The sequence below is a fragment of the Sus scrofa genome, unplaced genomic scaffold, assembly GCF_000003025.6.
Source record: "Sus scrofa isolate TJ Tabasco breed Duroc unplaced genomic scaffold, Sscrofa11.1 Contig1471, whole genome shotgun sequence".
NCBI classification, from domain to species: domain Eukaryota; kingdom Metazoa; phylum Chordata; class Mammalia; order Artiodactyla; family Suidae; genus Sus; species Sus scrofa.
In genome coordinates this window covers 8,633-75,082 of record NW_018084887.1, presented here as the reverse complement: position 1 = coordinate 75,082, position 66,450 = coordinate 8,633, and the positions used below count along the sequence as shown (strand labels likewise).

Genomic DNA, 66,450 nt, shown 5'->3' with positions numbered 1-66,450 from the left:
CTTCAATTTCATTTCTAGTGATCGGTCTGTTCAGTTGGTCTGTTTCTACTTCATTCAGTTTTGGCAGGCTGTAAGATTCTATAAAGTTGTACCGATTGTCAAATGTGTTGGCATATAGTTGTTCATAGTATTCTCTTATGGTATTTTTGTATTTCTGCAGTATCTGTTGTGATTTCTCCTTTTTCATTTATAATTTTGGTTATTTGGGTTCTTTCTCTCCTCCTGTCAGTGAGTCTGGCCAGGGGTTTGTCAATTTTTTTCACCTTTTCAAAGAACAAGCTCTTGGTTTTATTAATTTTCTCTATTGTTTTTTTTAATCTCTATTTTATTGATTTCTTCTTTGATCTTTATAATTTCCTTCCTTCTGCTGACTTTAGGTCTTTTTTGTTCTTTTTCAAATTCATTTAGGTTGTCAATTTGAGATCTTTCTTCTTTTTTGAGAAAGGCCTGTATTGCTATAAATTCCCTTCTGAGCACTGCTTTCGCAGCATCCATAGATTTTGAGAGGTTGTATCTTCATTATCATTTGTTTCAAGGTATTTTTTAATTTCTTCTTGATTTCCTCAGGTCATAAAACACTCCCTACAAATAAAAGTCCAGGACCAGACGGCTTCCGAGGCGAATTCTATCAAACATATAAAGAATGTTTCAAAGACATTCTATGATGCCACCATCACCCTAATTCCAAAACCAGACAGAGATACCACCAAAAAAGAAAACTATTGGCCAATATCATTGATGAATATAGATGCAAAAATTCTCAACAAAATCTTAGCCAACCGAATCCAACAACATATCAAAAAAATTATACACCATGACCAGGTTGGGTTCATCCCAGGTTCACAAGGATGGTTCAACGTACGCAAATCAATCAACGTCATACACCACATTAACAAAAGAAAAGTCAAAAACCATATGATCATCTCAATAGATGCAGAAAAAGCATTTGACAAAGTCCAACATCCATTCATGATCAAGACTCTCGCCAAAGTGGGTATAGAGGGAACATTCCTGAATATAATCAAAGCCATTTATGATAAACCCACAGCAAATATAATCCTCAATGGGGAAAAACTGAAAGCCTTCTCACTCCAATCTGGAACAAGACAGGGATGCCCACTCTCACCACTGCTATTCGACATAGTTTTGGAAGTCCTAGCCACAGCAAACAGACAAACAAAAGAAATAAATGACATCCACATAGGAAGAGAAGAGATAAAACTGTCACTGTATGCAGATGACATGATACCATACATAGAAAGCCCTAAGGACTCAACCCAAAAAATACTTGAACTGACCAACAAATTCAGCAAAGTAGCAGGCTATAAGATTAACATTCAGAAGTCAGTCGCATTTCTGTATACCAGCAATGAAATATTAGAAAATGAATACAAAAATACAATACCTTTTAAAATTGCAGCTCACAAAATCAAATACCTAGGAATACACCTGACCAAAGAAGTAAAGAACCTATGTACCAAGAACTAAAAATTTTATTCAAACAAATCAAAGAAGATGTAAAGAAATGGAAAGAGATTCCATGTTCATGGGTTGGAAAAAACAATATTGTAAAAATGGCCATACTACCCAAAGCAATCAACAGATTCAATGCAATCCCTATCAAATTACCCATGACATTTTTCACAGAAATGGAACAAATAATCCAAAAATTATATGGAACAACAAAAGACCCAGAATCGCCACAGCAATCCTGAGAAACAAAAACCAAGCAGGAGGCATAATTCTCCCAGACTTAAAAAAAAATATTACAAAGTCACAGTCATGAAAACAGTGTGGTACTGGTATCAAAACAGACAGACAGACCCATGGAACAGAATAGAGAATCTGGAAATAAACCCTGACACCTATGGTCAACTAATCTTTGACAAGGGAGGCAAGAACATAAAATAGGGAAAAGACGTTCTTTTCAGCAAGCATTGCTGGGAAACCTGGACAGCTGCATGCAAAGCAATGAAAGCAGAACACACCCTCACACCATGCACAAAAATAAACTCCAAATGGCTGAAAGACTTAAATATACGACAGGACACCATCAAACTCCTAGAAGAAAACATAGGCAAAACACTCTCTGACATCAACATCAATATTATTTTCTCAGGTCAGTCCCCCAAAGCAATAGAAATGAGAGAAAAATAAACCCATGGGACCTAATCAAACTAAAAAGCTTTTGCACAGCAAAGGAAACCCAAAAGAAAACAAAAAGACAACTTACAGAATGGGAGAAATAGTTTCAAACCATGCAATGGACAAGGGCTTAATCTCTAGAATATATAAACAACTTCTACAACCAACAGCAAAAAAGCCAATCATCCAATGGAAAAATGGGCAAAAGACATGAATAGACTGTTCTCCAAGGAAGATGTACAGATGGCCAGCAAACACATGAAAAAATGCTCAACATCGCTGATTATAAGAGAAATGCAAATCAAAACTACCATGAGATACCACCTCACACCAGTCAGAATGGCCTTCGTTCATAAGTCCACAAATAACAAGTGCTGGAGGGGTCATGGAGAAAAGAGAATCCTCCTGTACTCTTGGTGGGAATGTAAACTGGTACAGCCACTATGGAGAACAGTTTGGAGATACCTTAGAAATCTATACATAGAACTTCCATGTGACCCCACAATCCCACTCTTGGGCATATATCTGGACAAAACTCTACTTAAAAGAGACACGTGCACCCACATGTTCACTGCAGCACTATTCACAATAGCCAGGACATGGAAACAACCCAAATGTCCATGATAGATGATTTGATTAGGAAGATGTAGTATATATACACAATGGAATACTACTCAGCCATAAAAAAGAATGACATAATGCCATTTGCAGCAACATGGATGGAACTAGAGACACTCATACTTAGTGAAATGAGCCAGAAAGACAAAGACAAATACCATATGATATCACTTATATCTGGAATCTAATATCCAGCACAAATGAACTTTTCCACAGAAAAGAAAATCATGGACTTGGAAAACAGACTTGTGGCTGCTGGGGTGGGAGGAGGAGGGAGTGGGAGGAATTGGGAGCTTGGGGTTATCAGACACAATTTAGAATAGATTTACAAGGAGATCCCGCTGAGTAGCATTGAGAACTATGTCTAGGTACTCATGTTGCAACAGAAAAAAGGGTGGGGGGGGAATGTAATGTATACATGTAAGGATAACTTGATCCCCTTGCTGTACAGTGGGAAAAAATAAAATAAAATAAGATAAAATAAAATAAAAGTAATGCTAATGTTTGTATTGTTTTCTAAAGCTTTAGCTTTAATTACTTATACACATACGAATATTTACAATTCTGAGGGTATTTCACATAACCTTGGCAATAATCGAAACCTCTAATACACAATCTTTAGCTTTGTGCATTTGGTTGGTATAGTAGTTTTAACTCTTTTAACTTCTGGTATCAAAATCTAACGTTCAATATCACAAACCAGAGTTCCCATCTTGGTGCAGTGGAAATGAATCCAACTAGGAAGTATGAGGTTGAGGGTTTGATCCCTGGCCTTGCTCAGTGGGTTAAGGGTTCAGCATTGCTGTGAGCTGTGGTGAAGGTTGCAGACACAGCTTGGATGTGGCATTGTTGCGGCTGTAGCATAGGTCGGCAGCAACAGCTCTGATTAGACCCCTAGCCTGAGAACCTCCATATGCGGTGGGTGCAGCCCTAAAAAGACAACAGACAATAAATAAATAAATAAATAATAAAAATAAAAGGCACAAACCCAAGTTAAGCAAGATGAAAAAGTTCTAAAGGCGTGGTGCACAATCTTGTGCTTATACTTAACATTACTACACTGTACACTTCAAAAAATTTTAAGATTGGATGATATGTGTTCTTATCAAAGTTAAAAAAAAGGAGTTCCCTCACAGCTCAATGGGTTAAGGATCCAGCATTGTCATTGCTGTGGCTCTGGTTATAGCTGTGGCATGAGTTTGATCCCTGGTCCAGTAACTTCCTCATGTTGTGGGTGCAGCCAAAGATAAAAAGAAAGAAAAAGAAGGAGAAAAGAAGAGGCACACACCCAGAAGACAAAGGCAAGAGCAGAAAGGAAGGGCAGGAATTCCTGTTGGGGCTTAGCAGTAACAAACCTGACTAGGATCCATGAGGATGTGCGTTTGATCCCTTGCCTTGCTCAGTGTGTTAAGGATCTGATGTTGCCATGAGCTGTGGTGTAGGTTGCAGATGAAGCTCAGATCCTGCATTGCTCTGGCTGTGATGTAGGCCAGTAGCTGGAGCTCCAGTTCAACCCCTAGCCTGGGAACTTCCATATGACATGGTGTGGCCCTAAAAAGTCAAAAAAAAAAAAAGGAAGGGCGGAAACTTCCATAGATCTCAGAGGTAACTGAACTGCCCATAGGATATCCATCTGTGGCCTCTGCATCTCTTAGCTTCTCTCCATGGGCTGTTTTTATTCCCTTCTCCTGCAGAACAGCCACTTCTCAAGATACTGATGCCTTCAGACTCATATCCACAGACTTGTCACTCAAGAGGTTGTGCTTTTCCTCCCTAGTATTAGGAAGCTCCAAGAGAGGATTCTCATTGTCCTGGATGGCATTATCATCCAGCATTGTGTGAATGTGACAGGCCACACTCCTTAGACCTATATCTAGAGGGAGGAATATTTCCCTAAAAGAAGGTTGTCCCACCAGGAATAGGGGAGAACCTATGAAAGGAAGATAAGAGAGGCTGTTGGCAGACCACTGACTTGCTACCCAGCACATAGATGTGTGCTTCTAAAATGTTGTTGCTATACACAAACACACACACACACCCATCCCCAGGCATGTGGCCACTTCTAGACCTTTCCTTGCTCACACAGTGCAGCAGTTCAGCTGCAAATGTACACTCACCTTTTCCTCTCCTGCAGACAGCACTGGGTCCCAGATATCAAGGTCATGTCCATTCATCTGGATCAGCTCTGGGTACAACTTTGTGATTCATGAAGCCATTCTACCATGGACTGAATTATAAGTTTTAAGAACTCACACATCTCTACAGCTAACAACTATACCTGTAACTCACAACTCTGTAAAGACAGAGATCTAAAAATAGGATAATTGAAATTCAGAGAAGAGGGGAAAAGGAAGTAACAGGAAACATGGCATATTAAGCCACACTTGCCTGCTTTCTCCTGAAATGCCATGAAAATGACAGTCAGGACAGTTGTTTTTTGTTTTTTGGTTTTTTTTTTAAACAACAACAGAGAAAACTGGACAAGGAGATGATAGCAACAACATTTTAGAAGCAGAAAAACAGATGGAGGAGTGATAACTGATTTTCCAGACTGGAAAGAAGTAAAACCTAAGCCAGCAGAAAAACCCAGAAGAAATCCCATTTGGGGTGAGAAGCTCTGAGAGGGGAATGAGAAGCTCTGAGAGGGGGGACAAGATGACTGGCTGATACTCTAAGAAGCAGCTGGAGCCTCAGATTGTCTCCAACCTGCCAAAGAGCTGAGATTTATGTTTGTGGTTTCTGGAATAATAGAGCCCCCATAAAAACCCTGGGTGTCTTGATTCTCTCACCTCGGTGGGCCAAGGCATCTGTCTTTAAGACAGCCGTCTCTTTCCTTTGCAGCTTCATATTAAAGACTTCAAGAAGTCCTTGCTGCATCAAGTTCTTCCTCTCAAAATGACTGGAACTCCAGCCAGAAGTGATGCAAGATCTAAGTCCCAGGGTCCCAGAGACTGCAGTTTAACCAGTGGCTTTGCTCTGTAGCTGTATAGCAAAGGGTGATGAGTTCCCTCCCTGGGATGGAGAGTTTTCTGCCATCGACCCCTCAGCTTGATTCAGCTGCTAGTTCCAGTCAGTGTTACACCCCACTCCTAGTATTAGTATCTATCTTGGTCAGAACTCTTGGCTGTAACAGAAGCTCAGTTTGAATTGGCTTAAGGAAAACAAGATATTTTGTTTGTTTTTGTAACCAGACTGTGGTCCGAGCAGGGGATATGTGGCTGGGCCTCCAGGATGACAGAGCGAGGGGAACTCTAACTCACATAGGTGTGTCCCCACCTCCCCCACCCCTGCCCAAGTTCCGGGCTCCTCTACTCCAGGCCTGCACCTTCGTCCCTCATGTAAGTGCCTTTGCCACAGCAGGGAATAAATCCAAGAGGCCTGTGAGTTCACATTTTGTAACCTAATTACCCTACATGGATCCACTTTGAAAACTTGCTGTGAAAGTTCCTTTTGATCCATCTTGGATCAAATTACCCACCCTGGGGTTTTCTGTTTGGTGGCCCTAGTAGAATAATATGGTTAAATGGGTAGGCTTCAGTTCTCAAAAATTGGGGGGGAGGTCCTAAAAAATGGGGGGTCTGTTGGCCCTGGAGAAGTTAGAGGTGCTGAGGAGACATGTAACTATAAGCTTCTTTTTTAGGTGGTTTCTGAAAAAAAGTGCCTGTGGAAGTATGTGACATTGCATCTCCATTTCCACAGATTCATTTTAGGAGAACTTTTCCCCCCACCACCTCATTTTAATTTTTCTCCAGGGTTAAGTCATTCTTTCTGAGTTTATAAAGATGATTATGTTATGGCAGAACATCCTCTTTGGGTGGTGACAGGTAGATATGACAGCCCCTGATTCTGAGTAAGTCCCCAATTATGAGGAATCTTAAGCAAAGGGAAGATTTTACCAGTTAAAACTTTTTTTTTACTTTAATACATACTTCACAAGGAGAATCACCTTCTAAAGGCCAGAAGATGCCACAGTATAAATATTATTTCTGAACTGTAAAAACAGCACCAAGTTAAGAGATGAGTTTCATTATAATGGTCTTAAAATGACTTTCTGACTGGGTGCCAAGGCAAAGAGTTTATCTTGCTATCTACAGAAAACAGATTGACAAAAGCCGCAGGATGCTATTTTTTCAGACTGGAAACAACAGAGATGTTGGGGATACTGAGAAAGGAGACAAAATGAAATTGATCAAGTCAGGATCTATTCATATGTGGACTCAGGTTGATGATTCTTTCTTTTGTCAAAAGAGAAAAGTGGAGTTTGGTTGAAGTTTTCAGTGTAGCCATGAAGGGACTACTTTGTGTGAATTCTTCATGAGAACTTCTCTAAGACAACTCAGGAATTTTTTTCCTCCACTTTTTTTTTTTTTTTGGAGAGACAGAAAAGCAGAGTAATTGACAATAAACACACAATCTTATGGAACTGCAGGGGCTCAGTGTTGGCAGATTTCCAAACTCCATCTGATGGCCTGGACAGCCTGCCAATTTTCAGATGCTTTGGGGTTAAGATTAAATTTCACTTCCTTTCAACCAAATCCTTCAGCAGTTCTAACTCAGGTTGGTGCAGGCTAAAAGCTTGAGTATTTCTGAAGTAAGGCCGAAATTAAAAACTTCAGTTGAATAGTTTCCTCCTCTCATTGAACTGAGGCTTGGGGTCCTGAAGATGAGTGAGAATCACATCCATCACAGGCTGTCAGCTGAGCATAGGGGAGGAAGGAACAGGCCTGGGGAGAAAGACCATGAGTTCACTGCTGTCGTTTGGATTGAGATATCTGAAGGGACCCTGGGAGTGAAGACAGGCTCTGTAGATTTTGGAGATGGGGTCTGAGGGACAGGATGGTTGGTTTTCTTTCTGCCTTGAGTTAAGTGCCTTTGGTCAAAACACAGGAGGAAGAGTTTGGCAGGAAGATAGCAAGGTTCTATTGAGTTGAAGGTGCCTGTGGGACACCATGGACCAGACTACAACATGAGTTCTTGTCATCCAGATTTTTCCAGCTACCTTGGATTCATGTTAGCAAAGGGCAGACTAGTCCTGAGATCCAACAAATGACCAGTAGAACTTACACACACACACACACCCACCACACCACACTCTCTCTCTCTTGCTCGCTCTCATTTTACATATGCTTCAGAGGTTGTTAACTTGCATACTCTTGGCCATCTCTCCTTCTAAGTAGCTGTCTGTAGTGCACTGCTTTCTGATGATGGTGTGTGCCACGGGCTTGCATACATGAGAGAAATTCCTGTAGTGATGCTCAGATTTCTCTTCTGATCTGGCTTAGACCTACTATGTTGAACTATAGTTTTTCATTCCTTTTAATATCAAACTATTAAAATATTGCAGCTTCCTTTAGTAAAGCAGACATTTAAAACAAATCAGTACTGTAGCACAAGTTCTTACCCCTTTCCTGGGTCTTATTGGGAACCCTCCAGTCTACTCTCTGCCAATCCTGTCTTGTCTTTGAAACCAGAGGGGTTTTTCCCAAATGCAGGTCTGAGTACATTACTCCCTTGGACAAAACTCTCCAGTGGCTCTTTCTGCAGTGCTGTCTAAGAGCATAGACATGTTTTGTCCTACCCAGTATTGTAGCCATTAGCCACTGTGGGTATTGAACACCTCATATGTGACTGGAGTGACAAAGGGAGTGAATTTTTAATATTATTTTATATGGATTCATTTGAATGTGAATGACCACATGTGGCTATTGGCAGTGCAGTTCTGCAGGATAAAGCCCACATTTTTTTTTTAATTTCTGAGGTGACCCTTGCTAGCATCTCCAGCAGTACCTATTCCATTCTTTCTAATTGGTGTATACACTCAGAATTACTTGAATCACCCCAAGCCAGTTTCTGCATATACTATTTCAGCCTTGGTGCTTCCCTCCTTTTTCTTGTTAGTCCCCTGTCTTTGTCATCTACTTCTTCCTTTTCTCCAAACCTTGCTGCTGCTTGCCTCTTAATAAGCCCTTCTGCTTGGAAAGAGATTTTTTTCTTCAGTTCTTTCAAGCACAGCATCTTATCACATTCCCTGCTTGTTTCGTATGACTTATCCTGGAGTATTGGCTTCTAATGCAGTGCCTCCTGGTTTACTCCAGCTGTCCCCTCTTGGTTACCTGTAACCTCCCTCTCCAACAGCGAGAAACCTAGTTTCCATCATTCACCATCCATTTACTTATTTGGCCAGTTCTTCTACCATGTACAATAGTTTCAAAATCATTGAGTTTTTTTTAAAACACATTATTGAGATGTAATTCATATATCATACAATTCATCAATTTAAAGTGTATAAGTTAGGAGTTTCTGCTTTGATGCAGTTGGTTAAGGATCTGGTGTTGTCTCTGTGGTGGCTCAGGTCCCTGCTGAGGCAGGGGATTGATCCCCATCCCAGTGCATCCCAGTGGGTTAAGGATCTGACGTTGCTGTGGCTGCAGTGCAGTTCGCTGGCCCAGGAACTTCCGTATGCCATGGGTGTGGCCAAAAAATGAAAAAACAAAAATAAAATGTATGATATCATGGGTTTTAGTGTATTCATGGAGTTGTGTGACCATCACTAAATCAACTTCAGAACATTTTCATCACCCCCAAATTGATTTGTTACTAAATAATCTCGAGTGTGGAGAATTGACTATACAGGACAGAGGAAGAAGAGAGACCAGTCAGGAGGTTCTTAGACCAAGTGGCCTGGGTGAGAAATTCCAGGTGAGAAGTTACAGCAGCACTAGAGGTGTTGAGAGTGGCTGGTTTGGGGCTCTGTTTTGAAAGCAGAGCCCCAGGACTAAGGGATTAGATGTGGAGTGTGAGAAAAGGAAAGACATTACGAAGACTCCTTAGCTTTTGGCTGGATGACTGAGTGAATGGGGATGCTGTTTATTATTATCTGGACAACCTGATGGAGTAGCAAGTGAGGAAGTGGGTAGGTGGGACCAAGAGTTCTATTTGGGGAATTTCCATGGTGGTCTTGTGGGCTAATGATCTGGCTTGTCTCTGTGGAGACTTCAGTGGTTAAAGATCCAGCCTTGCTACAGCTGTGGTCAAGGTTGCAGCTCCAGCTTGGATTCAGTCCTTCCCTGGCCTGAGGGATATTTTGAGCATGTTGGGTCCCCTGTTAGGCAGGCAAGGGAAGGAGTTGAACAGGCATCAAATACATGATTTGGGTGCTACAGGTACAGGTCAGGGCTGGAATGTAAAGTTGTGAGGATTACAGTAATAGCTTTTAGGATGATTGTCTGAGAATAAATAAAAGAAGATCTATAAATGTATTTGGTAGATCACAAGTACTCTGTTGATAATGACTCCTACCTTATCTTATTTAATCTTCCCAACACGCTAAAGATTTCATGTGGTCAATTTTATATTATTATTATTTTACACATGAGAAGACTGAGACATAGAGAAGTTAATGTCCAAGCTCACACAGCCAGTAAGGAGGAGAGTTTAAGACTGAAGCCCGTACTCTCAGTTGACAGACTCCGTTGCCTCCTACTTAGTAATCCCAAATTCCACTACCAGGAGCTACAAACTGCCATGCCAGACTCAGCCTGCCTCTAGCATGCTTTACCTGCTTCTGACTTTGTCCCGCCACTGCTTTCACTTGATCCCAACATCCCCCATTCAAATCCCTCCCCCCTGCTCCCTGCCCCAGCAGGTGTGATCTTAACCTCAGCCAAAGGCAGCCTCTCTTGCCACCACTGGAGATTCTGCTGAAGCTGTGAGACATCACCTAGGCTCTGATGCCCCCAGCATCTTGGATAGCAGTTCTCACCCTGCAGTGTGCATTTGGACCACCTTGAAGCTTGTTTCAAATGCAGATTCTAGGGCTTCATTCCAGATTATTTGATTCAGTAGAAGCTTGAAAGTTCTGAAGGAAGATGTTTAGGGAAACATGTTTTTAGAAATGATGCCTTTGACCCTACCAGTCCCATCAGGAGACCCTCTGTCCCCAGCTATGCTCAGTTTAACCACTGGTGCAGAGCTAGGGGTGCTGGGCAAGGGAAAAGAACTGTCTTTAGGGTACCCAAGGGGAAGGGTGTTCATTTCACTGTCATTCCTCTTTTTAACCCTGGTTCATTCTATTCACCCTTGCTTTTGTTGATCTTCCTAATTGGGTAAAATTCTGTTATTATATCTTCTCATAGGGAAACAGTGTCCTTCTCGTCATAACACTTTCAGCATTTGCAATTTCACAATTATTGGTGTGATCATTTATTTTCTACTTGACTGTTGGCACCAAGAGGGCAGAGACCACATTCAGGATTTGCTTGCTGTGTTGTTCTCATCTTCTGACACCAAGTAGGTCCTCCAAACATTGGATCAGCTTCCCAATTTCCACTAGAAATATAATTATTGTATAATCAAGCATGAACATTACCTACTTTTATGGGTTGATGTGACATTTAACAGCTTAGAAATGAACAGTTATTATTTTTATAATTATTTTTTATCAGTTTCAAACTATTGATTTGCTTTAGAAAAACAGATTTCTAAAGTGAAATGATAATGAAGGCACAACCTCTCAAAAGCTATGGGACACCTAAAAAGCAGTGCTCAGAGGGAAATTCATAGCAATACAGGCCTTCTCAAAAAAGAAGAAAGATCTCAAATTGACAACTTAACCCTCCATCTAAATGAATTAGAAAAAGAACAAAAAAGACCTAAAGTCAGCAGAAGGAAGGAAATTATGGAGATCAAAGAGGAAATCAATAAAATAGAGATTCAAAAAACAATAGAGAAAATTAATAAAACCAAGAGCTTGTTCTTTGCAAAGGTTGACAAAATTGACAAACCCCTGGCCAGACTCACTAAAAAGAGGAGAGAAAGAACCCAAATAACCAAAATTATAAATGAAAAAGGAGAAATCACAACAGATACTGCAGAAATACAAAAAACCATAAGAGAATACTATGAACAACTATATGCCAACACATTTGACAATCTGGAAGAAATGGACAATTTTATAGAATCTTACAGCCTACCAAAACTGAATCAATAAGAAACAGACCAACTGAACAGACCAATCACTATAAATGAAATTGAATATGTTATAAAAACATTTCCTACAAATAAAAGCTGAGGACCAGATGGATTCACAGGTGAATTCTATCAAACATACAAAGAGGATCTGGTGCCCATCCTCCTTAAACTTTTTCAAAAGGTTGAAGAAGAAGGAACACTCCCAAAGACATTCTATTATGCCACCATCACCCTTATTCCAAAACCAGACAGAGATACCACCAAAAAAGAAAACTATCAGCCAATATCTTTGATGAATATAGATGTAAAAATTCTCAAAAAATTTTAGCCAACCAAATCCAACAACATATCAAAAAGATCATACATCATGACCACGTGGAGTTCATCCCAGGCTCACAAGGATGGTTCAACATACGCAAATCAATCAACATCATACACCACATTAACAAAAGAAAAGTCAAAAACCATATGATCATCTCAATAGATGCAGAAAAAGCATTTGACAAAGTCCAACATCCATTCATGATCAAGACTCTCGCCAAAGTGGGTATAGAGGGAACATTCCTGAATATAATCAAAGTCATTTATGACAAACCCACAGCAAATATAATCCTCAATGGGGAAAAACTGAAAGCCTTCTCACTCAAATCTGGAACAAGACAGGGATGCCCACTCTCACCACTGCTATTCGACATAGTTTTGGAAGTCCTAGACACAGCAATCAGACAGACAAAAGAAATAAAAGGCATCCACATAGGAAGAGAAGAGATAAAACTGTCACTGTATGCAGATGACATGATACTATACATAGAAAACCCGAAGGACTCAACCCCAAAACTACTTGAACTGATCAACAAATTCAGCAAAGTAACAGGATATAAGATTAACATTCAGAAATCAATCATATTTCTGAATACTAACAATGAAATAAAAGAAAATGAATACAAAAATACGATACCTTTTAAAATTGCACATCAAAAAATCAAATACCTGGGAATACCCCTGACCAAGGAGGTAAAGGACTTATATGCTGATAACTATTACACATTAATCAAGGAAATTAAAGAAGATGTAAAGAAATGGAAAGATATTCCTTGCTCCTGGATTGGAAAAATTCATATTCTAAAAATGGCCATATTACCCAAAGCAATCTACAGATTCAATGCAATCTCTATCAAAGTACCCATGACATTTTTCGCACAACTAGAACAAATCATCCAAACATTTATATGGAACCACAAAAGACCCAGAATTGCCAAAGCAATCCTTAGAAACAAAAAACAAGCAGGAGGCATAATTCTCCCAGACTTCAAGCAATATTACAAAGCCACAGTAATCAAAACAGTGTGGTACTGGTACCAAAATGCACATACAGGCCAATGGAACTGAATAGAGAGCCCAGAAATAAACCCTGACACCTATGGTCAACTAATCTTTGACAAGGGAGGCAAGAACATAAAATGGGAAAAAGAAAGTCTATTCAGCAAGCATTGCTGGGAAACCTGGACAGCTGCATGCAAAGCAATGAAAGTAGAACACACCCTCACACCATGCACAAAAATAAACTCCAAATGGCTGAAAGTCTTAAATATACGACAGGACACCATCAAACTCCTAGAAGAAAACATAGGCAAAACACTCTCTGACATCAACATCATGAACATTTTCTCAGGTCTGTCTCCCAGTGCAACAGAAATGAGAGCAAAAATAAACCCATAGAACCTAATCAAACTGAAAAGCTTTTGCACAGCAAAGGAAACCCAAAAGAAAACAAAAAGACAACTTACAGAATGGGAGAAAATAGTTTCAAACCATGCAATGGACAAGGGCTTAGTCTCTAGGATATACAAGCAACTTATACAATTCAACAGCAAAAAAGCCAATCATCCAATGGAAAAATGGGCAAGAGACCTGAATAGAATATTCTCCAAGGAAGATATACAGATGGCCCACAAGCACATTAAAAAATGCTTAACATCCCTGATTATTAGAGAAATGCAAATCAAAATTACCATGAGATACCACCTCACACCAGTCAGAATGGCCATCGTTCATAAGTCCACAAATAACAAGTGCTGGAGGGGGCTGTGGAGAAAAGGGAATCCTCCTGTACTCTTGGTGGGAATGGAAACTGGTACAGCCACTATGGAGAACAGTTTGGAGATACCTTAGAAATCTATACATAGAACTTCCATATGACCCCACAATCCCACTCTTGGGCATATATCCAGACAAAACTTTCCTTCAAAAAGACACATGCACCTGCATGTTCATTGCAGCACTATTCACAATAGCCAGGACATGTAAACAACCCAAATGTCCATGACAGATGATTTGATTAGGAAGATGTAGTATATATACACAATGGAATACTACTCAGCCATAAAAAAGAATGACATAATGCCATTTGCAGCAACATGGATGGAACTAGAGACACTCATACTGAGTGAAATGAGCCAGAAAGACAAAGACAAATACCATATGATATCACTTATAACTGGAATCTAATATATAGCACAAATGAAACTTTCCACAGAAAAGAAAATCATAGACTTGGAGCATAGACTTGTGGCTGCCTGGGGGGAGATGGAGGGAGTGGGAGGGATCAGGAGCTCGGGGTTAACGGATGCAAGCTATTGCTCTTGGAGTGGATTTATAAAGAGATCCTGCTGTGTAGAATTGAGAATTATGTCTACATAGTTACATCACAACACAAAAGTGGGAGGAGAAATTGTGTGTATGTGTAACTTGGTCCCCATGCTGTACAGCAGAAAAAATGAAAAGAATATGAAGAGTGATTATCTATATTAGTGCAAGAACTGTGTTACATATGTTCATATATTTTAGTCTACTAGATACAAAAACTCAGGGTTGTAATCTCATTTTACTAGTATGCAAATTATGACCCTGTGTGGTGACTGCCACTTATTTAAGGTATTACACCTAGATTTATGAAAATATAATTTACTGGTTCTGAAATATCTTTTACTATAAAAGTGATATATTTTCTAAAAGAGGAATTTTATAGACATTTTAAGTAACATAGAACTGTTTCTGCATATACATTAATGATAAGGGTTATGTGAAACCCAGTGTCATAAACCTTTTTGGCTTTCATGATATATAAACTGAGGATATTAAGCAGGATGAGACATTTATAATCATCATGTTAGAGGTAAAAACTTATGTCTGAAATTAACATCTGCAAAAGAACTGATGGATCTAAAGAGATGGAAAAGCACTTTCCATGTTTGAGGACTAATATGAAGTCTTGAGCAGAATGAACATGGAGAATTGTTAAGACATGAGTTTGGGGAGGCAGTCAGCTTCTAAGTCATCTATGGTCTCTTAGCCAAACATATACCAGGGAATTTGATTTTAAAGAGTGTTAAAGAAATCAACTTTAGAGGTTTTCAACAGGGGAATAATAGAATTTGTACAAGATTTAAAGAATATTAGGAGTTTGATTGTGGTGCTGCTGGTTAACAGCAGCTTAGGTTGCTGCTGCAGAGGGGCTAGGATCCCTAGCCTGGGAATTTTAACATGCTGTAGGTGCAGCCAAAAAAAAATTACTTGGGCTGCTTCATGAGACTATTTCATGAAGCAAAGAACAAAAGCAGAGAAAACTTGAAGGAGGCTACTGGATTAGATAAAGGAAGGAATGGTATGGTGCATTAATGATCAAATTTGGAATATATTTTAGAAGGAGAGTCAATGAAACTAATTATAATTTTCAGTAAGTAATGCAAGAGAAGCAAAGAAGTGAAAGATACTGTCCAATATAAATTCTAAACAATGATATGCAAAATGGTTCCATTTAGTTAGGGAATATCTAGGAAGGAGTAAGTTTATTGTGGAAAATTAAATATTTAGTTTTATAAATATGAAGTTTATGTTTATTTCAAGAAATCAATTAGATAGCTGCATGTACAAGTTTGAAAATTAAGGGAGAGATAGAGACTGAAGGCACACAGTTTTAGAGTGATTTAGCTATTATGGTGAACAAAAAAGAGGATCCAAGTAAAGACACTCACTAAGAAGGAGGTTGTAGTGTAGTGTTAGACTATCTGGGACAACTATTGCTGTGGGTTACATGATATGTCCGATCATACAACTATGGTTCTATTGTGTCCTCTTAAAATTTACATGTTGCTGTCCCAATCCCCAAAACTTTAAAATGTGACTTTATTTGGATATATGTTCTTTACAAAGGTAACTGAGTTAAAATAAAATCCCTTGGGTGACTCTCCGATGTTATTGGTTTTCTCATAAAGAGGAGAATTTGGATACAGACATGCTTACATGGAAAACATCTTGCAAACTTAAATGCATTCATCTTTAAGCCAAGGAAGGAGGTATGGAACAGGTCATTTCCTCACAGTCTTGAGGAGCATCCAATACTGTCGACACCTTGATTTTGAATTTCTAGCATCCACAATGATGTGGTGATAAAGTTCTACTGCTTATGCTGCTTTGTCATAGAATTTCTACAAACTAGTAAAGATTTGGGGGCTGGGAAGGTTGTAGGGAAAGTACCTATCATCTGAGAGAAAGTATATCTCATGGTGAACAGAATGTTGCTAGAAATATGCTGTTAGTTTGAGGCCTCAAAAGGAATGAAGAACATCTTATTAAAAACAGGATGAACAATTATTGTTCTTAATAGGCCATCCTCCTAGCAACTAATGCAATGACTTTGGTCTATACCCTTACATTAAAATTTATTTTTACTGACTTTGAGGATTTAGATTGTATTAAATGAATCCTCAGTATGACAGTTTTGTGGCTTTATACATGGTGCAGCTTTTTATGTTATTCTCTTCCTATCCTTTTTTGTTTTCTCACTTCTCATTTAAACTCCACTAAAGCATTGTTTCCTCTGGGAAGTACTTCCCAATCACACCTTGATTCAAAATGTTTCTTAGCACAATATGAATATATTTATAATGGTATTTATTGAAATGGCTTAAAATATATAATCACATTATTATATGTCAAATCACTGAGAACATGGAAACATAAGATTATTCAAAATGGTACACCCAATTTTTAAATTGGAATATAGTTGATTAACAGTTTTGTGCCAACTTCTGCTGTCCATCATGGTCTATCCCAAGAGACAAGACATAGATAGCTCTTTGTGCTATATAGTAGGAGCATATTGCTTATCCATTATAAACAGAAATAGACTTGTGAACATAGAGAAAAGATTTATTGTTGCCTAGGGGAATGGGGGAGGGAGTGGGATGGATGGGGAGTTTGGGGTTCATAGATGCAAATTATTACTTTTCAAATGGTAACCCTAATTTCTATGGCAGGTCATATGATGCAAATAGATCCTCCAAAGGCATTTTAAAATTTGAATTAAAAAAGAAAATATTAAGCTGATAATACTTTCAAATATCTTTTCTTTGTTTTTTAGGTGAACTATTTCTAATATCTGAAATCAGTATTCATAAAATAATAGTTGGAACCAAGGAACAATGTGACTTACTTTGTCCTCCTGGGCCTCACACAGAATCCAAATGAACAGAAAGTCCTTTTTGTTATGTTTTTGCTCTTCTACGTTTTGACTGTGGTGGGGAACATGTTCATTGTTGTGACTGTTACTTTCAGTAACACTCTGGGCTCACCAATGTACTTTTTTCTTGCTAGCTTTTCATTTACGGATGCCACTTAATTCTTCAGTCATCTCCCCCAAATTAATTTCACATCTGCTCTTTGGGGAAAATATCGTATCTTTCAAATTTTGTATGGCACAACTTTTTACAAAGTACTTATTTGGTAGATCAGAGGTCTTCTGCTGGTGATGGCTATGTGGCCATCTGTAAGCCCTTGCGTTATTTGGTTACCATGGGCCAAAGGCTGTGTTTTGTGCTGCTGGTTTGGTCCTGTACTGGAGGTTTTCTGCACTCAGGAATTCAACTGAGCACTATTTATGGGCTTCCATTCTGTGGCCCCAATGTCATTGATCACTTCATCTATGACATGTATGTTTTATAGACACTTGTCTGCACCGACACCTCTGTCATTGGCTTCTTAGTCGTGGCTAAGGGAGGACTGATCTTCAGTATTGTCTTTCTGCTCTCACTCATGTCTTATGGAGTCATCTTGCACTCTCTAAAGAACCTGAGTCAGGAACGGAAGAAGAAAGCCCTCCAGACCTGTGGTTCCCACATCACTGTGGTTGTCTGTTTCTTTGTTCCCTGTATTTTCATGTATGCAAGACTTGCCAATACTTTCTCCATTGACAAACTGTTGAGTGTGTTTTATACAATCATAACCCTCATGCTGAGCCCATTAATCTACAGTCTAAGAAATTCTGAGTTTACTAATGCTATGAAGAAGCTCCGGAGAAGCAGCACCCTATCTTGTAGGTAAGTCTGACATTCACCATGAAGAGGATCATATGACTTTTAGTTTCGACCTCTTGGAAACTAAATGCCTCTTAAAACTGACCTATTCCTTTCCTTTAAATCATTTATTATAATAAAGTGTTAACTGTATGATTGGGCAGTAATATGTTTACCTGATATAATGCCAACTCTCTATATAATGTCTTATTTATCACATTGACTGGAAAGTTGTAACACATATAAGGAGGGATTTGATAAAAAAATGCAATTAATAAAATTTTTCCATTTTCAATGATTTTTAATCAATTTATGCACTTATCTTTAACATTATTTTCTGAAGCTGTTTTTTTTTAGTTGTAGTCTTGCCATTTTGTCCATTCTAGTGAAACCATTTAATTCTATTAGTGAGTATATTTAATTTTATTATATACTATACATAATGTATATAATATATAATGTAATATATAATATTCTATTTCAGTTGCATTACATACAAAATATTCTGTCTGTTACATTTTTCTTTTTAAAAAAACAAAAAAGGTATCCCCATTATGGCTCTGCAGATAGGAACCTTATTAGGATCCATGAGCATGCAGGTTCAATCCCTGGCCTTGTTCAGTTGGTTAAGGATCCAGTGTTGCTCTGAGCTGTGCTGTAGGTCACAGACACAGCTATAGGCAAGCAGCTGCAGCTCTGATTCTACCCCTAGAGTGCTTCCAATGGTAGCCATTTCCTATCTTTTTTTTTAATCTTTTTAGGGCTGCACCTGCAGCATATGAAGTTCCCAGGCTAGGCATTTAGAATCTGAGCTATGGCTGCTAGCCTATGCCACAGCCACAGTAACTTGGGATCTGAGTTGCATCTGCAGCCTACACACCAGCTTATGGCAATGCCCAATTCTTAACCCACTGAGCAAGGCTGGGAATCTGACCCTCATCCTTATGAATGCTAGTTGGGTTCCTTACTGCTGAACCGTAATGGTAACTCCCCATTTCCTATCCTTTGGATCTGAGCCTAATCATCACATTTTAAGAAATGCTTTCTCTGATTACATTATTCATAGTAAGATTCTCCCTCTAATTTCTGCAACAGCACTCTATTTGTTATATTGTAAGCTGTGAATAATTCTATACTTACCTTACTAAATTTTTTGCTTTATTATTTTACTCTTTTGTAAGAATATAAGATTCACTCAGGAAAGAACTTTTACGTGATTCCTCACCAACTTCCATTTTATTAATTTTTATGTTCTCACTTGAAACATTTCATTGAATAGGTACCTCAAATTTTTAAAAAGTCATTAAAAATCATAATTTAATACATAAAATTAGATATTGCATCTAAATTGGTGATAAAATTTTTTTAAGTCTAACCTAACTTGAAGGTAAAATAATTTTAGTATCAAATAAAAGAAATAAACACTCGCCATGGCAGGTTTGGGATCTCTGGTTAATTAATCTAACTGGAACCAAATGACTGAGCTGATATTTTATTCTTGACTGACAATGGCCTCGTTGTGGTTCTAAGGCTATTTTTTTTTCTGCTTCATCTCTTTCTCACCCTAACTGTGTGATTTAACCTACTAGTGTTTTTACATGTATGTGTACTTTTAAATTTTTCTGAAAACTCCCAGTGAATTTAATTAATCATCAGTCTTGGACACATTCCAATTCTAAGACTCAATGATAAATATGCTTAGAAGGGATAAAAAGTCCAGTGATCTTTGCCAATATCAGGAGAAAAAATATGATATCTTTTTAAAAACTGATATGAATTGTTCAGGAGGTCCTTTGTTAGGTTTAAAGTATAGCATGAAGGAAAGAAAAGCACATGAATTTATCTCAAAATCTCAAGTCAACTATGCTGGCTCTACCAATAAGATAAAATTAGAAGGACTGTACCACTGAATGGAATTTTTCTGTTTTGAAATTAGTAGGACAATATGTTACTCAAAATAAAATTTCTTGGGAAATGATTGATCACTATCTTCCTATGTAAACATAGGATTTGCATGTCTTTTTGACAAATTATCCTATAACATAGTATTTTTTGTCTATATTTTTGTGTGCATCATGACATTTATTTTAAATAAGATAGAGTGCAAATAAAAACAATTTTCTGAGTAATCAGAAAAATCCATGGAGAAATTGAGCAGATATGCAAATAAACAATTTCCTCAAGTAATAGTGAAGGCTTTTACCCTCTGTTGTTAAACCAGATGAAAGAATAATTCCATATCCCTAGGAGTGAGTTAAAAACTCATTCTTCATTTTGTGAATAAGCCTCCACAGGTAAGATTAATAGTGGAAATAATCCTTCAGAGTTGTGCGACTTTATTATGTAAGAAATTAAATTACTTTGAATAAGTCAAATTTAGATTCAGCTCTAGGTTTACCACTTAAAAATGTGTGACCTTGGGAAAAATAATGAGATATTCTGTACATTAAGTTTCCTAAACCATGAAATGGGATTATATTTGTTGTTACTGTAAATTTCAAGGTGATGTATTAAATTGTGTGTGCATGGTTGGAATCCACTCTAAGAGTTTAAGAAGTGTAGTGATAAGTCAGAACATGTAAAACATTGTGAGAGTAATCTGGGATGTTTCAGGAGAACACATTGTTGGAGTCCAGAATACAAGTGGAGAGACATGTCAAGAGGCTCTTTCTGTGGGCCAGGAGGAAAATGGAGGACAAGGGGGATGATCAAATTTGGGATGTATTTTGAAAGTAAAGAGGATGGGATAAAGGTATAAATAAGTAATATAAGAACAATAAGGAGTGAAAAATTTTGGGAGTTTTTTCCTTTTTTTTTTGTCTGAATAATTACACGGAAGGTGGTACCATTTAATGAGATTGGGAACTCCCTTTGTATTGTGGAAAATTTAAATTTTGCTTTTATATATACTAAATTGATATCCAAATATAGATGTTCAAGTTGTAGATATTGCCTCTTCAAGGTTGAAAATAAGTGGAAATACAGGGTCTGAGATACAAAGTAAAAATGCTTTAGCATGCATTTTTGGGAAAGGAGGAATATCCAGTGCAGGACCCTAGGAAAGAAGTCTCAGTATGGTTTCAAACAATCCAAAACAGTAATGTTCTATTCATGTATTCACACAAATGATGGAAATTTTTTATATGGGTCTTCAGTATTACACATTTTTGACTTTAGACATGGTGCAACTTTTCATGGAATTCCCTTCTTCTCTTGTTAATCACTTTTCCTTTTAAAACTCTACAAAAAAAGAATGCTTCCTCTGTGAGACTTTGATTCCATTTTGATTAACATATTCCTACACTGTGAATCTGGAATTGTATGAATATACTCACAGCCATATTTGTTACATGGATCTGGAATTGTCTGATCCCTTGTCTTCTATCATATCACTAAGCACAGGGAACTATGCTTTATTCAGTTTGGTAATCACAATCTCTATGCCATAAGTAGAAATTTTATACATATTCCTATAATTGAATGGATAAGTAAAAGGTTAAATTTATAACACATTAAAAAGTTTCCCCCACTGTTTTTTAGGTAAACTACTTCTAATATGTGAAGTCAGTTCCTGTACAGACTAGATGGAACCAAGGAAAAATGAGACTTTCTTTATCCTCCTGGGCCTCACACAGAATCCAAAGGAGCAGAAAGTCCTTTTTGTTATATTCTTGCTCTTCTACATTTTGACTGTGGTGGGCAACCTGCTCATTGTTGTGACTATAACTGTCAATAAGACCCTGAACTCACCGATGTACTTCTTTCTTGCTAGTTTATCATCTATAGACCTAATTTATTCTTCTTCAATTTCCCCCAGATTGATTTCAGACTTGTTCTTCGGATACAATACCATATCCTTTGAATCTTGCATGACCCAGCTCTTTACTGGGCACCTTTTCGGTGGGTCAGAGATCTCTCTTCTGCTGGTGATGTCCTATGACCGCTATGTGGCCATTTGTAAGCCCTTGCATTATTTGGTTATCATGAGGCAAAGGGTATGTGTTGTGCTACTGGTGGTGTCCTGTATTGGAGGTTTTCTGCACTCAGTTATTCAACTGAGCACTATTTATGGGCTCCCATTCTGTGGCCCCAATGTCATTGATCACTTTATGTGTGACATGTTCCCCTTGTTGAAACTCGTCTGCACTGACACCTATGTCATTGGCATCTTAGTGGTGGCCAATGGAGGACTGATGTGCATTATTTTTTTTCTGCTCTTACTCATGTCTTATGGAGTCATCTTTAACTCTCTAAAGAACCTGAGTCAGGAAGGGAGGTGGAAAGCCCTCCACACCTGTGGTTCCCACATCACTGTTGTTGTCTGCTTCTTTGTTCCTTGTATTTTCATATATGCAAGACCTGCCAAGACCTTTCCCATTGACAAATCATTGAGCGTGTTTTATACAACCATAAGCCCCATGCTGAACCCATTAATTTATAGTCTAAGAAATTCTGAGTTGACTAATGCTGTGAAGAAGCTCTGGAGAAAATCATATCATATTAAGTAGTAAATAAGTGCACTATACATCAAGAAAAGAGTAATTTAGCATTAGGGTCAATCTTCTTGGAATGTAAATGTCTTCACAAACTTGATGCAAACTTTAAAGGATTTGTGATCATTATAATTAAAAAAGATTCTAATAGTTTGTGCTACTTATAGTGGTTTCCTTTTTTACATTTTATAATGCCTTGTTTATCACTGCATCTAAAAACAAGTAATTCATTTAAAAAGGGAATCAATAAATAATATGTAATTTATTAGTCAATAAAATTTTTATAGAGTTACACTCATGTTTACTTAATTACTTATTTCCTTTTAATACATTCTAATTCTGTTTTATTTTAGGCATATTCTTTTTATTTTATCTTCATCATTTTATTGTAATTGTTAAAATATTTAATGCTGCACAGATTATAATCTTCTTCACTTTAATTTGCATTAGATATGATATTTTAAAGTAATGTTTAATTTTTAAAATAAAATGTTGAAAGTATAATGGATAAAAAGACATTTAAAATTGAATTTATGCAAAATGCAATATTGTAGAATAAACCTCCTACCCATCCCCTACCAGAGTCTCCTATTTCTTCCAGAGGCAGTCACTCTAGTCTCTTTCTAAAGTTCTTCAAGTAATAATCTTTGCAAAAATTAAGTATATTTGCATATATGTATTTGCCTTTATGACTCTATTTTTTGCATTTTTCTTCTCAGCCTCCTGAAAATCTTTATGTGCCAGTCTGTATAGGCCTAACTCTTTCTGTTTCCTCATCTGCTTAACTCTTCTACAAAGACATATTAAAATTGGTGTATCCAGGCCTCTTCATGTTGTCCTCAGTGTTTTTCTATGAGAAAATGTTCTGCAAGTAAACCTTATTGAAATTTTCTAAGTGTGAATTCTTAGAGGTGGCATTGCTGAGTCAATTGGTATATGTATTGAAATTGTTCATGTTCGTAGCATTGCTGAAATACCATTCATGACCTAGACCAAACTTACTGATCCCTTCAGTCTGGAAAGTACCTTTTGACCACATGCTGAACAACATATGCTTAATGAACCTTTATGATATATTAAAATTTTATTAAAGAAATTATTTCATTTGTATATTTTAGCTACAAATAAATAAATACACTTGAATTTTGGCATCCTTTTACCTTTGTAAAAGGATTTGTATTCCTTTTTAATGAATTGCCTATTAATGATTTTATGTATTATGTTTTATCACTGATCTTTTTCCATATTGGTTTTTATTATTTAATTGTATAATAAATTATCTCATTTATCTTGTATGAGGAGTTTTTTTTCTGTCTTGTGATTTATTTTTTTATTTTATACTGTGCATAATATTTTTGGCCTTGAAGAAATACCATTACATATATGTAATTAAATTGATAAATATTTTATGGTTTTAGGTCTTAGAATTTCCCAGTTTCAACATTATCTATATATTCTTCCACATGTTTTCAACATTTAATTTTAATATCTTTTTATTTCTTTATATTTTATATTTAAAAACTTTAAATCAACTACACTTCATTTTGGTGCAGAGTCAAGTATGGATTACATTTTAATTATTTTTCTGGATTGCTATTTTATAGATGCATTATTATTTTTCCCCCTGGCTTTGATATCCCAACTTTGTGTTTTATTTTATTTATTTATTTTGGAAGAAAATTTATAATTTTATTACAGTAAATATTCCCATTCTCTTAAATGATTTATCTCTCCATTTAAGTCATGTTTTAATTATCTTTTTTTTTCCATCCCATAACCCAACTTTGTGTTTTAATATATGACATTTCAGGGATCTCTTTATTCATGTTCCATTTAACACAGGATATAATTACTATGATTTAAAATATACTTTGATGTATCATAAGCCTAGGACTCTATTACTAGTCATTATCAGATCTGTTACTATTTTTTCATGTTCATGTTTTGAAATTAAATTTCAATAAGCTAGTATAGTAAAAACTACAACTGTTTGGTATTTTGCATAAGATTTGATTGAGAAAGAATTTGTACATTTAGAGAGCTGTGATTTCTTAACCACACACTGGGTAGGTCTCTCCTGGCAAGGCCAGCATGTCCCAAACTGCAGCGTTTACCTGCCCATAGGTGGGGTGAGAGACCAAGGGATTCTGGATCTGGTGCTCACCCTGGTGGGTAAAGATGGTTGTGGGTGGCTGGGGCCTGAGAGCTTCCTCTGGTAGCCAGGCTGCTGGTAGGTGAGGTTGTGTTCCTGCCCAACTAGCAGCCTAGGAGGGGCTCCCTAATACTGACATACACTGGCTGGTGGGAAGGACTGGGTCCTATCACTACAAAGCTTGGAGGAGGGTTCCAAAATGGAGCTTGCCAGCTATCCTAGGAGAGCTCCCCCAAAGGGCTGCTGCTTGCATCTACATCCCCAGAGTGAGTCTCAATTTCTCCCTGCTTCTCTAGGAGGCTCTGTAATATTATCATGCAAGTCTGACCCAAGCCCTTTTCAAATGACTGCTTCTGCCCACTTCCCAGTCTTCTGGCTCCTCCAAATGTCAGCCCCACTGGCCTTCGAAGGCAAATTATTTTGGTTCCTCATCCTCCAGGTACAGGGTTCCTTGACTAGGTATCTCAAAGTGGGGCTCAGACCCCTCCCATTTTGGTAGAGAATCATTGCAATTGTAATTATCCTCCTGTTTTTGTGTCTCCCATTTGGGAGTCTTGACACTATTGTCTCCTGCTTCCTGTTTTCTTGTAGTTCCTTTTTTTATGTTTTTGTTGTAGAGGAATTTTTTTTCCAGTCTTCTGGTCATTGTCATCAGTATTTGCTCTGTAAATAGTTGTCTTTTTGTATCCCCATGGGGGGAGGTGAGCTCAGCACTTTCCTACTCTGCCATGTAAATCACTACTTGATATATGTCTGCCTCAAGGCCAAAACCATGTTGCTGAGATTCCTATACATTTATAGTATGTTTTAGTTTCAGGAATAGGAAACCCCTGAATTTGTTCTTTTTCAAGATTCCTTTGGCTATATGAATTCCCTTGAGATTTAGTATGAATTTTAGGATGGATTTTTCTATTTCTGCAAAAAAAATTTTTTGAATTTTGATAATATTTAATTGAATATGTAGATCATCCTAGCTAATGTTGACATCTGAATATCATTAAGTATTCTGTAGAGTTTCCATTTTTGCTCAACAAATTATGAACAATCATGAGGATGCCAGTTGTTTCCCTGGCCTTCCACAGTGAGTTAAGAATATGGTGTGAGCTGTGGTGTAGGTCACAGACATGTCTTGAGACCTGTGTTGCTGTGTCTGTGGTGCAGGCTGGCAGGTTCAGTTTGATCCCTAGCCTGGATTCACCCATATGTGGCAGATGTGACCTTAAAAAGAAAAAAAATTAAGCCTCCCAGCACATGACAACCTTTTTATTTAGGTACAGCTTCTGTAACATCTTTCAGTGATATTTTGTAGTTTTCTCTGCAGAAGACTATTGCCTCTTTCTTTAGTTTACTCTTATTTTACTCATAAAAATTATTAGTGTATTTGGTTTACATTGTTTTGACAATAATTGTGTTCTTTTTGGTGCTTTTAAAAGTGGAAATTTTTCCTAATTTCTTCTTTGTGTTGTTCATTGCAGGCATAAAAATTTATCATTCTCTAATGATAAAAATCTCTCCAGGAGTTCCTGTCATGGTGCAGTGGTTAATGAATCCAACTAAGAACCATGAGGATTTGGGTTCAATCCCTGGTCTCGCTCAGTGGATTTAAGGATCCAGTGTTGCCATGAGCTGTGGTGTAGGTCACAAACATGGCTCAGATCCTGCATTGCTATGGCTCTGGTGTAGGCCAGTGGCTACAGCTCCGATTGACCCCTATCCTGGGAACCTCCATATACCACAGGAAGTGGCCCTTTAAAAGGCAAAAAGCCAAAAAAAAAAAAAACTCTCCAAAAATTGTGTACAGATGGAATGTACGTGAACATAATAAAGGCCATGCATAATGGTTCCACAGCTCACATTAATCTCAATATTGAAATGCTGAAATCTTTCCTATTAAAAATCAGAAACAAGAGGAATGCACACTCTTGTTACTTTTTCTGTTAACATATTAATAAAAGAAATTCCTTTGGATTATTATAATTTACTCATATAGATTATATCATCTCTGAAGTGAGATAATTTTATTTAATTAAATTTTACTTCATTTTACTGTCTGTAACAGTGCTTTTAATAGTAGCCATTTCTGATTTTTCAATTACTTAATGAATTTTATTACATTTATAGGTGTACAACAATCATTACAACCAAATTTGAAAGCAAGTACATCCCAAACCCTCAGTAGATCCCTGATCCCCCAATCTATCTCATTCATAAACCATTAGTTTTTCAAAGTCTGTGAGTCACTGTCCATTCTGCAAACCTAATCATCACATTTTAAGAAAGGCCTTCTCTGATTGCATTATCCAGAGTAGTATTCTTTGTCTAATTTCTGTAGCAGAACTCTATTTGTTATGGAATAAGCAGTGAATAAGTCTATACTTACCTTATTAAATTTTTCCTTTACTGTTTTGAGATCCATGTGGGAAGGAACTTTTATATGATTCCCTTCTCCTCCCCTACCCATCCACCTATTTATTAATTTCTGTGTTCTCACTCATAACACAGTTTCTTTAATTGATCATATACCTAAAATTTAAGAAAATAATAATTTAATAGATTAAAATATTTGTTATTTCTTCTAAATTTTGATAAAATGTTGTATATCTAACCAAATGTGAAGGCAGAATAAATTTAGTTATCAAATAAAAGGAAAGAAACCCTCACTGTGGCAGGTTGAGAAATGTCTGATTAATTCATCTAACTGAAACAAAATAACTGGGCTAGTATTTTTTCTTGACTGACAATGATCTCATCATGCTTCTAAAGCAATTTTTTTCTCTGTATTACATCTTTCACACTCTACTTATGTGATTTAACCTAGTAGTGTTTTTACATGTATGTGTACTTTTAAAATTTATGGAAAATCCCAGTGAATTTCATTAAGCATGACTCAGTCTTACACACATTCCAATACTAAGACTCAATGATAAATATGCTTAGAAGGGATAAAATGTCCAGTATCTTTGCCAATATCAGGAAAAAATGATATTCTTTTAAGAACCGACATAAAACTTTTAGGAGGTCCTTTGTTAGGTTTAAAGTATAGCATGGAGAAAAGAAAATCACAAGAATTTCTCTCAAAATATCAAGTCAACTCTGCTGGCACCATCAACATGGTAGAATGAGAAGGAATGCACAATTGAATGGTATTTTTCTATTTTGAAGTTAGACAATAGGTTACTAGAGACACATTTTCTTGGGAAATGCCTGGTAGCTGTCTTCCTATGTAAGCATGATTTCCTTGTCTTTTTGATAAATAATCCTTTAACATGGTATTTTTTTTTGTCTTTTTGTGTGTGCACCATGAAATTTCTTTTAAATTAGATATAGTGTAAGTAAAAACAATCTTCTGAGTAATCAGAAAAATCCATGGAGAAAATGAGCAGATATGTAAATGAATTAGAGTATTCCTCAAGGAATAATGCAGCCTTTTGCTCTCTGTTATCAGACTGGATAAAAGAAGAATTCCATATCCTTATGAGTGAGTTAAAAACTCATTCTTCAGATTGTGAACACATTTGCACAGATAAGACTAAGAATAAATAGTGGAAATCATGCTTCTGATGTGTGACTTTCCTTATTTGGTAAGAAATTAAATAACTTTAAAATAAGTCAAATTTAGATTCATTTTTAGGTACGGTGTTGTAGCTGCAGCCCTAATTCAACCCCTATCCCTGCAGGTGCAGCCATAAAAAGTTGATGTTCTTATTTATTGCTATCCAGAGCCTTGAACAAAACATATTATGCCCCTCATTCTGGAAAATATATTTTTTGACCACATTGCCAAAAACCAGTGCTTTATAAACATTTTTTGTATATGACAGTTTGATTAAAGAAATTTTGCTTCATTTTTATACTTTAATTAGAAAGACATCAAATTGACTTTGGTCTTTATTCACATTTTAAAAGTGATTTGTATTCCTTTTCATGAATCACCTACTAAGGAATTTTATGTTTTAATTGCTGAACTTTTTCCATAATGATTTTTATGTATTTATTTATTTTACAGCTGCACTCACAACATATAGAAGTTCCCAGGCTAGGTGTCAAATTGGACCTGCAGCTGCTGGTCTACAGCAATGCTGGAGCCAAGCTAGTTCTGCATCCTACACCACAGCTCATGAAAATGCTGGATCCTTAACCCACTAAGCCAGATCAGGGATCAAAGCAGCAAAGTCAAGGATAATTGTCAATTTCCTTACCACTGAGCCACAATAGGAACTCCTCCATAATGATTTTTATGATTTAATCACATACTAAGGAAGTTATTCCATTTACCATGTCTGTGGAATTATTATTTTATTCTAGCTCATTATTTGATTTTGTTGTTTCTGTAATGTGCAGAATATTTTGGTCAGGTAGAAATATATAATTAAATATATCAATATTTTGTGTCTTTTATGTCTTGCTTAGAAAGAATTTCCCTATTTTTTTTTTCCTTTTCCTTTTTCAGTCACACTTGTGGCATAGGGAAATTCCTGACTCAGGGATCGAATCTGAGCGGCATCTGTGATCTAAGCCACAGCTGCTGCAATGACATATCCTTAGCCCCTTTGCCACACTGGGAATCAAACTGGCAGCAGACACAATCTAAATCATTAACCCCCTGTGCCATAGCAGGAACTTCCAGAATTTCCCTATTTCAATGTTACCAAAATATTCTCCCATGTTTTTTCAACACTTAAAATTTAACTATTTTTGCTGTTTTATATTTAAATTTTTGAACCATCTACACTTTAATGTAAAGAGTTAAGTGGGGATTGAATTTTAATCATTTTTGAAGATGGCCATTTTTATAGATGAGTAATTATTTTTCCTCATTAGTTGATATCCCAACTTTGTATTCTAAAATATAGTCTATGTTTGGATAAAAATCATGTCTCTATTAACTCCCAGTGTTTTCTTTTTTACTCTTTACTCTTTTATTGTTTAACATGAAATATGATCAATTTTAAAATACATATTGAGGCATTCCCACTGTGGCTCAGCAGTAAGGATCTGGCATTGCCATGAGCAGTGGTGTAAGTTGTAGTTATGGCTTGGATTCCATGTTGCTGTGTCTGTGGCATAGGCTGGCAATTTCAGTTCCTTTTTGACCCTTAGCCCAGGAACTTCCACAGGTGTGGTCCTAAAAAATATATATAATAGGCATTGATATCTCATAGATCTAGGTCTCCTTTATTACTTTACATTATCAGAATTGTTTATTCTTGCACATTTATATTTAAAAATTAGTTTTCAATAAGCTAGTCTGGTAAAAAATACACATACTATTTTTGATAAGATTGATTGAGAAAAAATTTGTGTCTTTAGATAATTGTGAATTCTTATCCACAAACTGGGTAGCTATTTCCATTTAACACTTCTTCCTTTACATTCATAAAGAAGTAGCATATTTCATCAAAATTTTAATTTTTTTATTTTTTGGCTGATATTTTAAGTAGTTTCTTGTCTTCTATTAAATTTTCCAGTTGTCTGATATTTCAATGTAAGAGTTCTTTGTTTCTCTGTTTTACTCAAAACACAAACTTCACAGTATACTATTCATCATTTTTCATGAAAGTTCTGCAGGTATTGATTAATACCTATATAGTGTAATCAACATGTTAATCAATATTCAAAATGTTTCACCACCAAAACTATTTCCTCATGCCTCCTTGTAGCATCTCCTGTCTATACCTTGGAAAACAGTGGTCTTGGAAAACACTGACTCATTTCCATTCCTACAGTTTTGTCTTTTCATCCTCCAGCTTTATTGAAGTATAATTGAGAAATTATATATATTGTATATATTTGGAGTTCCTTCTGTGGCATAATTGATTATGAATCTGACTGCAGTTGCTTGGATTGCTGTAGAGGCACAGGTTCCATCCCAGGCCTGGCACAGTGGGTTAAAGAATCTGGCCTTGCCATAGCTGTGGCCTAGGCCTCAGCTAGGGCTTGGATTCAGTACCTGGCTAGGGAACTTCCATATGATGTGGGTGTGGCCACTAAAATAATTTTATGTATATAAATTGTATAATTTTACAGACATATATACTGTGAAATGATTACCACAACCAAGCTAAATCATACATCCCTCAACTCAGGTGAATACCTAGCATTTTATTCATTTTCTTCCATTGCAAATGGGATTATTTACAAATTTAACATGAAATTGCTTATAAATGGTTCATAGTTGATGTATGTAAGTGAAAATCATTTTTTGTTAATTTTCTATCTCATAGCTTTGTTGAATTTGCTTATTGTTCTAAGAATTTTTGGTGCTTTTTTTTGCATTTACTATATGTAAGATCACACCCAGTATTTTGTCTTTTAAATCTGGCTTCTTGTTCCTAGTATGATGCATTTGAAATTTATACATATTATTTATTTACCAGTAGTCCATTTCACTGCTGAGTAGTATTCTAAACTGTATCACCTGTTTATTTTTTTCTCTATTAAGAGATATTTTGATTGTTTCTAGCTATTTGAAATTGTGAATAAAACTTCTATAAATATTCATGTATAGGTTTTTGTAAAATCAAGGAAACAAACAAATAATATGAAATAATTATTTTCAAGACACTGGACTTCATAAGCAATTATCAGTGACCACTGAGCAATGGGAAAAAGTTGGGCTCTAGGATTTTTCTAGTTTATTACCTTCAAAATGTTTCTATGTTTTGGCACAGAGAGAGATACTCAGAAGATTCTGGTAGACTTCCTGAGTTGAGGAGATGATGTTGATTGAGGAGACCAGTGCACCAAGACAGCTAGAATTCTGATGTTATTTTAATTGCATATGATATACTTGGAGGACAGAAAGAGAGATTCAGAGAGATTGAGGGAGGGAATGTTGGGCATCTGGAGATGATCCCCATCAATTCATGGATTTGAGGAAACTACCAGAGGCTGGGGAAGATTTACCCAGATGGATTAGTTAGAAAGGTCCTTGGTGCTCACACTGGACCAGGAATAGTGCCTATTCTCACCAGATAGAAAACTGTGTGGTTCACAGGGTCAGTGCAGTAGGCTAAACACTAGAAAGATTTTGGATCAGTAGTGGTACATAATTAGCCCCTGACCAAACACTGTTCCAGACTTGCCTCATATACCATAAGAAGAAAAAAAAAATCTAAAAATAAAACATTCAAAGAAATCAAACTATTTTGCTTAGAATTTTGTGTTTATGTTGATGTGAGATATCAATTTGATTATTTTTGTTTTGATGCCTTTATTTCATTCTAGTATAAGGGTTATGATGCATACATAAAATGAGTCAGGGAGTATAATAATTTCCTCCCATCTCTAATATTATTTAGGTAGGATTGGTACTATTCCTTGTTTAATTTTTGTATAGAATTCATTAGTAAAGCTATATGGGAATAGAATTCTGTTTGGGAAGGGAAGGATTCCCAATAATTAATTGTATTGTGTAGTAGATTATTCTAGTTTTACATTATTTTATTAGTGTGTTTATTTAGAAAGTTGTGTTTTTCAGAGCAGTGACAATTCATTTAGTTGGCAAGTATACTGTCATAAATTCATTTATCATATCCTTTATTATATTTCTTAGATCTGTAGGATCTGCAGTGATGACATTCTCTTGATTCCTGATTCTGATAATTTATTTTTTCTCTATTTTTATAAATCCATTTTGCTAGGAGCTTATAAATTTTATTAAATTTTCATTGAACCAATTCCTGGATTCATAGGTTTCCATATGATTCATATGTTGCTTTTAAAGCTGGATAATAAAACATATGAATCCAGGAATTGGTTCAATGAAAATTTAATATGTATATATAGTATTTTTAGGTCCACACCTGTGGCATATGGAAGTTCTTGGGTGGGAGACAAATTGGAGCTGTAGCTGCCACAGCTATAGCAATGCCAGATCCAGGCTGCATCTGTGACTCACACTACAGCTCACAATGATGCTGGATCCTTAACTCACTGAGTGAGGCCAGAGATCAAACCCATGTCCTCATGGATACTAGTTTGGTTCATTACTGCTGAGCCACAATAGGAACTCCTCAATCAATATTTATTTCAGTGATTTCTTACTTCTATATCCTATTTCTATGCTATAATGTTTTCTATCCTTATTTTACTTTTATTTTTCTTGCTTTTTGATATGAAAGCTTGGTCATTTCTTAAAATATTTCTTGTTTTCTAATACTTGCTTTTAAAGCTGGAAATGTCTCTCTAACCACTCCTTTAGCTGTACTTAGTTAATTTACATATGAAACTATGTAGCACATTATATGTAGTTTATGTATATAATTCATAGATTTTTAAATATATGTTACATGCATATACCATTATATTTCTCTTGAAAATTTATTTTTCAAAATGTTCATGGGTAAATTAGACTTGTGTTGCTTAATTTGTAAATAGTGAGAAAATATTAAAATTTTGTTATCAGTTTCTAGTTGAATAACATTTTAATGTTATATATATAACATTTCATATGTAAGTATATATACACATATATATATATACACACACACATCTCTCTATTCCTATAGATAGATAGATATAGTATGTATGATTAAAGCACTTTGAAATTTATTGCAACATCTTTTGTGACCTAGTGTATTTTTTTTTGGTGAATCCTCCATGAGCAGCACTTTGAGATAAATAGAACAGTCCCACAACTGTTTCTCTATTTCACTCTCACACAAACACAAATTCTATCAACTTGCCTGTTTGAAACTCTGTGATAAATTATATGACAAACTATCTACATTAGGAACAAGTTTTAAATGATTTGTTCTGAAATTAAAATTCATCATCTTCTGGAAATCAGGTCAGATGTCATCTGCAAAGACAAATCTTAAACAGTTTTGCCTATTTTGAAGGTAATGATTTAAACAAGAGCTTTTTTACATATTTCATTTATGCCCAGACTGAGCTTTTCCCTTTTGGTGATTTGGCCTCTATTTATTCTTTTAAGATTTCCCTCCAGAGCATAGGGTTCTGTAAGTCCTGTTCTACAAGGTGATTTATCATGGTGGCATCTCTGGAGATAAAGACTCTGCCCTCCAAATTATGACTAAGGTCCCTAAGAATTTAATTAGATAAGAATCACCCTTGGAGATGCCCCAAGTGAATAACTCAATAACATGAGCTGCAGTTAGCTGTAGATAAAGTGTTTTGCAGTCTTTTGCCCTTATCTCAGAGAGTATTTGCCTATGCCAGTAACGACTTGACTGGCTTTTTCACAAATTAAAATGATTGACTCAAAACAATAGAGTATGTATACAAAATTATTCTTCATCCTCCAAGAAACCCAAAGTTCAACAATATGTAATGAAGACCAGATAGTATAACTGGTTGAGAATCAAAATGTGGCAAAGGCTATTTCAATATTTTGATTTTATTGGTAAAACACGAATAGCATTTTTTATCTAAAAAATTCATCCAAAATTTACAATTTTCCCTCTAATCAAAATGTTGATTGAACATTTGTTTGTTAATAGGATAAATTCTGCTAGCCATGAATATTCTTAATCTCTGTTCACAATCAAGATTCAAATTTCTTCACATAAAAGGACATTCATATTCATTTTTAAAATTCTCAAAAATTTGAAAGGTCATATTTTTCTGAAAGAATGACATAAATCAGATTTGCTGCAAGCATGGAAACAGTTCAAGGTCCAGTGATGGTGCATATATCCATCCCTTTATTGATTTTGAGATGGCATCTGTGCATGAAGGACAAAGGAGAAGCCATCACCACCAAGAATGTGGCTTGAATATCTGTCTCCTTATGTAGAAAACCCAGGAACTGTATATATACATAAGATTCTGAACTAGGGTTTACATTTTGCAGGAGTTCATTGGTGGTGTGAGAGTTCATCCTTTTAAATGTTCCTCTGTCTGACCCTCATGATCAGCCAAGTTAGTTTGTGATTGCTAAGATATGTGGAAATCAACTCTATGATGTAGTACTCTCTTTGAATATTTTCATATTTAAAGATCCAGAATAAATTTACCTTCTCTAACATCAGGTATACTTAGAAACTAATTTCAAGTGTAACCATTTGGGGATATTTTAACTGGCAGATGTTTCTAAATATCATGATATTTTCAATTGATATGTTCTCTAAGAATTTCTTGTTAATCTTTTAAAATCTAGAACGTGATGTGACATCTATAGCTCTTGACCGACTGACTTTCTAATTCTGTAGTAAGCAGGCCATTGCTACAATTCTTATTTTTTTTGTTCACACCTGAGTTTCAGCATCCCATTATGTTTCTTGGCAATTTAGATGTTTTTTATCTTTAATTGTTTTGTTTAAATGTTTTATATATTAATATATAAAACATTTAAACAAACATTTAAACAAACATTTAAACATTTAAACAAATTATATATATATATAATTAGGGCCACAGCATGGGGTGAATTGGAGCTACATCTGCCACCCTACACCGCAGCCACAGCAACGTGGAATCCAAGCCACCTCTGCAACCTACACCACTTAGGCACACCACTTAGGCCAGGGCGCAAACCCAAATCCTCAAGGATACTAGTTGGGTTTGTTACCACTGAGCCACAACAGGAACACCCTATATTTTTATTTATATTTTTAATTTGTTATTTGCTTAGTGGTCTTAATCTACTTTAGATATTAACTCTATTTAAACACTCTACAGTGTAAATTTTTTCCCCAAACTACTTTTGTCTATTGACAATGTGATATCTGTTCCTAAATCCTTAAAAAGTTTTCAAATTTCCAAAGATACCTATTTGGGATTTCATTGATTGATTAAGAAGACTCTTCTACCCCTTAAACGTAGCACATCATCTCCTTTATTAACTGGGAAAGTAAGTATGAAGGAAATCCTGCTTTAATCTTTTTATTAAAGATTTGATGAATTTTTTTGTATAAATTATTAGCAATTTGTACAATTTAATTAGCTTCCAGGTGGCAATCTAGTTGTGGAAACTCATGTATTTAATAATGTGTCCTTGGAATTCCCGTCATGGCACAGTGGAAATGAATCTGACTAGGAAACATGAAGTTGTGGGTTCGATCCCTGGCCTAGCTCAGAGGATAAAGGATCCAGCATTGCTGTGAGCTGTGGTGTAAGTCGCATATGCGGCTTGGATCTAGTGTTGCTGTGGCTGTGGCATAGGCCAGCAGTTACAGCTCTGATTAGACTCCTAGCCTGGGAACGTCCATATGTCATGGGTGCAGCCCTTAAAAAAAAAAAAGACAAAAAGACTAATAATGTGTCCTTTTCCCACATATGTATCTAATTACTTGCCTTTCCATTAAAGTGTAAGATTTTTGAGGTTGGGATCATGTTTTGAGCAGCTTTGTATTATAATATCTGAATGTACTGGAATGTGATAAACCACAATTCCTATTGCTTGAATGAATAAACAAATCAACCTAAGCTTTCAGGAAGTCACTGGTAATTATTACATTTATACGTAATTTTGTACTGATCTCTGAAATAAAACATAGAGAAGAAACTATGGAACAAAGGAACAATGTAAATGAATTTGTCCTCTTGGGGCCCACCCAGAGCACCCAGGGTCAGAAAATATTCTTTGTCCTGTTCTTGCTCATCTACATTGTGACAATGGTGGGCAACATACTCATTGTCATGACTGCGAGGATCAGCCCAACTCTGGATGCTCCTATGTACTACTTTCTTGGATACTTATCTTTTATGGATGCTGTTTTTCTACTACAGTCACACCAAATGTGATTATAGACTTACTCTATGAGAAGAGAACCATTTCCTACCTAGCTTGCATGACCTAGCTTTTTATAGGGCACTTATTTGGTGGTGCTGAGACAATACTTCTGGTGGTCATGGCCTATGATCATTATGTGGCCATCTGCAAACTCTTGCATTATTTGCATTATATCCCTACTGCTTCATTATCTTTTGCTGGTCCAGAGCTTCTTCATGGCATTTTTCATCTCTCCATTTCTCTCCATAATGCAAGGGTTTGCAGATGGCCACATAGTGATCATGAATGAGCAGGTGTGTGTTCTGCTGCTGCTGTTGGCCTGGGTTGGTGGGTTTCTACATGCTGTAGTCCAGCTTCTCTTTGTTTACAACCTTCCCTTCTGTGGTCCCAATGGCACTGACCACTTCATCTGTGACATGTACGCCTTGTTAGAACTTGCCTGCACTGACTCCTACATCATTGGCCTCACTGAGGTTGTCAATGATGGGGCAATCTGTGTAGTCATCTTTATGCACTTACTCATCTTTTATGGGGTCATTTCTGCACTCCCTGAAGAATCTCAGTCAAAAAAGGAGGCACAAAGCTTTATCCACCTGTGGCTCTCACATTATTGTTGTGGTCCTGTACTTTGTGCCCTGTATTTTTATGTATGTGAAACCTCCTTCTACCCTGCCCAGTGATAAATCCTTGACGGAGTTTTACACTATTATTGCTCCTGTGTTGAACCCTTTAATTTATACTCTGAGAAATGGAGAGATGAAAAGTGCCATGAAGAAGCTCTGGACCAGCAAAAGATAATGAAGCAGTAGGGACATACATCACCTATTTTCAAAGGAGAATTGCTATTTCCAGGAAGGCTATGCATGATTATTTAACTGCAGTAAATTTCTGCTCAGGTTTAATAAGGTGGACATACTGAAGACATTTATTGTGTGAATAATTCCAATGATCAAAACATACTTTTAAGATGTTCATAATTTTATAATTTAAAGTATGTATTTTATTTGAAAAAAATTTTAAGGTTTTCACAATTTCTTATGAAAATATATACAGTTTTGTTTGTAAATGTCTATGTTGAGGTACTGATTTTGTTTCATGTGATAAGGCATGTTATGGAGTTATTACTGTAAATTTTTAGTGGAAGTTTTTCTTATGTTTCTCTTTTAAATATTGTAATAGTTTCAGAATTAATAGGTTTATTACATATATTACAAAAATAAAATAATACATAAGACATAAAATCTTGGTTTACACCTCCCCGCACTGATAGCCCACCCATACTAATATTTTTGTACCTGGAGGCATCCAGCATTTCTGCCCAGCAGTTCAATCATACAGGGCAGCTGGCCCCCTTCATCCTCCCCAGGCAAGAGGGGGTAACAAGTCAGGAGCTCCACTAGGATAGAGTCCAGGCTCTACGTAGATAGACATGCTATACCTGGCATCGAGGATCACTTGCGGGCCTGGTAAAAATGGGACTGGATGTACATGTCGACCTGCTGATGTTGGTAACAACTGGAGACAAAATCAATCGCTTTAATCCCACTTCAACCCTGCTGCTTTAATAAAATGTTCTCAGGCTTCAGGTCACAGTGAATTATCCTGTTTTTGTGCAGAGTGTCCAGGCACTGCAGGATGAAGTGGGCAAACCTGCCAACCAAAGGCAGGCTGAAGCCCTGAAACTTTTTCTTCTTAATGAGCTCCTAGAGGTTCATGATCAGCAGCTCTACTGTCATGCAGATGTGGCTGTGGAAGGGGAAGTTCTCTAGCATGTGTATGATGTTCATGGTGTTGTCCTTGTCCTGCTTCTGCAGGTAATCCAGGATGTGGAACTCCTCAGCTGCCTCCTGGTGGAAGTGCTTCTAGTTCCACACCATCTTCAGGGCCACATGCTGGTGGACTTTGTGGTGGTAAGAGTGACCACCTGCCCAAAGCTCCCCTCCCAATAACCTTGAGCACCTCATACCTGTAAGCCATAGGATTGTGGTGCACCTGCATATAACATCCCTGGTCATCATCATAGCTACTGTTGTTGGGCCTGCCTTGGTGCTTCTTTGCCTTGGACCAAAGAAATGTATTTCAGGGTAGCTGAAAATCTCATGGTGTTCAAAGCTGATTAGCTTTTGCATATACTGCTTCATTGCTTGCTTGGGTGCCATGGGGGTGGCTTTCATCTTCCCTATGCCTTCCAGAGACTTCATAGAGGTAGAGCTCCCCTGCCATCTGTGGATGCTCTCCAGCTGCCACTCTGATACCACTAGCAACCTTGTTTTGCTCACTGTTGTAAGCCCATTTTGTTGTATCCTGAGCACCATCTGTCTGCTGCTCTTAGGCTCAAACAGCTGCTGAACATGGATCTGCCCGTGGCTATGGCTGCCCAAGTATAGGTGATCATTCATTGTGTGTTTACTGTGGGCCAGTTGTGGGCTGTGTCAGCAGTGTTGCTGGCCAGGAGAGGTGGCAAGGCAATGGGGGAGGGTGGGCTGCTCCCCACTCCACTCCATGTGGCCCCTGTGCCAAGCCCTGGGGAAGCCTGAAACTGATGCACTGTCCCCTCTTCTGCCTGGCAGCTGTGCAAGAGATGAAACAAAAGAGGGTCAAGGGGAAGAAAGTCACCCAGACCCTGTGGCCCTTCCCCACCTCTCTGGGCTGTGGAGCCAGCTCTCCCCAGGGCAGAGCCAGGATGGAAAACTCTGGCTTCCAGGGAGCAGTGGGTAGGTGGACCCACTGACAGGGCTCTGGTAGCTTCAAAGTTAAGTGGGGCCCCTAGTGCAGGTAAGTTCATGACCCCACAGGGAAGCTGGGCAGGATTAGGCCAGGCCGGTAGCACCCTTTTCTGACCTCTGCAGGCCAGGAGGGGCAGATGGACTGTCAGCCTGGGCACCACCACCTAGCCCAGCCTGGGGTGGAGGAGGCCTGGGAGGGCTCCCACCAGGAAAGCTCAAAGGAGACCCTGCCCACATGCAAAAATAAGCAAAGCCCAGGGGAGGGTGAGCAATCCTCCCCAGGGTCCCTGCAGCTGCCCCACTGGCTGTGCATACTTTGTTCAAGGTTCTGTGGGCAGCATGGGCCTGTGCCACAGGGGCTGGCCTTGGGCTGTTATGGGTCTCTGGGGTGGGCTCTCATGGGGGGTTAGGGTCCAGGCTTCCTTTCTGGTCAGGTAGGCACCCAGAGCAGCAGTGGAAAGTTTCCTGTTAACATGGCCACTGGAGAGGAAAATGTATCTCAGGGGCATCATCTCTGCTGCTGCTGCTGCTACTTCTCAGTGGTGCCACCATGGCCACCCCCAGGTGGCTCCTCTGTAAGATCTCCAGCACCCTGACACCTAGCGTTAGCTACAGCCAGCCACATACAATCATCTTCATCCCCTCAACCCAACCTCAGCTGGGAGCCCTACATTCTCCTTGCCACTGCATGTTCCTATTCTTGCTCAGGTGGCACCACCTGGCCCATTCACATGCCTCACCCTCCCTGGCATGCTGTAGGCCTTGCTCACATAGTGCATGTGGGAGTGGGCTGCACTGCCTTGCTGACTTGCTCAAGAGCCTCCTCCCAGGCCACACCTGATTTCATTTTCTTAAACTTACTGAGACTAGATTTGTAGCCCAGAATGTGATCTATCATGGAGGAAGTTCCATATGCTATTGAAAACAATGTCCATTCTTCCGCTTTTAGATAGAATGTTTTATAAATGTCTGTTAAGCCCATCTGGTCTAATGCATTATATAATGTCCATGGGTCCTTATTAATTTTCTCTCTTCATGACCTGTGCATTGCTTTAAGTGTGATGTGAAAATCCCACACCATTTTTGTATAATTGCTGATTTCTTCTTTTAGAGCTGATAACATTTGCCGTATACATTGTGGTGCTCCTATGTTGAGTGCTTATTATTTACAATTGTTATATCTTCTTGGATTGATCCTTTAATCATCATGTAATTACCTTCTTTGTCTCTTGTAGCCACTTTTATTTTAAAGTTTATATGATCAGAGTATTGCTATCACAGCTTTTCTTTTGCATGGAATGTCATATTCCGTCCTCTCACTTTCACTTAATGCTCCTTTAAATTAGAGTGAGTAATGCAAAACAAGCATTTTTTTTTTCTTTTTTTCTTTTTTAGTTAAGGATAGCATCTGTCTGATACCTTACAATTAAGGTAAAAGAGCTCCTTGAGAAGTGCTTCCAAATCTTTTTCTGCACTCTGGTAGTTCCAGAAGATGAAGAACTGTTCTATTTTTATTTCTACTTTATCACTAGCCACAATTATTAAGCAGTATGTATTCCATAAAAAACAGTAAATATATGAATAACTCTTTTGTATCCACGACTTCACTCTAGCCAGAAACCTCCTGGTCTTTTGTTTCTCCTTCTCTTCCTGCTTGCAAGGTAGAAACATGGACATTCTAAAATTCTGTAGGAATAAACAAGTCTCTATGAGATAAATTAAACCCATATTATAAGATTCTAATCCCAACTCTAGTGAACATTGGGAGTGTGTGACTAGGCAAAATACTCATAAATATAATATGCCTATGCCATGAGTTTCCAAAATGTGAATCCATTTTTTGCAATTTTAAGGCCAAAGTGCTACATTCCCCACACTCTTAAGTAATTGGATGGAGACATATTATATGGGTTCCAACAACCAGGAGGATTTGTGCAAATTTTTGCATAGATATTAGTTATTGGAAGCAAGTAGTTCTGAGACTCTGAGTGCTTCTGGGATTAGGAATGTGGTGACACCTTTGCAGTTTAGCCAGTGGTGACATGAATGGCATCAACAGAACAGCATCCCCTTGAGCAAAACTGACCTGTCAGGTGTGCTTCTGCAACTTGTTAATTGTAGCTCAAATTAGAATATATGACCCAAAATCTCCAGATATTCTTCAAGCTAGTTAATTGCATACACTAAGTCCGTCTTACTTCAACTAGATAGACATGATTCAATATCTTCAGATGAGAATCTTCACATGTATCAGACATAAAATCCTGCTTTTCAATTTATAACCAAGAATGCAATGCCAACCATGTCAGAAGCATCATGGTTAACAAGGGCCCTTTTTTTACAAAAGCAGTTACCACTAATAGGGTTAAGTAGAGATGATGGTTGTTCATTAAGTAAATACTGATGAAGCATTTATTCTGGGCCATGTTTTCTTCTACTGTCAGGATAATTGATGTTGAACAAAACACATACTCTATACTCCTTCTGAATAACTTCCTATATTTTGAGTCTTTACATGCACTTCTTGCATGCTGTAGAGAACCAGAGTTCACAGCAAAATGATTTTTGACCCCTTGGAGAGTTGTTGTCAGGGAATTTAGACTCACAGCTATAATACATCAAGTTTTTGGAAGTACAGAGATAATGTGGAGCAGAGAACAAAAAATAGAGATCCAAGTTTTGTCAAGAAGATAAGGAATTAGTCCAATAGCAATAATACTTAAGAGGCCAGTGAACTTCAGTGTTCTCATCTGGCAAAGAGAAATTATACATAATTATACCTGGAGTTCCCATCATGGCTGAGCAGTAACAAAACTGACTAGTATCCATGAGGACTCAGGTTCAAGCCCTGGCCTCACTCTGTGGGTTAAGGATCTGGCATTGCTGTGGCTGTAGTGTGAGCTGGCAGCTGTAGCTCTGATTCAACCCCTAGACTGGGAACTCCTTTATTCTATAGGTGCAGCCCTAAAAAGACAAAAAAATAGTAATCCTTCCTAAAGATAGAAATATTAATTAATTAATTAATATATTTTATATTTACTTGTATTTATAAACACTAGTATCTATTTTAGATTAGCACTGTTGGCCAGGTGAGTAGTTTTATTACATTTAAAAGAATCTAATAATAAAAAGTTCACAATAATTAATATTAATAAGTAATTTATTTGTCTAAGAGCTTATATAGGTTACTTAATTGATCTTGCAAGTATGTCCATCATTCTACATTTACCAAAATTTAAGGTTGTCATGTTTTGCCAGTTTACATTATTAGCAGCTTAGCTGAGATTTGATCTCAGAACTATCTTCCTTAAAAAAACAATGTTCTGGAGTTCCCGTCGTGGCACAGTGGTTAACGAATCTGACTAGGAACCATGAGGTTGTGGGTTCGGTCCCTGCCCTTGCTCAGTGGGTTAACGATCCAGCGTTGCTGTGAGCTGTGGTGTAGGTCGCAGAGGCAGCTTGGATCCTGCGTTGCTGTGGCTCTGGCGTAGGCCGGTGGCTACAGCTCCGATTCGACCCCTAGCCTGGGAACCTCCATATGCTGCGGGAGTGGCCCAAGAAATAGCAAAAAGACAAAAAAAAAAAAACAAACAAACAAACAAAAAAAACAATGTTCTTTGCCATTATAGTATACTAAAACTTGCCATCAATTTCTCAAAAATGTACATGAAATATAAAATATATAAAATACACACCAACAAAGGAAAACTGAGACAATGAAGTTTAAAGTGAATGAAAATTTAAGATTAAAATAAAAACAATTTTTTGTTACTGAGTTCAAATTCATATTGCTTGCCCCATCTCAGGCAATAAACTGAAAGACAAGTTGTATCTAGAAATAGACACTTTATTTGGAAAGCCAGCAGACTGAGGATATGGTGTACTAGTGTCCCAGAGAAACAACTTGCCTGGGTTTGGATGCTAGTTTCTTTACAAGGGAAAAAAAAAAAAAAAAAAAAAGTGGGGAGAGGTGAGGTAGTGAAGGAAAAGGAATAAGTTGTTGCAAATATTTTCTTGTTCTGGCCAGATTCCAGTAGGCATGTGTTAATTTCTTTTTTCCTGCAGCCATTCACAGCTGGCCTGGCAGGATGTTTCCTGGTGCTAAACTAAAGTATTTTAACTTAATACTCAGGCACCAGAGGCAGGATTCCTGGAGATGGGCCATGCGTTATGTTTATTTTAAGCTATAGACAACTTCCATTTAGTGATTAATTTGTAGAAAAGCAATAGTATACAAAATTAAACAAACAGATCCAGTATGGAATTATGTTTGATCTTTCTTATTACAGTTATATCAATTTTAGTGTATTTTTTTAAATATGGAATGCTTCATGAATTTGTGTCATCCTTGTACAGGGGCCATGCTAATCTCTGTATCATTCTAATTTTAGTATATGTGCTGCCAATGTGGGCACAATTTAGTGTATCCTTATAAAGAAGTAAAGCAGTAGGAGGAAACTGAGAATTAATTAGGTATATATACACTAGTATGTAAAGATTTTCAGAGGGCTAAGCAGAGCAATGTACAATGTTTACACAGAGACATAAACACATGAACAAATGAAAACATGCTTGTACTTGCAAGTTATGAGTTAATATCAGAAACATAGTGATTGAGTCTGGAAATCCCGGGAGATAATAGTTTGGGATATGTATGAGGTTTATTCTACTCTCTTTACTTCTGCTTGCATTCCAATTTTAATATGTGTTATTATCCATAGTATTTTCAATCTTGAATTAAAAATTATATATCACACTAAAAATTTCATTTGTGAAGCAAATGAAATTGAATAAAGAGGATGGTCCAGATATCATTAACTATTTAATCTAGTATAACTAAAAAAAATGAAGATAAAGGTTGAGATGCTGACCAAAAATTAAATTAAGAATGAGAAAGCAATGAAACTAACTTCAGAAATTTATTAAAAATTAGTGTAACCAGGAGTTCTTGTGGTGGCACAGAGGAAACAAATCTGACTAGGAACCATGAGGTTGCAGTTCAATCCCTGGCCTCACTCAGTGGGTTAAGGATCTGGTGTTGCCATGAGCTGTGGTGTAGGCTGGCAGCTGTAGCCCAGATTAGACCTATATGCCTTGCAACCTCCATATGCCATGGGTGTGGCTCTAAAAAAATCAAAATAAATAAATAAATGAATAAATTTTAAAAATTAGTGTAACTGTATAAACATTTCATTGACTATTACATTATATGTTATTTATTGACTCCCTACTGTAAACGCATTCCACCTCTCCAGGTGAAGTGACAAACATTATAGAGTTTACATTCTAGCAGAAAAAAAACTATAGTTGTTTATGAACATATAGTTTATTCCTTAATTTTATTATCATAAATCCTTCAGAGAAAGGAAAGTTTGCATCAGATTTATGAAGACTTTTACATTCCAAAGAAATATACCCTTATGTTAAATTAATTTCTTCATGAGAGAAAATGCACTTACTTTTAATACCTGATCTGCCTTTATTTTCTCCAGAGGTTCTTCGTAGCATTAGTCATCTTAGAATTTCTTAGACTATATAGATTAATGGGTTTAACATAGGGGTTATGACTGTAAAAAACACACTCAATGATTTGTCAATGAGAAAGGTCTTGGCAGGTCTTACATATATGAAAACATAGGGAACAAAGAAGCAGACACCCACAGTGAGGTGGGAACCACAGGTCTGGAGGGCTTTATGCCTCCCTTTGTGACTCAGGTTCTTTAGAGAGTGCAAGATGACTCCATTGGAGATAAGTACAGAAAAACAATAGTGCAGATCAGTCCCCCATTGGCCACCACTGTAAGGCCAATGAAATAAGTGTCAGTGCCAATGAGTTCCAATAAGGGATACATATCACACACAAAATGATCAGTGACATTGGGGCCACAGAATGGGAATCCATAAATAGTATTTAATTGAAATACTGAGTGCAGAAAACCTCCAACACAGGACAGCAACAGTAGTGCAACATGCACCTTTTGCCTCATGATAACCAAAAATTGCAAGGGCTTACAGATGGCCAAAGAAGGAAGACTTTTGATCCACTGAAAAGAGTGTTCTATAAAGTGCTGAGTCATGCAAGATTCAAAGGATATCGTATTTTCCCCAAAGAGCAAGTCTGAAATTAATCTCGGGCTAGATGAAGAGGAATAAGTGACATCCATAAATGATAAAGTAGCAAGAAAAAAGTACATTGGTGCGTTCATTGTCTTGATGAGAGTTATAGTCATAATAATGAGCAGGTTTCCCACCACAGTAACAATATAGAAGAACAAGCACATAATGAAAAGACATTTTGTTTTTTTGGATTCTGTGTGAACCCCAAGAGGATGAAATAAGTTATATTGCTCCTTTGTTTCATCTAGTCTGTAAAGAGGATGACTTCACATATTACATGCAGTTTATCTATAAAATAAGGGAGGGGAACTTTAAAATGAATTATAAGTTTTATCTTTTATCAATTCAATTAAAATAATGAATATGAAGAATTTGTTTGAATCCAATGTGTCATAGTCATTGTGATTATGAAGTTGATGAGGCTCAGTTCTCTCCCCTTTGTAACATGACATATATTGAGGGATCACACAATTCCAGGCCAGTGTAATAAGTGCATTACAAGAATAATGATGCAAGGCTAAGGATAACAGTGTAGGAATATATCATTCAAGCTGGAACCAGATAAGGCTTCCTGGAGGAAGCAATGCCTTAGCTGAGTTTTTAAGGAAAAGTGAATGAACAAGAAGAGTTGGGAATATTCCATAAAAACAAAAGTTATAAAGTTGCAAAGGTGTAATATTTGAGGCCCATTTAAACTAATTTACATAACTCTTGTAAGTTGATCAAACTATGAATAGGTCACTGCCCAGATTGTCACAGAACCACTAGACTTCTTTCTGAGTGTTAGTTGCATATTACTGATTGTCTTGATTAATAAATACTGAATCAGTTCAGTTTTGTCTCTCAATCCCCTGTCTCTACCATATTTTAAATTTTGCATAAACAGCTTCATTTTTTGCCAAATGCAGTTGGATTTCAAGTTGGTATATATAAGACAAAATTTTAAGATTTCCATAATATAAAAAGTGTCCCACACATCATTAAATGGTACCACCTTCAATATAAATGCTCAGACAAAAAAATCACAGCATTTTGCTTTCCCTTTCATGTTCTCATATTTCTTAGTCATCTTTTTAACAACTCCTGTTGCCTTTATGTTCAAAATATACCACAATTTTGATGATTTCCTCCCCTGATTTCCTTCCTGGCTTACTGCAATGGCCTCCTGCCAAGTCTCTACAGTTTTATTCTGCCCTCCAACAATGTGTTATCTTGAAGCAGCCCAAAGGATTCTCTTTGAATCTTCTTTAATTTTATCACTCAACTGCTATAAACTCTTACAGTGAATTCCAATCAAACACTCACAATTTACTTGTCACATTTAATATTTACTTTCATAAGAACAGCAATGACCATTTTATAGCTGAAAAAATGAGGCTCAGGATATCTCATTAATCTACCAGAGGTCACAAAATTTTAAAAGATAAAACTTGAGAAATGGAATCTAAATTTAATTTATTTCAAAATGATTAATTTTTACATAATAAAAAAGTCACACAACTCTAAAGTCTGGTTCTCAATATTTACTGAGAGTATTACCTTGTGGACTCTTGTTCACAATCTGAAGGGGCACCTTTTAAGTTATACATAAAGAACTGTAATTCATCCCATATTGATGCCAAGAGTGAAAGACTGGATTTTTTCTTGTGAAAATAATTTATCTTATTCATCTATCTGTTCATTTTCTCCATGGAGTCTTCTGATTATTCCTACATTTTAATTTCACTATAGATTGTTTAAAAGAAATACCAGGATGACTATAAAAAAAATCAAAGGCTTAATACATTTGGATAATTTATCAGGAAGATGATCAAATCCTATGTTTACTTGGCAAGGTAGGATCTAGCCAGATCCCAGGAATATTTATCTCAACTTACTCTTTTTTTCTCAAACTTCAAAATAGAAAAATACCCTTCAATCGTTTAGTCTTCTCATCCTGTCGTATTGGTGTGGCCAGGAATAGTTGACTCGAGTATTTGAGAGCCTATATTCTTCTGCTGTTTCTATTTCTTTGCTTTTTTTTTCTTTCTCCCTTTATTTCTTTCCTCTTTCTTTCTTGTTTTGTTCTAATGCATTGCTTAAAGCCTAACAAATAACCTTCTGAAAAAATTCTATCAGTTCTTAAAAGGATATTATGTTGTTCCCACAGGGGAAAAGATCACTGGACATTTATATTTCTAACATTATTTATCATTAAGTATTATTTTTTTCTTCTTTATTACTCAAATGAATGTATCACATCTGTAGTTGTATAATGATCATAACAATCTGATTTCACAGGATTTCCATCCCATAGCCCAAGCACATCCCCCCACCCCCCAACCTGTCTCCTCTGGAGACCGTAAGTTTTTCAATGTCTGTGAGTCAGTGTCTGTTCTGCAAAGAAGTTCTATCTGTCCTTTTTTCAGATTCCAGATGTCAGTGAAAGCATTTGATGTTGGTGCCTCATTGTATGGCTGACTTCACTTAGCATGATAATTTCTAGGTCCATCCATGTTGCTAAAAATGCCAGTATTTCATTCTTTTTAATGGCTGACTAATATTCCATTGGGTATAGGTACCACCTCTTCTTGATCCACTCCTCTGTCGATGGACATTTAGGTTGTTTCCATGTCTTGGCTATTGGAAACAGTGCTGCAATGAACATCAGAGTACATGTGTCTTTGCAAGTCATGATTTCCTCTGGGTAGATGCCCAGGAGTGGGATTGCTAGATCAAATGGTAGTTCTCTGTTTAGTTTTCTGAGGAATCTCCATACTGTTTTCCACAGTGGTTGCACCAGTTTTGAAGAGTAGTGGCGAGAGTGGACATCCTTGTCTTGTTCCTGATCTCAGTGGGAATTCTTTCAGCTTTTCACCATTGAGAATGATGTTAGCTGTGGGCTTGTCATATATGGCCTTTATCATGTTGAGGTAGGTTCCTGTTATGCCCATTTTCTGAAGGGTTTTTATCAGAAATGGGTGTTGGATTTTGTCAAAGGCCTTTTTTGCATCTATTGAGAGGGTCATATGGTTTTTATTCTTCAGTTTGTTAATGTGGTGTATCACACTGATGGATTAACACGTACTGAAGAACCCTTGCATCCCTGGCATAAATCCCACTTGATCATGATGTACTATCCTTTTAATGTATTGTTGGACGTGGTTCGCTAGTATTTTGTTGAGGATTTTGCATCAATATGCATCAGTGAAATTGGCCTGTAGTTTTCTTTTTTTGTGGAATCTTTGTCTGGTTTTGGTAACAGGGTGAAGGTGGCCTCATAGAATGAGTTTGGGGGAATCCCTTCCTCTGCAATTTTTTGGAATAGTTTCAGAAGGATAGGTGTTAGCTCTTCTCTAAATGTTTGATAGAATTCGCCTGTAAAGCCATCTAGTCCTGGACTTTTGTTTCTTGGGAGGTTTATTTTATTTTATTTTATTTTATTTTCCCACTGTACAGCAAGGGGGTCAGGTTATCCTTACATTGGGAGGTTTTTTTTTTTCTTTTTCTTTTTTTTTTTTTTTGTCTTTTTGCTATTTCTTTGGGCTGCTCCCGCGGCATATGGAGGTTCCCAGGCTAGGGGTCGAATCGGAGTTGTAGCCACCGGCCTATGCCAGAGCCACAGCAACGCAGGATCCAAGCCGCGTCTGCAACCTACACCACAGCTCACGGCAACGCCGGATCATTAACCCACTGAGCAAGGGCAGGGACCGAACCTGCAACCGCATGGTTCCTAGTCAGATTCGTTAACCACTGCACCACGACGGGAACTCCCATTGGGAGTTTTTTAATCACAGTTTCATATTCAGTTCTTGTGATGGGTCCATTCGTCTTTTCTATTTCATGTTGGTTTAGTCTTGGAAGATTGTACTTTTCTAAGAATTTGTCTATTTCTTCTAGGTTTTCCATTTTATTGGTATATAGTTGCATATAGTAGTCTCTTATGATCCATTTTATTTCTGTGATGTCCATTGTTACTTGTCTTTTTTTTTCATTTCTACTTTTATTGATTTGAGTCCTCTCTCTTTTTTGCTTGAGAAGTCTGGCTAGGGGTTTATCAAATTTGTTGATCCTTTCAAAGAACCAACTTTTCATTTCATTGATCTTTTCCATGGTTTCCTTCATTTCTATTTCATTGATTTCTGCTCTGATCTTTATGATTTCTTTCCTTCTACTAACCTTAGGTCTTGTCTGTTCTTCTCTCTCGAGCTGCTTTAGATATAAAGTTAGCTTGTTTATTTGAGCTTCTTCTTGTTTCCTGAGGTGGACTTGTATTGCTATAAACTTTCCTCTTAGAACAGCTTTTGCTGCATCCCATAGGTTTTGGAGTGTTGTAACTTCGTTGTCATTTCCTGCCAGGTCTATTTTAATTTCCTCTTTGATTTCTTCAGTGATCCATTGGTTGTTTAGTAGCATGTTGTTTAGTCTCCATGTGTTTGTGTTTTTTGCAGTTTTTTTCTTGTTGTCGATTTCCAGTCATATAGTGTTGTGGTCAGAAAAGATGTTTGATATGATTTCAATTTTCTTAAAGTTACTGAGGTTGGATTTGTAGCCCAGGATACGATCAATGTTAGAGAATATTCCATGTACACTTGAGAAGAATGTGTATTCTGTTGCTTTTGGATGGAATGTCCTATAAATATCTATTAAGTCCATCTGGTTTAATGCATCATTCACATCCTGTGTTTCCCTATTGATTTTCTGTCTGGTTGAGCTGTCCATTGCTGTAAGTGGGGTGTTAAAGTCCCCCACTATTATTGTGTTATTGTTGATTTCTCCTTTTAAGGTTGTTAGCAGTTGCCTTGTATATTGTGGTGAACCTGTGTTGGGTGTGTAGATATTTAAAATTGTTATATCTTCTTGGATTGATTCTTTGATCATTATGTAATGTCCTTCTTTGTCCCTTAAAATAGTCTTCATTTTAAAGTCTATTTTGTCTGATATGAGTATTGCTACTCCAGCTTTCTTTTGATCCCCGTTTGTGTGAAATATTTTCTCCCATCCTCTCACTTTCAATATGTATGTGTCCCTAGAAGTGAAGTGGGTCTCTTGAAGACAGTATGTATATGGGTCTTGTTTTTGCATCCATTCAGCCAGTCTATGTCTTTTGGTTGGGGTGTTTAGTCCATTAACATTTAAGGTAATTATTGATATGTACGTTCTTATTGCCACTTTATTAATTGCTTTGGATTTGTTTTTGCTGCTCTTTTTTATTTCCTTCTTCTTGTGTTCTTTTCTGCCTAGAGAAGTTCCTTTAGTATTTGTTGTAAGGCTAGTTTAGTGTTGCTGAATTCTCTCAGCTTTTGCTTATCTGTGAAGGTTTTGATTTCTCCTTCAAATCTGAATGAGAGCCTTTATGGGTAGAGTCATCTTGGTTGGAGGTTTTTTCCTTTCATCACGTTAAGTATATCATACCACTCCCTTCTGGCCTGCAGAGTTTCTGTTGAAAAATCTGCTGATAACCTTATTGGGGTTCCCTTGTATGTTGTTTGTTTTTTTCCCTGGCTGCATTCAAGATTTTCTCTTTGTCTTTAATTTTGGTCAGTTTGATTAATATGTGTCTCGGTGTATTCCTCCTTGGGTTTATTTTGTATGGTACTCATTTTGCTTCCTGGATTTGACTGAGTGATTCCTTCCCCATGTTAGGGAAGTTTTCGGCTCTCTTGGAATATTTTTTCTGTCTCCTTCTCTCTCTCTTCTCCTTCTGGTACCCCTATAATACAGATGTTGGTGTGTTTCACGTTGTCCCAGAGTTCTCTGAGACTCTCTTCATTTCTTTTCAATCTTTTTTCTCTTTTCTGTTCCACATCCATAATTTCCACTAATCTGTCCTCCACCTCATTTATTCCTTCTTCTGCCTCCTGCTGCTGTTAGCTGCTTCTAGTGAATTTTTTATTTCAGTTATTGTATTTTGCATCTCTTCTTGCTTAAGTTTTATATCTTGTATCTCTTTGCTCAATGTTTCCTGTAACTTATCCATCTTTGCCTCCAGTTTATTTCCAATGTCTTGCATCATCTTCAGCATCAACAGTCTAAAGTCTTTTTCCTGGAGGCTATGAATCTCTTCACCGTTTAGCTCACTTTCTGGGGTTTTTCCTTTCTCCCTCATCTGAGTTATAGTTCTCTGTCTTTTCATTTTTATAGGTTTTTGGTGTGCTGTCCTTTTTACAGAGAGAATCGTAGCCCTTCTTACTTGTGATGTCTGCCCCCCTGTGGCTGAATTCGGTATGGGAGGCTTGTGGTAGGCTTCCTGATGGGAGGGGCTTATGCCTGCCCCCTGGTAGGTGGAGCTGATTCTAATCCCTCTGGTGGTGGGGTTTAGTCTCTGGATGGGATTAGAGCCAGCTGTGTGGCTGAGGGGTCTTTAGGTAGCCTGATTACTGAGGGGCAGGGCTGTGATCCCACCAGGGTTGTTGTTTGCCCTGGGGCTTCTCAGCAGCTTACTGATGGGTGGGGCTAGATTTTCCCAAAATGGCCACCTCCAGAGAAAGGCATGCCTGCTGAATATTCCCAAGAGCTTTGCTTTAATGTCCTTCCCTCACAACAAGCCACATTCACCCATGTTTTCCCAGGATGTCCTCCAAGAACTGCAGTCAGGTTTGACCCAGATTCCCATGGAGACTTTGCTTTGCCCTTGGACCCAATGCATGTGAAAGTCTGTCTGCACCTTTTAAGAATGGGGTCTCCATTTCCCCCAGTCCCATGGAGCTCCTGTGCACAAGCCCCACTGGCCTTCAATGCCAGATGCTCTGGGGCCCTTTCTCCCCATGCCAGATTCCCACACATAAGAGTTTGATGTGGGGCTCAGAACTCTCTCTCCTGTAGGTGAGTCTATGTGAACTAGTTAGTTTCCAGTCTGTAGAGCTTCCCACCCAGGAGGTATGGGGTTGTTTATATCATGAAATCACTCATCCTACCTCTTTTTGTGTCCTCTTCTTTTTATTCTGGAGTAGGATATCTTTTTTAAGGTTTCCAGTCCATTTGGGTGAAGAGTGCTCAGTTTTAGTTGTGAATTTTTTTTTTTAGGAGAGAAGATGAGCTCCAGTCCTTCTATTCCACCATCTCAATCTCATCCTCTTGTACCAAATCTTTAGCTCCCCCGGATGCACTAGACCATCAATGGAGGTGTGTTTGGTCTGCTCCTGGAAAAGCAGGCTGGGGCCGAGGACCAGCTGGGCAAGGGGAGAGACTCAGGGGCTGCAGGGGCTTCCCTCCCATGACCTTTCATGCGGGCTCCACCAGGCTGCCTGCTTGCTCCATGCTCAGCCAATCCTTCAGGAGTGGGAGCCCAGGATCATGTCTGGTCTTGTTTTTCTGAGGGCAAGGGGGCTCCTGGAAGATGATGGTGATTTTCCTTTTCCCCTCAACTAGGAGAGAAAACGAGGCAGAGACAATGTGGGAGATGAGCGAGCGGTGAGGCATGGGGAGGTGGAGGCTGGAGCGAGACCTGAGCCGGTAGAGTGTCTCGGGCAAGCAGGAGGAAAAGGAGGCTGGGAGCATGGGGGAAGGCTTGTGAGCATCTGTCTCACTTATCATTAAGTCTTAGAACTGGAGTGTGTCCAAGACTGATTCTTGCCTAATTAAAATCACTGGGATTTTCCACAAAATTTAAAAAGTACATTTGTATGTAAATATGCTACTAAACTAATTATAGAATTAAAGTCAGAAAAAATGTAACATTGAAAAACAACAGATTTAGAACCATTTTAAAAACCAAGAGCAACATATCCGTTAAATTATTTTGTTTCTGTAAAGATTAACTCACTGTATATCTCTCCACTTGTTCTAGCAAATTTTTCTTTTATTTTATTTAATACTCAATTTATTCTGCCCTACATTTGGTTAGATAAAGAAAAAATATCACCAATTTAGATATAATAACTCTATTTATCAAATTATTTTATTTTTTAAAATTAGCATACTTATTATATGCCAACTACGGTTGAGGAAACAGCAATTAATAAAACAAGGAAAACTTAAAAAATGTTTCTTCATGATTCAGTCTTATATTTTAAAGATAGAGTCAGACAATAAAGAGTAAGCTAGTTATAAAGTAGTTTTAGTCATGACAACAAATATGGTATTCCAACAGACTTAAGAGGGAAATTTTTTACTAAAGATAATATAATTAGAGATAGTCTTTCCTAAATGTAATGCTTAAGATGAGAGCCAAATAATAGGAATTGGTTATCATCAGAATCACTGTTACAGACAGTAAAAAATAAAATTATATCACATCAGAGATTATCTGTTATATATGTAGAAAACTATAAATTCAGTTCTATGTTGCAAAGATGTGGTGAGAATATGCACTCTTGTCTGGCTCCAGATTTTAATGGGAAATCTTACAATGTTTCAATGCTGAATATGTCATATCCTGTGGGTCTGTCATATATAGACTTTATTATATGCAGGTACATTGCTTTGTACCCAATTTATTGTGAGTGTTTTTTTCATGAAATGATGTTGAATTTATGTGAATAATATAATGAGAAAAATTTAAAAATAATTCCATTTATAATAAGCATTAAGAAGAAAAAGTACTAAAGAATAAACTTAAGCAAGGTGACAGAAGCTTTGTATACTAAAAACTGCAAAATTTGGCTGAAACATTGTAGAAGGCACAAATGGAAAAAAAAATTCATTGCATGGAATACTTAATATCATTTATATTATTTACTATCAATAATCCCTAAAATGAGCTACAAATTCACCATAAACCCTATCAAAATCCCAAAAATGTTTTTGCAGAAATAGAGAAATCCAACGCAAAATTTGTATGAAATCTCAAGAGTTTCCAAATAGCCAAAACAATAATACTTCATGATTCTAAAACATATTATAAAGCTATGGTAATCAAAACAGTGGAATGTTGGCATAGAAACAGACATACAGGGGGGAATGGCCAAGGTGGTAGAGTAGAAAGACCCTGATCTCACTTCTTCCCATGGGCATATGAAAATTACAACAATTTATGAAGCAACTATTGGTGACAGAAAAGATCCTCTATGACTAAGGATGTAGAAGGAATAACAATAAGACAAGTTGAAGTGGAGGAGACAAGATATAGTCAAGTCTTATAGCCTGAGTATGTATGAAACCCAAAAATAAGAGGATAATACAACTGCAAAATTTCTCACAAAAGAATGAAGGGACTCAAAAACTCATGGAGCTACCCAAGCCAGGGGGGGGCTGTATTGCAAAAATGAGCCTCCAAAATATTTTGCTTTGAAAGATACTAGGGCATCCTTTTGGGAAAACTAAATGGTTGTGGGAAATAGAGACTCCAGTCTTAAATCTTACACACAAAATCACACACATCCAAACACTCATTGCAGATTTTCAGTTATAGTAATTTGAAAGGAGCCCGAGTGAAACCACTTGCTGATTTTGGAGAGCCTCATGGAGAGTTAGGAGGAAACTGAACTCTCCTTGGTTCATAGATGCTGGCAGTAGCCATTTTGGTGAGGTGTCCTAAAATAGGGAAACATGTGGGAAAGTGTCATATTGGAATGCTCCTTCAAGTTTTTTAGTGGTTAGCCACAACTTGCTCACTATCCATTCACACTAATATTGAGAAGTCCTGGGCCAAGCAAGGATACATCCTCAAGTGCCATCCAATTGGCTACTCTAGGACCTCTTGAGACCTTAACCACTCTCAGACCTAGGCTCACTAATCATTCAAATATCACCAGCCCTAGATCCAGCCTCACCCATCAAGGAATGTATTACAATGGGACAACATGGGCCATGACCTTGTCCACATGTATCCGAACACCTACAGGACTCTGGGCACGACAACTAGACACTCCCGAACCCAGATTCAGCCAACAGTGTGCTGTATCTAAGCACAGGGCCCATTGTGTCATAGCCCCAAACACCAATGTGTAGTTCCAGCCGTGAGACTGTAGTCATATTTCAGTCAACCATTTCAGGATGTAGCCCACTCACCAGTGGGACTGCACAAGTCTCAGAACCTCTTGGTCCCTAGTTCTTCCACCAGTGAGCTGCTGCCAACACTAAGACCCATGTCACATAGCTAGAGACTCTGGAAACTGGCTCAGATCAGCAATCAATGACACCACTTTCCTCAGGAAAGAGCATCATCCACAAATAGTTAACTGGGCCCTACATTCAGGGACATAGCCTGAGCAAACCACAGAAGATACCACCCTCTGCAACACTATGCCTTGCAGTCAGCTTGTCAGTACTCAGTCTGACCACCAGCAGGCTAGAACCACATCAGAACACCCTGGAAAATCCTCGCCATCAGTAGAATGACATCAGCTCTGGGACAGAATCGTGCCCTCAGCTAATCTACCAAAGAATGTGCTTTGACAGCCAATTAACCACACTAGACCCATGACTGGTGAAGTTTCATAGCTAGCTTCTTTGTGACCCAGCCCCACCTACCAAGGGCCTACACCAGGACTTGGACTCTTCAATTATACAACTAGCCATGCTATGACCTGTCTCTGTCCACCAGCAGCAAGTGGCCACCACACAAGTAGGGCCTGTAAATCAATAGGACCAGTTCCAGCCCCATCTACCAGTGTGTGCAAAGGAGCCAGCCCTCAACAACATGGATCCATGAAGCCCAGAGATCAGTAGAACACATAGCTTTGGTGAACAGAAAGCAATATGCCAATGGGACATTTCCTATAAATATCCACTTCTTCAAGATTGGGAAACATAATGACAATGCCAAATACATGGAAATAAAGCACAGAAAATTCAGCAAAATGATGCAACAAAGGAATATGTTCTAAATGAAGAAATGCAATTAAAACCCCAGAAGAAGTATTAAAGTAAATGGTTATAAAATTCTACCAGCTAAAAAGGTCAAGATAATGATTGTGAACATGCTCAAATAACTTGGGAGAAAATTACATGAACAGAGTGAAAAGTTAGCAGATTTTATAGAGTTAGAAAACATGGAGAATAACCAGAAATGGATAAAGAGTAATACTGAAATAAAAATTAAACTAGAAGGAATCAAGTGTAGATAATATGATATACAGGAAGATATCAGTGAGCTAGAATACAGAATAGTGTAACTCATTTAAGCTAAAGAGGAATACAAATTAAAAGAAATTAGGACAGTTTAAGAGACCCTTGGTCAGCTTCAAGTGTTCCAGAATTGGCATTACAGGGGTCCCAGAAAGAGAAGAGAGAGAGTAATGGGCAGAAAACAAATTTAAAGACAAAAGAGCTGAAGAGATCCCTAACCTGAGAAGAGAAACAGACACAGAAGTCTAGGGAGCACAGAGAGCCCCAAGCAGAAACAACACAAAAAGAACCACATCAAGATACATTGCAATTAAAATGACAAAAATTAAAGATAAGGAGAAAATATTAAATGCAGTGAGGGAAGAGAAACATGTTTCTTACAAGGCAACACTTATAAAGTTATCAGAACACTGCAGTGCAGAAGGAAGTGGTAATATATATTTGACGTGATGAAAGGGAAAATCTGTAACACAGAATACACTACAAATTTGAAGGAAAGGTCAAAAGTTTTACAGACAAGGAAAGATTCAAAGGGCTCCAGCGCCATGAAACAACCTTAACAGGCAACATTTAAAGGACTTCTATAAACATAAAAGAAAAGGCCACAATAGAGATATTAATATCAGGAACTGAAAAATCTCATTGGAAAGGAAAACATAGATTAAAGTTAGTAGGTCAACCAAGTATAAAGGTAGTAAGAAGGTCAACAGAAAAAAGTAGTAAAATTATATTCAGAATAAGTGGCCAGGGTCAAAAAAGTAAACATGGCAAGGATGAGAAATTACTCAAAGTTTTTAAAATGCATTTGAGGAACTTCCTGTGTGGAGCAGTGAGTTAAGGATCAGGCATTGCTGCAGCTGTGCAGCAGGTTTCAATTGTGGTGTGCTTTTAATACCTGCTGGGGAACTTCCACATGCCTTGGAGTGGGTCCAAAAAAACACACAAAAATCAAATAAAAATAAATAAAATTCATTTGAACTTAAGAGCTCAGCAACTTTAGCTAACCACACACACACACACACACACACACAAACACACACACCTAACACACACATCCCTAATGGTAACAACAAAATAAAAAACTATCCTAGATATGCACGCAAAGAAAGAGAAAGCAATTCAAACAATAAAGGTAGTCATCAAATCATAAGAGAAAAGAGCAAAAGAAAAGAAACCAAAATGAACTACAAAGAGAAGCCAAAGTCAACTAATGAAATGGCAGAGCATATATACCTATTGATAATTACTTTAAATGTAAATGGACTAAATGCACCAGTAAAAGATATAGAGTGGCCAAATGGATATGAAAAGAAGGCCTTAAATATCAGCTTCCTACAAAAAACTCATTTCTGATACAAAAATGTAGTGAAATGAAGTGTGGGAATGGAGAAACTATTCCAGGAAAATGAAGAAAGAAATTGAGGGTAACAATGATTTTGTTAGACAAGAACGATTTTAAAACAAAGACTCTAACAGAGAAAAAGAAGGACATTAAAAGATGATAAAAAGAATGAATCCCAGTGAAAGATACAACACTTTTAAATGTTTATACCTGTGTAGGAGGTCCTCTATATCAAGCAGATATTAATAGACATTAAGGGGGCAATAAACAATAGCACGATAATCTTAGGGAATTTAAAAACTCCACTTATACCAATGAATGATTATTCAGACATAAAACTGTTAAGGAAATATTGGCCTCAAATGGCACTTTATATTTGATGAAATTAACATATATAGAGAATATATATATATATATATATATATAGTACATTCCATCAAATAGTAGCAGAATACACATTATTTTCACGTGCACGTGGAACATGCTCCAGCATAGATCGTATAGTAGGATGCTAAAAAAAGCCTCAAGCTAAGAAGATTGAACTCATAGAAAGATAAAGGATCACAAGAGATTACTATAAGCAATAATATGCCAATGAAATGAACAGTGTGGAAGGAAAGTATAAAGTCTTAGAAATGCACAATATCCCAAGACTGAATCAGGAAGAAGTAGAAAATATGAACAGATTAATTACCAGTAGTGAAATTGAATCAGTAATTAAAAAATAGTCTATAAAGCAAACAGGACCAGACACCTTCATGTATGAATTATACCAAATATCAAAAAAGCTTTAAAACTTGGGGTTCCGATAGTGGCTCAGTGTTAACAGACCTGACTCGTATCCATGAGGATCTGGCTTCTATCCCTGGCCTCACTCATTGGGTTAAGGATCTGGCATTGCCATAAGCTGTGGCATAGGTAGAAGATGTGGCTTATATCCCATGTTGCCATGGCTGGCAGGTTCAGCTCTGATTTGACCCCTAGTCTCGGAACTTCCATATGCCAAAGATTCAGCCCTAAAAAGAAAAAAATAGAAAAACAATTAACATCTATTTTTATCAACCAATATAAAAACACCACTGAGGAAGGAATGCTGCTGAATTCTTTTTATTCATTATGTTGATACCAAAACCAGATTATAGGCTAATATCACAGATGAAAATGGATGCTACAATCTTTAAAAAAAAGTTTCCTGAGTTCAATATTACTTTGAAAGGATCATACACCATGATCAACAAATCGAGAAACCGTCTCATTTACAATTGCATTAAAAAGACTAAAACATATAGGAATAAACATAATTAAGAAGGTAAATACTTATACCAAGGAAATTATAGGGCACTATAAGCCAGTGATAATGGAAAAAATAAAAATCATTATTTTAAAAAACCCACAAAATTACAGGGTACTGATGAAATAAACTGAAGATGACACAAACCAATGGAAAAATATACCATGATCAATAATTGGAAGAATTAATATTGTTAAGTGATGATCATACCCAAGATAATCTATGGATCCCATACAACTCAGTATAAAAATACCAAAGCCATTTTTTACAAAACTAGAAAAACATAATGTTATTTTTTTATGGAAACAAAGAAGAATCTATACAAACCAATCAATCTTAAGAAAGAAAAACAAAGCTGGAGCCATTATGCTTTCTGGTTTCAAACTATGCTACAAAGCTACAGTCATCAAAACAGGTTGGTAATGGCACAATAAAATAGACACATAGGTTAATGGAACAGAATTGAGAACCTAAAATGTACTCATACTTATAGGGACAATTAATCTACAACAAAGGAGGCAAGAATATACAATAGGGAAGACAGACTCTTCAGAGAAGAGAAGGAAAATCGAGAGAGCTATATGCAGTGTAATCAAACCTGAAAACTTCCCCATACCATACACAAAAGTAAACTCAAAATGGAATAAAGACCTGAAACCACAAATCTTCTAGAAGAAAACATAGGCAGTAATCTCTTGACAATGGTCTTTGCTATATCTTTGGATATATGTCCCTGTGCAAGGGAAAGCAGCTAGACTGTGAGGAGGAAGCTCTGAATGGTTGCAAGGACAAGCCCTTTAGTTCATGCCACTGGAAAGGTGGTCCTTATTTATACATATAAGAAAAATACATCGGTTGAATTGTATGTAATTGTGTGTCAGTATATGTCCATATTATCTATATTTGTTAAATAGGACAATAGAAGTTCCCATCGTGGCTCAGTGGAAATAAATGAATCCAACTAGGAACCATGAGGTTGCAGGTTTGATCCCTGGTATTTCTCAGTGGGCTAAGGATCCAGCATTGCTGTGAGCTGTGGTATAGGTCACAGATGCAGCTCAGGTCTGGCTTGCTGTGGCTCTGGCATAGGCCAGAAGCTGTAGTTGCAATTTGACACCTAGCCTGGTTGACACCTAGGCTGGGAACCTCCATATGCCCTAAAAAGACAAAAAAAGGACAATAAAAGAATAATGAAGCTTAATGTATGAATTAAAAATAAGTTCAGTGTTACAAATGCCACTTATAGCTAAAAAGTTAATTAACAATGTTAATATTACAAATATATGATTGTGTATATGAATATCTGTCCTTTGCTTATTTTAAACATTCAATTATGCTTCCAGTATATCAGACATTCCAAAACGGTCTGCACAAATGAATTCCATATCCAGCTACAGGCTGCCACTAAGAAAATAAGAATATAAGTAAGACCATTCATATAAGGCCATTGCACCAATGACTTTTTATAAAAAGTAAAGAAAATAAATATATGGTTCAGCAGTTATCAACTTGTTCTTGGATCAAAGCAGGAGAGACAATGAAATGAAATGAGTAAAATCACTAACTCCACATTCGTAGAGACCTAGGTACAAATCCAGGGTTTTCTACTTAGTTATATTATGTGATGGGGAAAAGTTATTAAAAATTCTCAAACACTTGGATTCTAACATTATGACCAAGCATAATAAAAATGCCTATTGATAGGGATCTTGTGAGAACCAGATAAGGCAATACTGATAACAAAATATTTATGCAGTAAACAGTACATGGAAAAATCACAATAAATGCTAGAAACAAGTCCCCAGAGCCTTTGGCATAGAACAGAAATGACAATGTTTTTAATCCTAATATCTTCTTTCAAGGATGATAAGTATTGTCACAATACTTTCAAGGATGATAGGTATTGTCACTCAGTCTTGTACTTATTCACAAACATAACATACTTATTTTGCCAAAGATAGATGGTGTTGTTTAAATATGTGACATTTTAAAATATATTTAATAATCCAAGAATAAATGTTTGTGGCCTCTTGGCTCCCAGGTGTCCAATTCTTTTTCAGGTAAATTCATAGTCCAATTTTTTTTTAATTTAAAAATCAAATAGAGCATAAAGTGGAGAAAAAGACCAAAGTTCTATAGTAATCTAAAAGCCAAATCATTATTAGGCTCTCTACTTTTCTTATCTCGGGGGTTCCTAAGGGAAATACCATCTCAGAATTAAAATGTTCATTAAATATAAACAAATCAACCTACTCATTTTTCAGATAAGAGGAATTTCCAAAATTAGTATGAAAATTTTGACAATGGGGAGTACAGTGTCCTTATAGTTTATGATCACAGAGTATATGATATGAAATCTTCTAAAAGGTAATTCTCCTAAATGCAATGTATTGGTCAGATGAAAGCACAAATCTGCACCCTAAAGCCCCACTGCCACCTCCATCTCAGCCTCAGCACCAACAGGAGCAACCTGAGGAGGCCAACAGAGCTGCTCACACAACCCTGCCACCCAATGTCCTCAAGATGGTGGCAGCAGGGAGAGGGGCATGAAGAAACCAGACAGTAGGCACAGGGGCAAGGGCCTGGGCACCCCAGGAAGAGGTGGTGGCAGGATGGGGCTGCTGCTCATAATCATGGCATGGGCCATTCTTGGCTCATTCCTCATGCTCCTCACCCAGTTCTTGCTGCTTTGCCACAAATAGCCCTAGCTGCAGCCTGACCAGGCCAACCATGCAGCTTATGGCTTCCACTATAGCCCTGAGGGAGTACCATTGTGGCTGAAGCAGCTTGGATAAGGAGTCCTCCAGCGGGCCCCCTGAGGGTGGCAGGACCCAACCCATGAGATCCTCAACCCCGCTTGGTGGGAGAATTGCTACTTCCTCAATGCCACCATCCTGTTCCTGTTCCTGGAGCTTCGGACACTGCACTAGCCTGCCAGAGGGTCACCAAAAACATCAAGTTGGAGTTCCAGGAGCTGCTGCAGACCATGACCACCAGGCACCTGATGGAGGGGCTGAGCATGCAGGATGTGTGTGAGGGATATGTTCCTGGGCAAGAGGGTGCCCTTCATCAAGAACATTTGGCTTCTCTAGCCAGTTGGGCCCTCAGCCACCTGGAGCTCAAGAGCCTCAAGGGATAGGCACTGCCCACCACTTCCACTGCAGAGCTTATCTTCAAGGTGGAGATGGAGTACAATGGGGGCTTCCGCTTGGCCATAGACATGGACCTGGTCTTCTGCAAGTCCAGCTATCTCTTCATCAAGCTGTCCCCAATGGTGGGGAGCTTGAGCTTCTTCCTCATTCTTATGCCCTTCACCCACTGGTTCTTCTCCCTTGTGGAGAACCCACTGATGGACTTCGGGGTGTGGTCCCAGTTCCAAGGGAAGTCCATGCCCCAGCTCAACTACATCATTTTCAACCAGCTCAAGAAATTCTTCAAGAGCAAGCACACACTTTTGAGTTACAAGATCAGGTTTAAGCCATTTTTCCCATTCCTTCTTGCAAGGATTTGAATAAGATGAAGAGCATATCCATATACAACAATGGGCATTTACAGAAGGCTGACTTAAAGTTACAGTGTTAGATGTAGTAGGTTACTTATTTTTGGATCCTATGATAGAGAGGCAAATATTCATTGCACACTTGAGCTGAGCAGTAGTGTTTGGGAAGAAAAACAAAGGAGTTCTAGGGAGTTCCTATCATGGCACAGTGGTTAACAAATCCAACTAGGAACCATGAGGTTGTGGGTTCGATCCCTGCCCTTGCTCAGTGGGTTAATGATCCAGCATTGCCATGAGCTGTGGTGTAGGTCACAGATGTGGCTTGGATCCTGTGTTGCTGTGGCTCTGGTATAGGCTGGCAGCTGCAGCTCCGATTAGACCCCTAGCCTGGGAACCTCCCATATGCCATGGGTGCAGCCCAAGAAATGGCAAAAAAAAAAGACAAAAAACAAACAAACAAACAAGAAAAAAGAGTTCTATTGAGATGGTTGAATTAATAAAGGGGAATTTACGGTGTTGGATTTACACTTCATCTTGTCCAGTCAACACTTCATCTTGTCCAGTCAACTGATGGGCATGTCATAATTGAGACTGTGGCCCCAAAATCACCTGCTGAAATTGCAGATATTCAGTGGGAAGATCAACTAATTGCTATTGGAGGTGTGAAAATTACATCTACACTGCAAGTGTAGAAGCTTATCAAGTAGGCTGGCAACCAAGTCCTGGTGTATTACGAAAGGCCTGTCGGCCAAAGTGTGGTGCTGCAAGATAATTTTGGAGTTGAAAGAAAACTTTCTGTCAAGCTCATGCCAGTCAAACTATGAAGAGGAAACAAATGGGTTGGCAATAGATGCTGAAAATAGAGACTTGGATTCAGAATTTGAAGACTCAGAGAGTGATGTCAGAGCACAAACTGAGGTCAAAGATGAGGCACAGTCATTAAGGCACATTCCCAAATGTATGCCAACAATACTTTCTGTGAAAACCTCTTGGAAATATATCACCAGTTTTACACCAGAAATCAGCTGTAGGAAGGCACCTGCCACCACCAAAACTCCCATCCAAAGAAGGACATAAATCCTTAGCCCTGAAAACTTCTGAGATAACAGAACAAGCACAAATATCAAAACCCACCCAGGGACCCACTTTCAAACCACCTGTGCCACCATGACTGCAAGTGAAAATTCCTTTGCCTTCTGCTGATGTTGCAAATTGGGCAGAATGAGATATTCCTGTTGAAAGCCCAGAGAAGGTGCTTTTGCTGCTACCTCCTGCAGATAAACCTACTGAAAAGCAAGAAAAAAATCTGGATCACATAGAAGAAGCTGCAGCTAGACAGTTTTTAGCAAAGCAGGAAGTGGTGAAAGATTTGATGTCAGAAATTTCCTGTCCTCCTAAGGACAGTTCAGATGACCCTCAAACATAGGAATCATCAGAAACTCCTTATCATAATGAGCTAGGAAGATGGAAAAGAACCAGAGGCAGCTGATTCTGACATAGAGGCCTGCCACAGATAATTAAGCATAACAATGTGTGGTACATGGATCAAATTATGGGGTCTCATCTCTTGGGGGCATGTTAGCTTTAAACTTGAAGTGGTGACTTTAGAATGCTTAGACATATCAACCATGGAATACTTTTCCAAATTCAGACTGGAAGTCCCATCACCTAAGGCCATTGCCATAAAAACCACACTACACAATCTGAGTATGCAAAATGGGTTCAATGACAAATTGTGCTTTGGTGATATCACTGTTCATTTCAGATATTTGAAAGAAGGAGAGCCAGTGCATCATGTAGTAGAGTAACTTAGAGAAAAAAAAAGAACTCCATTTGGTGAAGTGGTTTCTCCCTTGACTAAAGAGGAACACTTTTTTGGACAGATGGGTTTAGCAGAAAATAAACATAGTTTCCAAGATACTCAGTTACAGAACCCAACTTGGTGTGACAAAAAAATTGGACTAAAGCTCATTCCCAGTTTATGTTCTGTGCTTATGTTTGACATAATAAATGTCAAGAAAAGTGTCTATCCAAGAGTCCTCTTTGTGGAGCAACTGATCAGCAGATAGAGAGGGCCCTGAAAAATCTCTTGCTGGAAGGACAAGAAACCCTCTTAGGCCTGCTCCCTTGTGTTGATGCTGAAGCTGGCATGTCAGTCAATAGAACAACAGGTTTGACAAGACATATTATCAATACAAGCTCTTTTTTGTTAAATCTGCATCAGGTCTCTAAAACTCACCTTTCTGAGTCAGAAACTGATCTAGTAGATCCTTTGCCAAAACACATACCTAACACATCAGACAGCAAAGGCAGTGACACAGAGGTCTCTGGTCCAAAACGTCACTCTAAATGGGGCAACAGCATGGAAATAAAGTTAGTAAGAAAGGAGGGTGGTCTGGATGACAGTGTTTTCATTGCAGTTAAAGAAATAAATCATGACATGCACAAGGGCTTGCCTACAGAGGAAAGGATCCAGAAATTAGAGTTCATGCTAGATAAAGTGCAGAATGAAATTGATCAGGAGTTGGAACATAATAATTCCCTTGTTAGAGAAGAAAAAGAGACAACTTATTTGAGGAAAAAAAAAAAACACTTCTTTCTGCTGTTTTAGCTAAGTCAGGTTAAAGACTACAAGCTCTAATACTTTTTATGAGCCATTACATTGCAGGCATTGAAGGTATTGAAACTTTAGAAAGTCTGTCTTTAGATCAGCACTCCAAAAATAAATAAATAAATAAGCAAGTACACAGATGATACAGAAGAAGAACTTGATAGTGAAAGAAGCCAACTAATAGAACATCAGCCATTCAGTAGCATATCAGATGACTTGTTTGGCCCATATGAGTCTGTTTAAGTCTGTTTCAACCTTCAAGTAATTGAGGAAAAGTTGCATTTAAAGTACCACAGATACAACTCATTTAACTCTCTTATTATGCACTTTGGACTGCTCCTCCACAGTTATTTGCTGGTGTAAGAACTAGAGGTGTAAACGTTGTTTTCCAGAAAAAAATGACCATCTCCCTAAATTGGTTGTTTCATATTGTATTTATAGACATGCTTTTTGGGTTTTTACTGGGAATTTATTTTTACTAATTTATCTACAAACTTTTCTAATTAGGTAGGATAATTCTGGGTGTTTATGTGTGATGTCTTGTTATTTCTCCTTCCTCTTCCTAGTTTTGAATTAGTGTTAAATAGGATACTGTCCATATTTTATTTTCCCTCACAGTTATAACAATAAATTTGCTGCATGCCCAAACTGACAACAGAAATCATTGAGGGAACAGGTTTTGAATTTTACTTTGTGTTATAAAGTTGGACATTCTACTTGCTTGAGATTTTTGTTATTTGGAGGTTTTAGGGGATGCTTTTTTTGTTTTGCTTCTGCCAAATGTGAAAGCAAAAGCCACAGCTTTAGTCAGTTATACTGATTTGGTAAACAAAAGAAAAAAAAGTTTGCATATACTGCTTCCTTCTATGCTTCTGTGAATTTTTTTCCTGAAGTGTCTGTTCAGTTTAAGTATAATAAGTCTCTAGTGATTAATTTGAAGAGCTTTCATTGAAAAACAAAATGTAATAGGAAATAAATATAGAATGCAGTTGATTGAGAATTTTGAGAGGATGACAAGATTAGTTAAAAGAGAATAACCAGTAGGATTTTGAAATGTATCCTTTCAAAATGTTGATGATTTCCTTTCAAGTGGAAGTTCTAAACATTTATGATTATTTGTCATCTTCAGTTCTCCCATAGGAAATAAAGCACATGCAAGGATATTTGAAGTTTAAGAGGACTATTTTTAAAGGGAACTTGCTTCGTTGTTTTGTTTTAAAAATAATTTCATGCATGAAAATGTAGTGAGAGAGAGGAATCATGCAAAAATTGATTTGTTGCTTTTCTGACATCCTACAGGCTTAAAGGAGTGGTGATCATTCTGAATGCTTCCAATGTATTTATTCATTTAAAAAAAATAGACAGCATAAATACATAGGAGTTGGACCAGTTCCCTTAAAATGAAGTTCTATTCAGATACTCAGTCCATCAGTGGATACCAGTAAC

General features: G+C 37.4%; 1 protein-coding gene and 5 pseudogenes across 1 annotated transcript; 4 read left to right on the top strand and 2 right to left on the bottom strand.

The window, feature by feature from the left end:
• The first annotated feature begins 5,954 nt into the window (after positions 1-5,954).
• On the top strand, positions 5,955-21,630 carry LOC110258174 (annotated as a pseudogene).
• A 40-nt stretch (positions 21,631-21,670) lies between these two features.
• Positions 21,671-22,594, top strand: LOC110258173 (olfactory receptor 4A47-like). The gene has a single exon (XM_021081357.1). It carries the CDS (start codon positions 21,671-21,673, stop codon positions 22,592-22,594), a length of 924 nt encoding a protein of 307 aa, XP_020937016.1.
• A 13,609-nt stretch (positions 22,595-36,203) lies between these two features.
• On the top strand, positions 36,204-37,227 carry LOC110258172 (annotated as a pseudogene).
• Positions 37,228-37,709: 482 nt separating this feature from the next.
• LOC110258171 lies at positions 37,710-38,959 on the bottom strand (annotated as a pseudogene).
• Positions 38,960-44,634: 5,675 nt separating this feature from the next.
• On the bottom strand, positions 44,635-45,516 carry LOC110258175 (annotated as a pseudogene).
• Positions 45,517-61,506: 15,990 nt separating this feature from the next.
• Positions 61,507-65,247, top strand: LOC110258170 (annotated as a pseudogene).
• Positions 65,248-66,450: the final 1,203 nt, after the last annotated feature.

Coding starts and splice junctions, on each gene's coding strand:
- LOC110258173 (XM_021081357.1), top strand. CDS start 21,671: ATGGAACCAAGGAAAAATGAGACTTTCTTTATCCTCCTGGGCCTCACA.